Source organism: Aedes aegypti, chromosome 3 (genome assembly GCF_002204515.2).
Source record: "Aedes aegypti strain LVP_AGWG chromosome 3, AaegL5.0 Primary Assembly, whole genome shotgun sequence".
NCBI lineage: Eukaryota > Metazoa > Arthropoda > Insecta > Diptera > Culicidae > Aedes > Aedes aegypti.
The window spans coordinates 369,356,493-369,428,581 of record NC_035109.1 but is presented as its reverse complement, the minus strand read 5'-3'; the positions used below and the strand labels follow the sequence as shown (position 1 = coordinate 369,428,581).

Here is a 72,089-nt window from a genome sequence, read left to right as displayed (position 1 = left end):
TGTCGTATTATAAAGGGCCATACTGTAAATAAAAACTGTCGAGTATTGTTCTTAAGAAGATTCTTGAGGAATACATTTTGGTTTGGTGTCGATAGATATCTTTGTTGCAAAATGATAGCATTTAAATCACAACTGTTGTACAAAGTACAACAGCGCGACAGCCCGAAGGTTAATTCGAAAAAAAATACTACATTCCTGTCGTAAAATTCATAATCGTCTTTTATAATAAACAATTAAAGGTGTTAGAACGCACTTAAGTTTTACTGAAAGATCTTAGATCTTAGATAATATTTTGTATGAACTCCGAAGTGTCATGATACTATGTTGTGAACATATTGATGTAGGAAAAACCATTTTTTTCCTACCTTTAGAAATATTAAACAAACTAATTTGAATAGTCTATTATCGATTATTTTGCAGTACAGTAGAAGTGAAACGCGGAAATATTGTCGGTCCTTTTTAAGAACATTACCAAAGGTGTATTGTGCATTACTTTGAAAATTTGTTGAGGAATTCCTGATGAACTTTCAGAAATCAGGAACCATACGTTTAAGAATTCTGAAATTTTTAAAAAATCTTACAATTTACCTTTATTAAGATTCCATCAGAATTATCTTTAGAAAATATCCTTGAAATCTATCCTTCCTTGACTTCTGGTTTTCTAGAATTCTGCCAGAAAGCCTCTAGAAATTCCGGCCTCATATCGCACGAAAATATAAGAATTTGGAATCAGACAATAATTAGTAAAATTATTTCTAAGGAAGTGTTTTAGGAAAGATCAATAAAAATTTCTTTATGAATATCTTAAATTATCTTTTCCCCCTTCCCCCTTTCCGATGTGCTTACTTTGGAAGCAAAAGTTTTCCTGGGGTATTTCAACAAATTTCTTTCGAAGATTCGAAGGCAAGAGATATTTCAAAAACATTTTTTTCCAATTTTTGAAGCAAAATTTCTTGAAAAAAAGCAAAGAAGAATTTGACGCAACTTGTGATGTATTTTGGAAATATTTCATAGGACCATTGATGAGCGACGCAGAAGAATTTGTAATAACATTTTTGAGAAAAATATTGAAAGAAATTCACAGAAGAATTTCTAGTAGAACTTTCAGTAAAATATCCCAGCATTAGATTTGACAGAAGTAACATTTTTTTTTGGCAAATCCGAGAACGTATTCCGGAATCAATTTGCTAATAAAAAGTAGACATAGAAGGAATGGATGTTCTCCTGGAGGAGTTCGCTTTGAAGGTATGAACAAGTCCCACAATATTATTTTACTAAAGGCCCAAACGTAATGATAGTGGAACGGCAACGGAATGCGGAACTGGTTCGCCAGCAAGAATCACACCATCTCGACAGAGCTGTCAACGACAAGCATGTTATAGTTCATGCGGGCGAACCGGCTCCGCTTTCCGTTGCCGTTCCGCTATGATTGCGTTTGGGCCTTAACAATCACATTAAAGATTGAAACCCTATAATTCTTCAATACACCCAACTCAAAACCTATCAAAATGATTATAACACCTTTTTGCGTTTGCATTCATCAAAAGGAAATTCTCTCAACTGTGAATTTCTAAGCCGCATAGCTAAGAACAAATATTCATATAACATCGAAAAATAGAGCTAGTGACATAACTTTTACATCATCTGAAAGCTTTTTATCTTGGCTTTGTGGAAAAAATATGAAAAATATTTTTTTAACAATAAATGTGGATTGGGCTAAATTTTCTGATTTAGTTTCTTTTGCTTTGCTTAGTTTTGACAATTCACTTTCTACCATTGAAAATTATAAATATTTTTCAAAATTATTAATTGATTGTTTAAAAAAATCTCAAACTAAAAAAATTATGCATTCATCATCTAAGAAAAAAAATCCAGCATTTTGGTGGGATAATGATTGTACAATTGCTTTGAAAAATAAATCAAATGCTTTCAAATTATTTAGACGATTTGGTTCTAGAGATCAATATATTTTATATTGTAAAGTTGAAGCTCAATTTACTAGAGTTATAAAATTTAAAAAAAGGAATTATTGGAGAAATTTTATTGAAAATCTTGATCCTGATACATCACTATCAACATTATGGACTGTTGCTCGAAATATGAGAAATTATATTTTTTCTACTTCACCAGTTTTGGAATATTCGGAAGATTGGATTGACCAGTTTGCTTCTAAAATTTGTCCTGATTTTACACCTATAGATATAAAACTTAAAAAAAAATCAACATATAATTTTTTTCCTAATCTTTGCACTGAATTTTCTATTGAAGAAATGAATTTGGCATTATCAGTTACGAAAAATACTACTCCTGGTATTGATAATATTAAATTTATTGTTTTAAAAAAATTACCTATTGATGGGAAGTTACATTTACTTTCATTATATAATACATTTTTGTTTCAAAATATTTTTCCTGAGGAATGGCGTTTCATAAAAGTTGTAAGTATCTTAAAACCTGGGAAAAATCCTTCACTTGTTGAAAGTAGAAGACCAATTAGTTTATTATCATGCCTTCGTAAATTAATGGAAAGGATGATTTTAAACCGTCTTGAATTATGGGCAGAAAAAAATAATATATTTTCTTCATCTCAATTTGGGTTCAGAAAAGGTCGAGGCACACGTGATTGTGTAGCTCTTTTATCATCATATATTGAATTATCATTGAACAAGAAACAAGATGTAGTTTCTACATTTCTTGATGTTTCTGGTGCATACGATTCTGTACTGATAAATTTACTTTATAATAAAATGATTGATTGTAAACTTCCTTTAATAATTGCAAATTTTTTGTGTAATTTATTTTCATTTAAAATAATGCATTTTTTTCATAACGGAGAATCGAAAATGATCCGTTATAGTTATTTTGGTCTTCCTCAGGGTTCTTGTTTAAGCCCATTTTTATATAATTTATTTACTAGAGATATTATTTCTATTATTCTTAATGGGTGTATCTTCATTCAATTTGCTGATGATAAGGTTATTTCTATCAGTGGTAAGAGTAGAGAAGTTATTCGTCATTTTATGCAATGTTGTTTGGACAACCTTGGTACATGGGCGCATAATAATGGTTTTAGTTTTTCAGTACAAAAAACAAAATTTATTATATTTTCTCGTAAACATTCTCCAATTGATATTGTTTATATTTAAATTATCATCAGATAGAGCAGGTTTTTGAATATAAATATCTTGGAATATGGTTTGATTTTAAACTAAAATGGAACAAACATATTCAATACATTCAAACAATTTGTTCTAAGAGAATAAATTTTCTTCGAACAATCACTGGAACTTGGTGGGGAGCTCATCCCAGTGATTTGATTACCCTTTATAAAACAACTATTCGTTCTGTAATGGAATATGGCTGTTTTACTTTTGGTAGTGCCATTCAAACTCATTTTTCTAAACTAGAAAAAATCCAATTTCGTTGTTTAAGAATTTGTTTGAAATTAATGAATTCTACTCATACTAAATCTATTGAAGTTTTAGCTGGTATCATTCCTCTTGAATACCGTTTTCATGAACTAAATTGTAAATTTTTACTACAATGTTTCTCCAATAATCATCCAATAATTAATATATTAAAATCTTTGTTTGAAATTAATCCCACCAGTAGATTATTGAGTTCATTCATTTATTGCTCTGCTGAAAACGTCATGTTAGATTCATCTCCTGGTTTCTATGAATATAACATGAATGTTCATTCTTTTCGCCCTTATGTTGATTTTACCTTGCATGAAGAATTGAAACATATTCATTTTAGTGCTCGCTCATATTTTGCAAAATTATTATTTCAACGTAAATTTATTGGGGTGGAACCAGAACAAATTTATTTCACAGATGGATCTTCGATCAATAATATAGCAGGTTTTGGAGTTTTCAATTTTCATATTGCACATTTTTATAAATTAGAATCTCCTTGTTCAATTTACATTGCTGAATTAACAGCTCTCCATTTTGCTTGTTGTTTAATCAGAAATTGTGTTCCAAATATATATATGGTGTGTTCTGATAGTTTTAGTAGTCTTCATGCTTTGAACACAATAAATTTCAATTTCAAAACAAGTAAAATTATTTTATCTATTAAAGAAATATTGAATGATTTGTTTTCTAGAGGATTTGTCATTAAATTTGTTTGGGTTCCTGCTCATTCTAATATTTATGGTAATGAACAAGCTGACTCTTTAGCAAAATTAGGTGTTTCTCGTGGAATAATTTATAATCGGGCTATTTTTCCATCAGAATATTTTTCTAAATTGAAACAAAATTCTATAAATAATTGGCAAATCGCTTGGAATACAAGTGATAAAGGACGTTATTGTTATTCCATTTTTCCTAAGGTGAAGCGTTTCCCTTGGTTTCATCAATTATCGGTCAGCCGTAATTTTATTTGTTTTTATACCAGACTTATGTCTAATCACTATATATGTAATAGTCATTTATACCGCATAAATATCAAGGACTCTAATCTTTGTGAATGTGGTGAATCATATGAAGATATAGATCATATTGTCTTTAATTGTACTCGTTTTGATTTGCCAAGAAAAAATATTTTTTGAAAAAATTTCAAGATTGGGTCTTAATGTTCCTACATCTATTCGAGATATTTTGGCGCTTAAAAATTTAAATATTTTAAAAATTTTATATGGGTATTTTAATGAGATTTCTTATTATAGTTGATACTGCTCGCTTTTTTTTATATTTTTTCAGATAACCAATCCTTTGTACCACTCGAAGTTTAAGTTGTTTTAACTCAAGTTACTTGGATATACGAGGACCCTCATGATGACTCCAACGGCTCCGATATGGATCATTTCCGGATGAGCCTTTAATATTTAATAATTATTATTGTAATGTTGTTTGAAAAGATAAAGAGGTTTTGTGCCTTTTTGAGAAAGATTTCCAAAAAGAAATCACTCAAAGGGGTTTTTCCCTCTTTCAAAATTCAAGTTAAAATAAAAGATAATAATAATAATAATAATAATACTAAACTTTTATATATTTTCTTTAAAGTGTGAATCCAAAACTTTCATTTGATGAAAAAAAGTTCTTAATTCGTTAATTATTTTGTAAAATAAAAAATAGTTTCTCTTAGTAGTGCTGCTATAGGAACAATAGGTTTACTATAGGCGCAAGGGGGCTTAAATTTTTAAGCAAAACTATTCATTTCGATCATTTTTTGAACAAAATCGCGCTGTGTATCAATCGTACTTAGATAAATAGCTGCTGACCTTCATGTCAAAAAATATTTTGTGTCGACTTATAGCCTAAAGGCCCAAATGCAATAATAGCGGAACAGCAACTGAATGCGGAACCGGTTCGCCAGCATGAATCATACCGTCTCGACTGAACTGATAATGAATGAAATTGAATCAACACTGAGTCGACAAGCTTGTCGTACTTCATGCTGGCGAACCGGTTCCACTTTACGTTGCCGCTCCGCTATCATTGCGTTTGGGCCTTAAAGGCCCAAACGCAATGATCGCGGAACGGCAACGGAATGCGGAACCGGTTCGCCAGTATGAACTACAACAAGCTTGTCAACTCAGTGTTGGTTCAATTTCATTCGTTGTCAGCTCAGTCGAGATGGTGTGATTCATGCTGGCGAACCGGTTCCGCATTCCGTTGCCGTTCCGCTATCATTGCGTTTGGGGCTTAACGGCCGTGATAAGCCACTAGTGCGACTATAGGGGACTGTCTTCTAATGAAACACTGACCCTACCCATTGAAATTGTGAAAATTATTAAGACTTTATATAAATTATTTTCTTGATTAGCAACCCTAACAAACTTGACTTATAGACTCATCGTTCCTTTAATGCCGACTCATTGAAGTTTGACTGTAATAATCTGTTTAAGCCTGAACAACTTGTGACTTTTATTTAATTCGACAAAAAATAGTACTATCCCCTCACCGGTTAAGGTACCGAACAGTCTCGAGCTGTTTAACCGCTGGGTTTCACAGGTCATTAGGAACGACTCTGACGTACAAAGCGAACGTATTATTTCCCCCCAAATGCAGCCCGACAAAGGTGACACAAGCACTGAGCCGTTCTGTGTCCAATCTGTTTCCCGAGAAAAACAAAATCTTTCACCCGAAAATAAGCAAACAACCGGGCTGATTCATCTTCACACTGAAATTGAACGGCTTTTCTCTGGTTCTGGTCGTTGTGCGGTGGTAATTATTGTGTATTTTGTTTGCGACGAACAGCTGGCTGATGAATAAGAGTGGGTTTATAATATCATCATCGCAATTATTTATATGTCCACGTACAGAGAGAAAGCACATGCGTGAAATATGTGGCGTGTAGTCGACCTGAAATGCGGGGGCGGGACATCGGTGACGTTATGAGTTGGTAATCAAACAGGGTGGTCTATGCGCATGATCTACGCAAAATGGATTCATGGATACATCTAGGACTAATGGCATCGCTTCGCAGTAGGCTAGCCCGAAAAAAAATTCTCTTAAGGCTAAGTAGCCCGTCATTCGTTTTGGCAACAATGATGACTTTTCAGCTTGCATTTCAAAGTGAAAGAACTCAGTCTCGATAGTTTATATTGAAAAGTTATACTTGAAAAAGTATCACTGTACGCGCTAACATGCACATAGCATGCTGATATTTTTTCAGCTGTGTCAGTGCAAAACCAACTGATTTTCTTTGATTCAAAATCGTGAGATGAATCAGCAACAATCATCAACTTGAACTTATTCAAATACCGTGAGAAATTGAATAAACTTGATTCTGAACAAATCGGAATAATATTTTTTTGCAATTCCGTTGCAAATCAATCAACTTTGAGAAGTTGATCAACATAACGGACTACTTTTACTACCGAAAGAAACAGTGCTGAAAAGTGCTACTTTTCAGCACTCTTTTCGGTGCTGAAAAGTAGCACTTTTCAGTACTGTTTTGGTAGCCGTCAACCGAATAACCCAGTATCCCAGTCTCTTCATGCCATGCTTATTCCGTGCGGCGTGTGAGTCGAGACGAGTCGTTCTCACCTCGGCACAATGGTCGGGCTCCATATAAAGGAGCGGCCAAAACTACCAAAAACTTATTTTGAGATTTTTATGTTTTTTTATCATTTTAAAATATACCTCATGTATTATATTATTATGATTCTCAATTGAAATTGACCTAAAATTTTATTTTCTATGACTTTTATGACGGCAAACCGGCTGAAGTCAAAAAATTGAAAAATGTTACAATAAGTACACAATTTACAATTTAGGAATGCAATATTTTCCCAAAGTTACGCACTATCTGAAAGCTTATGGTTTAACACTTTTATCGAGCATGAGGATGAAAAAAATATTTGGTTGAATTTTTAATTCTGTTCAATATTGCACTTGAGTAATTTTGATGATTTTCAACATGAAAAACAACTCTTGTCGCGTCATGTCGCCGCCATTTCGAATATTGCACATCAAAATGCATCCTTTGATCTTACGAAAAACGTTTAAATTTTTTGCAGAAATTTGCTGATTTGCAAGTTAGAGCTATTTGAATAATTGAATATTTTCATGTATTTTGAAGATATTTTTCATACAAAGTTTATTTAAAATATATTTCATCACTGTTCATACACATTTTGATCAAACTCGGTCAAATACAAACAAAAAATGTGCTTTCAGCCCAGTTTGATAACTATTTTAATGAAAAAAACTTTTTTCAAATATGTTACGTAATATGTGAATAACCCCTTCTGAAACAATAAAAACGCCAAACAACATATTAGGTTTACATATTTCATCGATTAAGGCAATAACACTAGTTTTGGCCAAACTTCGTTTTTTCCGACCATTGTGCTCGGGTGACGTGAAGCGACTAATGTTAATCAAATGGACACCTCACCGCCTCGTCTTGCCTTACATGCCGCACAGTATAAGCACAATTGCATCTGATTCTTGGGTTTATTCTAAGACTAGCGTGAGGTGAGAATTGTCGGTGTCAAGGTGACAATTCTAGATTCGAGCGAAGTGACTTTCCATTTGGTTTACACGGTATTTATCCAACTCGGCGAGCCTCGTTGGACAAATGTACAACTCGTGCTGAAAAAATCATCATTTTGCAACTTGTTGCATAAATAACTATATAAGTACCACAGCAAAAACGATAAAATGTGATGTGTTCCGATTTGGAACTGGGCTGGTACATACATGTGAAGTCATGTCCCAGTAGGAGATTGATGTAAAATTCACAGGGCAATGTCATTCAAGTTATTTGTATTCATTATATTTATTCAAGCTGTGTTCTGTTCATACTGTAGATGCTTTGCAACTCGAGTATTCATGCCGACGTGTATTAGATACCCAAATGGCTCGCGAAACATCTATTAAAGAAATGCTTTTCAAAAATGTATCAATTGAAACATGTGTAACATACATAGTTCTACCCAGACAACCAAAATGTAAGTGTAATCGAATCACCATTTGCGTTATGCGAGGCTTACAAGCGCAAAATTTCACAAATAAGATGTCGCGAAAAGGCTTTCTACGTACAAAAATTGTGGCGATATACGTGCATATATAATGTCATGAAAAATGGCATACAATGCGAGTGTTATACATTTTCTACCGAACTAGTCTGTGATCTCATGCGACTTAACTGATGATAACAAAAATTTAACAGCTGCTACGGATTTATTCGACTTACTTACGGGACGAGTCAAAATGTACAAATGAACTCACAAATTAACGTTTTATGCGAGGAAACTCATCAATCTGACGATTTTATGCACCGGGCTTTGCGGGTCTGATGAATAAACGAGTTATTACGTAAACTTGTATGTATTCATAGGGACGTTCCGATACTTCCGATATATCGGAATATCGATATTTAGCTTGCGATATTCGATATTTTGGTATCGATATTTTCTATTCAATATATCGGTGATATCGATATTTCCTTCCGATATATTGTAAACTAATATATAGAAAATAATTATAAGCATTAAGCATTCGTAGGTGGTACAGCCTTCTCGAGTAGCACACATGTTATGATTGAATAACTCTTATATGACCAGATCTGGTTATATAGGAGTTCCTTCCTTCTTTCTGGCGTTACGTCCAAAGTGGGACAAAGCCTGCTTCTCAGATTAGTGTTCTTATGAGCACTTCAACAGTTATTAACTGAGAGCTTTCTTTGCCGATTGACCATTTTTGCATGTGTATATCGTGTGGCAGGTACGAAGATACTCTGGGATGCCCTGGGAATCGAGAAATTTTCCTTTACGAAAAGATCCTCGACCAGCGGGATTCGAACCCACGACCCTCAGCATGGTCATGCTGAATAGCTGCGCGTTTACCGCTACGGCTGTCTGAGCCCCCCTTTATATAGGAGTTATTCTGCCTCAATTATAACATGTGTGCTAGGGTTAGACCGCCCTATGAAGGTTGTTTCCTTCAAGCCAGTTACCATACACTGAAAACATTCTACAAGCTCGATCAATGTGTTTCACACGTGAATTTTCACTAATTGTCAAACACATCAATCGATGATGTAAAACCAGTCGCTATCGGCAATCCGAATTTAAATGTAAAACACGTCAATTTACAAATTTTCAAAAAGTTTGCTGTAGGTTTTGTTAGCGATTTCTTGATTTTCTGATTCGTGCACGCAAAAAAATTGTGCGGTAAAAACTACCATATTAGGGGGTTAAATTAAGCGCTCGCACCGGAAATTTTCAGCAGACCAGAAATGCGCTTGATTTTATCATGTCTGTTGTCGAAATCAGATTGTTGTAAATTATTTCTGTCAAATTTACCAGTAATGTGTTGGAATGTACCGTAAACATAGTAAGTTGGACTGAAATTCCATGGTAGTTTCAAGAATGGGCGTAGTCAGCTAAAATAGTAATTTTTACCACATATTTTTTTCCCATGTGGATTGCAAATGTAAGTACTTGTCATGTTAGGCAAACTAGTTCTACTAGTGATTGATACCGCAATCGTAAAACACGTTGAAATTGTATGTAAAAGCCTTTGCTATCGATCCAAAGTCAAACCTTAACAGAATTACATGTTTTACACGTTATTTCACCTTGCCATTTGACACGACAGATCCACGTTGAAAAGAATATGGACCGAACGTGTAGATTATTTTCAGTGTAGACAAATATTTGAGATAAATCTGCCTCTTAGACGAAATTGACGCATCCCTCGGCAGTCGAGAACTGTCTTGGCGATGTCCTTGCGAAAGCTGAAGTATAGGAAAGAATAATCAACTGGATACCTATTTACACCCAGCAGTAAACTAGCCGGATTGTTATGCAAAATCTGCGTACATAAAAATTTCTCATAAAAATATATTCTATTTTTTGATTGAATACAAGAAAAAAATAAGATTTGGAGAAAACCCAAAATACCCGTTCAAAATGTAGTTTTGTAAATGTCGGTCAAAACAGCAATAATCTTGAGTATTCAAAGATTTTATTGTCAAATTTAAGGAAAGTAAGTGCAGTAAGTGATAGAAGAATTTTGCTCCATTGAAATATATCATATGATATTCCGATATATCGATATTTTGATTCAATACATCGGTGGTATCGATACTTTGTTTTGATTATTGTATCGAATCAAATATCGATACTTCGCAATATCGGAACGTCATTACGTTGACGGCACGGCAGAAGTAGTGCCGTAGGGGTTTGCCTAAGGCGTCATCCCTCATTGACGGCAATCGTCACGGCCCATGACGGGACCGGAGTGACCGTGCCGAGAGGGGAAAGCTGATGACGATGACGATTCTTAAATTTGGCCTAACCCTCTTGTCTAGTTTTTCCTCTCCTCCCCAATTTCCTAAATAATGGGTTGGGGGCTGTTACCACCTGTTGCGTGTAATACGCCTGTTGGCCCACTGTGTACTTGTATCCACAGCTTGCATGCAGCTTTTTCATGTTTATAATTCAAATTTAACAATTCTTCTAATTTACTAACAATCATATTTTATACATTTTGACAATCTACTAACATTGATAACATTTACTAACCCTTTATCTACTAACCCTATACTGAACACCACTGAACACTAGAAACGTGACAGTATACAAATTAAAAATAGCAGGAATTAAAAAAGACTAAAAATTTGTAATATACGGTTACACTCCTAATAGCACCCTCGAGTGCAATGTTGAACAGTAAATTCGAAAGTGCGTCTCCCTGCTTCGTCTAACGTCACGAACGAAGTTGACACCTCGTCTGCGATTCGAACACTTATTTCGAACCATCCAGCGTAGCACGTATCAGTCTAATTAGTTTCGCCGGAAAACCATGTTCAGACATTATCTGCCAAAGCTCATTTCTTTTCACTGAATCGCACGCCGCCTTGAAATCAATAAACATGTGGTGATTCTGCAAGTTATACTCCCGGAATTTATCTAGGATCATTCGCAAGCTATACATCTGGTCCGTTGTCGGACGGCCCTCACGAAAACCAGCTTGGTATTCGCCGACGAAGGACCCCTCGAGCGGTCTCAGTCTGTTAAACAGGGTGCGCGACAGAACTTTTTACGCCGAATTCCAGTCTGTGCCCTTTCTTGAAGATTGGGCGTATGAGGCCATCCAACCGAATTTTAGCTACAACGAGATAATGATCCGAGTCGATATTTGGGCCTCGGAAGGTCCTGACATCCATGACATCTGAGAAATGTCGCCCATCAACCAGCCCGTGGTCTATTTGGGAGCAGGCATCGTCATTCGGGTGTCGCCAGGTGTGTTTGCGGATATTCTTTCGTGCGAAGTAGGTACTGCTGATTGCCGTCCCTCTAGCAGCAACGAAGGTTACTAGCCGCAGGCCATTATCATTGGTAACGAAATGAAGGCTTTCCGTTCCAATGACGTCATGTTTTGTGCACTCTCCGTAGGCCTTATCTTGGCTCTCATAGAACCCATCGTTCGTTGGCGCATATATGCTGATCAGGCTATAGTTGAAGAACTTGCTCTTCGTTAGCAACACACAGATTCGGTCGCTTACCGGTTTCCACATAATAATGTGCTTCATCTGCTTCTCAATCACTATGAAGCCAACTCCACGATCTGCTCTGTTGCCACCGCTGTAGTAGATGTGGTACTTGAATGAAGTGTTGGCGATGAGATCCACCGCTCGGAATTCACGTTCTCCGGTACTCGGCCAGCGTCACTAGACGATATAGAAATTTAATCCATTCAAATGTATCATATGATATTCCGATAGATCGATATTTTGAATCAATATATCGATGGTATCGATACTTTGATTCGATAATCTTATCGAATCAAATATCGATACTACGCAATATCGGAACGTCCCTACAGTGCAGGCAAATTGATGTCAATGAAACTACATGTCAAAGCTTTGAATTATGTTTTATGAGCAAACAGTTAAAAAAAAAGTATTTATTATTATTTTTTGTAACATATTTTTGAGTGTAATCAAAATATTCTATTTCTGCTAAAACATTTTCACTGCACTTTCACAATGACTTTCATGTTGAAAAAACTATATATCATCGCTTTGAATTTTGTTTCAATGTTGAATGTATTTTCCAAAATGCTAGGAAGTGTCTATTGCTAAATAACTTTTGGTAGACTCGTTTATTTCGAGACAATTGAAATGGACGATGATTTTGCATGATGCTCGGTTCCATTGCTGAAAGAAATTTTGAAATCGCTTCAAAAACAACAGAGATATGCTTCTTCAAAGTTGGACTTCCTATTTTTTTAGTGGGTTGGATGTGCAGGTACAAAGTTCATTTGATCATGCTGGTGAATGAATTCCGAAATTTAATGTTCACTGAGTGGAAGGTATCATGTCTAAGAACAAGTTCTCTGAACATAACATCATTGTATTTTGTATCATTTACAAGCTATTTGCGCAAATCACTGTTTAAGTTTTTTTCCCTCTGTATTCAACTAGGTGTTCATTTTATTATCCCTGTTTATTTTGCCGCTACTTTGTTCAAGGTTAAATAAGATCAGAAGCTTAAAAAATGAATTTTTGTACGGTACATTTATCAATTGTTGTGGCGCTTCGGTTCTAATCTATGAATTAGGTGCCATTACATCAGTAAATTTGATTTGCCATGACATTTTCGTTATACCGGCTTATATGGCTTTTTTTACCACGCAAACATTGATAATTTAATTTTACAATTATAGGCTGGCAGACATTATTGTGGTTTTATTATTATATAATTATTTAGAATTGATATTCAACTAATTTGTTCATGCTGGTTTGATTGTAAGCACTTAACATTAATTTCATTCCGTATTTGGGGCTGTTTGTACAAACTTTAAAACTGCCTACTGTTCTTGATAAGAACATACAATAGTTTTTATCTGTGTTGTATAGTATACTACAAGATTGGATTGTATAGTATATTACAAGATTGGATAATTGGATTGAAACTAATAAGTTCCAAAACGGTTTTATGGAATAGTTTAAACAACCTGTTGTGGCTGGGTCTGTTCGTGCTTAATGGCACTTGATCAATGTCTTTATTTATGTTCTTTAGATTTCAAAGTAGTTAAACCAGACTTAATGAGAACAATATCCTGTAGTCTGTGATATAACTAAAATGTCACTTGAAACAAAACGTCTAAAGAACTGAAGGTCGAAAGATACAATGTCGAAAGAACAAAAATGATTCCCTTCTTCCATTCTTTAAACAAAATTTTCGGTCTTATGTGTAGTATCGCATTAACGTAGGAAGCCATGGGCTTGAGAGTTAGTTAGATTGTGGAAGAGAAATACCTAAGACAAGAGGTCAAAGTACAAAAACGAAACCAATTGCCTGTCAAAAAATACCACTTCCCATTGGTCGTTTTGGCAAAGGCCTACTTTCACAACGTTGAGTTGGATTGCAACAGGGCACTTTGTTGCTAGCTCGGCCGTATTGCTAGTTCATAGATTAGAATTTTTATCAAAAGTTTGGAAAGTTTTCATGAAATCTTTTTGTTTCAAATCTTTTTATATTCAAACTCAACTTCAAAGCATGGGCTCCTAAAATGCAAAAATGCATAAAAAATACTTTATTGTAATTAATATAATGCTAATTATGTTAATTCTCTCTGAAAATGTCGCCAGTTTTGGATTTAACCCTGATTTTTAAAAAATATAGCATCCTCTGTGTATTGGAACAAGGTTGAACAACATCAATTGCATGTTTTTGAAAATATGTGAATGAACATGTTGATTTAAATACAACTCTGAAGGTAGATATAGGATGGTTCGTCATATAACAAAATGATTTGTTGCATCAGAAACGTCAGACACAGATTTCGATAAAAGTAACTTGGCGGGATCGTCAAAAGTATTGATAGTGATTTTGAATTATTAAAAGCGGGTTCGCTATTGTCTCAAGTGACGGAATCGCCAAAATCGAGTTTGCTAAACTCATAAGTGGCGGAATCGCCAAAAGCGGGTTCGCTAAATGTTTAAGTGACGGAATCACCGAAAGCGGGTTCGCTAAACTCATAAGTGGCGGAATCGCCGAAAAGCGGGTTCGCTTCACACTTAAGGCCCAAGTAAAAATGATGCAAAAGTCAAAACTGAAAATGCAGTTTTCTCTTTTTGAATAGACAAATCAAAAAAAATAAATACATCAGGCTCTTTTATAGGCCAAATAAAAAAGCTGTGTGTTTTTATTTTTATCAATTTGTTGTTTTAAAAGGAGAAAACTACTTTTTCAGTTCTGACTTTTATGCCATTTTCTCTTGCACCTTAAATAACGGAATCGTCTAAAGTGGGTTCGCTAAACTCATAAGTTGCGGATTCGTCAAAAACGGGTTCGCTAAACTCATAAATTGCGAAATCGCCAAATGCGGGTTCGCTAAACACATAAATAACGAAATCATCAAAGCGGGTTCGCTGAATTCTTAGATGGCGGAATCGCCAAAAGCATGTTTGCTTAACACTTAAATGGTGGAATTGACAAAAGTGGGTTCGCTGAAATACATAAAAGCATAATATAAGATTAATAATCATGGGAAATGTATATTAAAGGAATGATGTGTGAGCAAAAGCGTTTTATGAACAATTTAATAATAAAATAAAATGAAATAACCTATAGTTGTATTATTCTTTTTAATGGCTGGTCGTTTTAAAATAGGACCAGTGGCGAACTTCGAATTAAAGTTTTTCAAACGAATTTGGATTCTTCTCAGCTGCCTTTGGCGTGGTCCAAATGGAAACGAGACTTGGAGTGCTGTTTTGAATCAGAGAAAATCTGTTCTCATTACGATAAACGGTCCAAACTTTTGTACCTTGGCGGCTCTGATCTAAGGGACATTTACGACAATCTTCCAGAAGTCGAAAATGTAGCACATGTTTTGCAAGATCCACCTTATTACGACGTTGCGATCGCCAAGTTGGATGCTCATTTTGAGCCGTATCGTCGACGTACGTACGAACGACATATCTTTCGGCAAATATCCCAAGGAGCTTCGGAACGTTTTGCAGATTTCGTATTGCGTTTGAGGACACAAATCAAACGTTGCGAATACGACAAGCCGGAAGAAATGATTCTGGATCAGATTGTCGAAAAATGCTCATCTTCTAAGCTCAAAGAGAAAATGTTGAAGAAAGATATGCTCTTGAGTGAAGTAGAAGGACTTGGCACTAGCTGGGAAGAAACAGTACTTTAATAGTGTGGCGAAAAAGCTGCCGTATGGAAAATACGATGTGATGAAGAAAGTTCGTCAGAGCGGAGCAACCCGTTTCCAACCGGGGCGGAGAGATTCAAATTTTTATCAAAAAAGTGGTTCGGTTCCTGTTTGTTTTTCTTGTGGAAAAAGAGGGCACGTTAAGGGTGCTGATATTTGTGCGGCAAGAGACAAATCCTGTCTGAAATGTGGAGGTACCGGTCATTTCGCGAAGCAATGTTTGAAGAGAGTGAATAACGAGGAGAGAGCAGTTGTACCACCAAAGCGGATTCGAGCGGTTTGTGAAGAGTTAGAAGCGGACAATGATGACGAATACATCTTTTATGCCATGGGGAAAAATACTTTCCTATTCAAAGTTGGTGGTGTGGAAATTCCCATGGTTATCGATTCCGGTGCAGCAGCGAACATCATAAGCCAGAAAGTTTGGGAGCAAATGAAACAGCTTAAGGTGCAAGTGTGGCAGATGTCAACGGCTATAGATCGGAATTTCATTTGTTATGCGTTCAAGAAACCGATGGAGATTACGGGCAGTTTTGTGGCAGAAGTTGAGGGTGGAGGAATGAAAATCGATGCAAAGTTCTACGTTGCGAAAAAAGGCCAACAATGTTTGCTTGGTGATCAGTCTGCGAAATTACTTCAAGTACTGAGGGTTGGATTTGATATTGCGCATGTTTCTCAAAGTTCTGGATCAGAATTTTCAAAATTCAAAGGTGTGACAGTTGAAATTCCTGTTGACAACCAGGTACAACCCGTACAACAGCCCTACCGACGTGTTCCGTATGCCTTCGAGGAGAAAATAGACGTAAGGAATTATTCGTAAGGAATCATCGAAAAAGTGAAAGGTCCGTCTCCTTGGGTATCACCGATTGTACCAGTTCTGAAGGATTCGGGTGATGTGCGGCTGTGCGTGGATATGCGTCAAGCAAATCAAGCTGTGGTTCGGGAAACTCATCCGTTACCGTTAGTGGACGAAATTCTGGGCTCAATGAATGGTGCAAAATGTTTTTCCAAGATGGATATCAAGATGCGTATCATCAGGTGGAAATATCGGAGAGATCTCGTCCAATAACAACTTTCATAACGAAAACGGGTCTCTACAGGTAATCTTGTACTTTAATGCCATGTAAATTTAAATAAAACTGACTTTCTTTTGTTTTGTCTTCATGAACGTATGTTTGTCAATATTATTACAAACGACTTATGTTTGGAGTTAGCTGTGCTCCCGAAATTTTTCAAAAAACTATGGAAGCGATATTATTAGGCCTTGAGGGAGTTATCGTGTATTTAGACGATGTAGTAGTTTACGGCTCGACTAAAGAAGAGCATGATAGAAGAGTAGAGGCTCTACTGGAGCGCATGAAGGAGTATGAAATTCTATTGAATCAGAACAAATGTATTTTCGGTGTAAAAGAACTTGAGTTCTTAGGTCACGTGATGAATGAATATGGTATTCGACCTACCGAGAGTCGCATCGCAGCAGTGAGAAGCTTTAGGGAACCGAAAACGATTAGAGAATTGCGGAGTTTTCTTGGGTTAATTACGTACATTGGTCGATTTATTCCTAACTTAGCAGAAAAGACAGAGCCGTTGAGAAGATTACTTCAAGTTGGATCATGTTTCCAATGGAAGAAAGAACAACAAGATGCATTCGATGTTATAAAGCAGGCTGTTGGGAATACCAAATATTTGGGATTTTTTGATCGAAACGATAAGACTAAATTGATCGTTGATGCGAGTCCTGAAGGGTTAGGAGCAGTTCTACTTCAGGAAAGCAAGGAAGGTCAGAACAGAATTATTTCTTTTGCGAGTAAGTCACTGACAGACTTAGAGAGAAAGTATTTTCAATCGGAGCGTGAAGCCTTGGCTATAGTTTGGGGAGTAGAGAAGTTTAGTTTGTATCTTCTGGGGAGCCAAATTTGAGCTTATCACCGATTGCAAAGCTTTGAAATTTTTTTTTGGGTCCTAAGAATCCAGTCATACAACTATGTGATTAAGTTTGAACCGGGTTCCACCAATTTAGCAGACGCTTTATCTCGTCTATCAATTAACAATGCCCAGTATTTCGATAGATCAGCGGATCAGTATATTAATCATCTTTTGGAACACGCCGTACCAAATGCAGTCACACTTATCAGAGTGATTGAGGCTACAAAACAAGATCAAGTTTTGTAGGAACTCATTAATGCGCTGCTGATTGGCTATTGGACGAACAACTTGAAAGATTTCAAACACTTCAAGTCAGAAATTCATTGTGCTAACGGTGTCTTGATAAGAGGAGATCAATTGATCCTCCCAGAATCACTTCAACAACAAGTTCTACAATGTTCTCATGATGGTCATCCAGGATTGAGTCTAATGAAGCGACGATTGCGGCAAAAGGTTTGGTGGCCAAAGATGGACGGCATGGTTGAAAAATTCGTCAAAAGCTGTAGGGCATGCACATTAGTTTCAGCTGTGAGACCCCCAGAACCAATGCTTCGCACCAAAATGCCTGAAAAACCGTGGACGGATGTAGCTTTCGATTTTTTAGGACCGTTACCTTCGGGACATTATTTATTGGTGTTGGATGATTATTTTAGCCGATTTACAGAAGTGATTGTAATGAAGCAAATAACAGCAGAACTTACCGTCAAAGTTTTTTTTTTGAAACGTTCAGTAGATTTGGAATTCCAGAAACATTGAGGTCGGATAATGGGCCGCAGTTTATCAGCGAACCTTTCAAGAATCTTTGTGAAGAATACGGAATCACGCATCAGAAGACAACTCCTTACTGGCCACAGGCAAATGGCGAGGTAGAGCGAATGAATAGCACTATTTTGAAACGTCTACGAATCAGTCAAGAAGAGAAGTGTAAGCACTGGAAGTGGGATCTAAGAAGTTTCTTGTTGATGTACAACTCGACACCGCATTCCATAACCGGAATTGCTCCATCAGCTTCGATGTTTGGAAGAGTATTGAGAGATAAGCTGCCGAGCATCAATGTTTCTTATTATTATATTCCAGAAGGACCGTTACTGGGAGAAGAAACTGAAAGCATCAGGCGTATCCGATGCTCAGAGACATGCTACAAGAAATGACTTGAAAGAAGGAGATGTTGTGGTAGCTAAGCGGATCATCAAAGACAATAAATTGTCTACGAATTATGGATCAGAGCTGTTCGACATACTAGCCAGAAAAGGTGCAGAAGCGGAAATCCGATCGAAGGAGTCGGGAAAGATATATCGCCGTAATGTGGGTCATCTGAAACGTTTTGTTCAAGGAAAGCAAGTTGACGGGGACGAGGCTGTAGAAGCAGAAGCAAATAAAGTCAGAGAAACCGTTGAAGTGTTCGACAAGCAAGTTGGGTCAAGCGCTGCAATAGATGAAGAAACAATAGCTCGACGCAGTCGGCGTGAAGTGAAGATTCCACAGTATCTTAAACATTATGTAACTCATGTAGATGAAAATGATTGTTCTGATTACTAAGTAAAGGGGGAATGTAGTATCGCATTAACGTAGGAAGCCATGGGCTTGAGAGTTAGTTAGATTGTGGAAGAGAAATACGAACGAAGTGTTGAATATACCGTTTTGATTCATATTACGGACAGCTTCAAATTCCGGACACTCTTCTTTGTATGGGAAACATTTCACACCAAATGTTTCAATTTTTGCCGTTCAAAAGTTCTCAATTTCAAGGCTCTTTTTAGTAAGCTTTTTCCATAAATATCTTCGAAAATTTATAATGCCCAACTACTTTGGATGTCTATTTAGTGGTTTGTCGATTTCAATTGATGATTTGACTGTTCCATTAATGATTATCATGAGCTGTCCGGAATTTGATTCAAAGTGTCCGGAATATGAGGCAAAAGTGAGGAAGCGTCCGGAGTAAGAATCATGCAAAGGCCACACATTTTGATTTATTTAAAATGATTCAAGTTGCCGAAGCGTATTCTTTACCCACCATTCGAAAGATAAGGGCTTCCTACGCTCGATAACGCTAAGGTATCATACATAATGATTTATTTTGTATGCTCTATGCTGGGTTATACTTCACTGAGTCCTTAAGTGTCCGTAATATGAATCAAAACGGTACGGTGTGTTGTTGAGTAATCAAGATTGATGTTTAATATCGTAAACTTTATCGAAATATCAATATAATACAGAATATTATATTATGTACTACTATTTTCCTCTTTGACTTTTTTATGTTTCAACGTTCGACGTGCTCTTAGAACAGCTTAGAATCATCCCAGTGGAGGCGTAATGTCAGGAAGAAGACGAAAATTTAGAAACATTATCGCACAGTAATTTCAGACATTAATAATCGTTTTCATGTTATTTTCCGCGATAATATTTTGTACAACGTATAACTAGGGAAAATACATAATTGTATGAACACAATAGATAATAATAAATTTTATCGTCTTGTTCTAAAAATGCCTCGAAAACCATCCAATAGTGTACCATAAATTTTATGAGTTTGGTCTGATTTTAGTAAGGAAAATTATCCAATATTTTATTGTAGAGATGCATAAAAACCTTTTTTTTATTGTTAAGATGATGGTAAGAAAACCCGAAAAAAAAGTCTTTCTATGCTCAACCCGTTGGAATATATGGTATTGCAACAATTGTTTCTACTGTATTTTAGGAATATTTTTATCAGGGAGGATATCAATTCATGTCATTATTCGAATCCAATGCATCAACGCGTGCCAAGAATGCCATCAATTGCCTAACACCCGAAACTAATTATTTTTGCTTGCGGGAAGATTGCCTTAAAATATCCCACCAATGGCGCGTGGTCACCTCCATGGCATTTCGCACCCTCCCCAAAATAGCCATTATCAGACAACAAAAATCTCTCTCGGGTCATCATCATCATCATCGCTGTTGCTGTCCACGAAAGGCGAGCCATGACTCACCTTGGTCAACCACCGCATTTGGGATATTTTAGCACATTTCAAGGCAAGATCGACACCCGCTCGGGCCGGAGCTTGATGCTTATAAACTAACAACATCCTATTATTAGAAACATATTTTTCCAACCGGAGCACTCACCAAAGGCGCGAAGCGGACTGATCCAAGATTCCTTCCTCCCCCCGCGCGTTTCATGTTCTCCTGTTCCATTCCGGTCCGCGGTATCAATCATTCCTTTGAATTCCCAACATTGCACGGTGGGAAGTGGTGGCCAATTTTCTTTTCCAGCATTCTGTTCGAATAGTGGCCAATTTTACCATGGTGCATTTTCCGAATTTTACAAGAATTTTAAACGAAACTGCAAAATTGGCCGTGGTTTCCTTCTTCGAAACTGACGACGCACATAGGGGTAACATGATCAATTTAATGGTCACAATTAAATAACCTGTTGTATATTTAAGGGATCCAGGCACAACCTAGCGAAAGAAAAATCGTAAACGATAGCGTAAAAGAGCACAAAACTGGAAGCGATACACGTACAGTATTGGATAATACATTTCCACTTCAATAGAACTGTAGTTATCAATTTGAGAAAATATTAAGATTTATGAAATAATTATTTTTTAAAGTCTACGTGGACAGATGTTACACTCTGTGCTTTACGAAATGCCAACGTTTGTCCATGGGTAGGGAACAAGGACGGCCACTCAATAAATTCCAGCCTATGAAAAGTTTATCTCTGTTAGAATATCAAAGAAAAATCCACAATTTTGATAATGATCTCTAACTTTCAGTTTACTGAGAATATTTCTGTTGTAGAAATATTTATGAAAAGTTCTTGTAAATCATTGTAAGACAAATTATGCAAAACTTATCTTCTATCCAGTTTGAAAATGTGAACAATATTCAAGCTTTTCTTTTCTGCCAAAATAATCTTAGTTCTTAAATGATATGTTTTGAGCGATGAGATTCTCCTGGATGTTTTGTTTTTCTCGAGAAATAGATGATTCTAGTTCTCTATATATTGTATTTTCATATCAACTCGATTGTAGAATACTGCAAACATATTTAGACTTTTTGCCAGGAATTTGGTCCACTTCCTCCTATATGCGACGCTGAATATACACTGAGAAAAATCTACACGTCAAAGTCATGTGTTTTACTTATAGATTTGCGCAAAGAGGAAAACCACATGACTTGAGTGTGGTAGCCATATGGATTTCGTAATTGACTTCACGGTATAACATGTGTATCAACATTAGGTTGTCATGTGAAACAAACATGAATGTCTAAATATTAAATCATGAAAACCAACTGATTTGCTTATTGAATTCGAAATGTAGTAGCTTTAGATAGTTATGTGTGATAGAACATGAATGTCATGAGACTGAAAGAAGAAATTTGGTAGAAGAACTCTTGCTCCCCAAAATATGGATTCGAGGCTCCTCTGCTTGTCGCAAGCTCACTTGAATGTTTTTTTTTCAAGCAAGTGAGTCAGCAACAAGCGTGGCGCCGCAAATCCATATTTTGGGAAGTCCGGGATTAGCATATTTCATTTTATTCAAAGCTGAAAGCAAGGAAAATCTGTTAGTGGAATTCGATTCTCTAACACCATACATTATATCCAATGCTGGAAGTAATGCATTTCATTTATAGAAAATTAGAATGAACTCATCATCTTCACTCGGATATCTTCACTAATTGAAAGAAAAACGAATCCGCAAATTTTCCTCTAACACTTTCAGCTTCAGAATTTGCTTCTTCTCTTTGGAACATGATGATGACTGTCGTTCGACACGAGGTCCGACCGCAATTTAGTTCACTATGGGTTGATCACTAACAATTTAGAAATTTGGAACACGGAAATCGACAGTAAGCTCATCGATTTCAAATCGACCAACTTGAACATGATGAACATGACACAAGATAACCATAAGTTAAACACACTGAATCCGTGTTGGATGATGATATATGCACCTATAGGTTGACACACACGAATTTGAAATGGAAAGCTTCAGGAACTTATGTGGAAAATTATGGAATTCATGTTGTCGGTTGATGAATCGGTCCATGAAGCAAAACTAAAGAATTGAATGTGTAACACACACGAGGTTTGTAAGAAAATCACAACAAATCGATATAGACGTTCATGAATCGATCCATAATTTTCGGCACACGGATCAAACGTGTGGATTTTTCTCAGTGTAGGCAGGTATATGCTATGGCTATATGGAAGCTACACGGATAAAATTTAATGTGAGTGGGCGCGTGGAAACGGTTCAAAACATGCGAACAAAATACCACTCTCGCCTACTTTGCTCGCTTCAGTCGAAGTCCGACGCCCACGTCTCTTCGTTTCCCTTTCTATTCCAAGTCGCAGGCAGGAGCTTCTTAAGATGCCGGACCACCGCACCGCTCTGTCGTCGTCGCTGGCTGCACTTTTTTTTTCTGTCCGTTTGAGAAAATATCAAACGAACAGCGAGAGGAGATCTTCATATCGTACCGAAGTGAAAATTATAACATTCTGTTTGTCTGAGATCGTTGTGAATCATCACTTTGAAATAGATCAGTGGAATGCTGAAGTCATTGACTGCCACCACCAGCTAAATGCTTGAAATTTTCGAAATCATAATTAAACTGTTAGACTATTTGTTTGGAGAATTCCACTCAGAAAAATTAAAGTATGATGAAAAAATATCCAAACTTTTTTACAATGGCCTGTGAGTCATCCGTAAACAAAGATTTTAGACATCCCTGAGGTAACTCAGGTAAGTCAGATGTGAAAATATTGTATAATATTGGTCCCAAAATACTGCCTTGAGGAACACCAGCTCTCACAGGAAGTCTTTCAGACTTCTGATAACTAACCTGAAGTGTTCCGATAATTGACCTGAAGTGTACGATTTGACAGATAACTTTGGATTATTTTAACAATGTACACCCGATTCCGTTTTTGCACGGGGGAAGCGTACCGTGCAAAAAAAGTTTTCAGTTCAGATTTTTAAAAACCGTGCAAAAAAAGTAACACAATCTCTCGACGTTTCATGCAAAAATTAGGTTATGGCGAAAAAAAATGTATGGAAATTTTTTTTGCACGGCAGTGTAAAAAAAAATCCGTGCAAAAACAGTATCGGGTGTATGTTGGAAAATTCCCCCGCGAAACACTGTCAAATGCCTTTTCTATGTTTAGAAGAGCAAGACCAGTAGAATAGCATTCAGATTTGTTGGTACAAGTCAAATTTGTTACACTTAAAAGTTAATGAGCAGTTGGATGTCCATGTTAGAATCCACACTTTTCATTGGTAAACATTTAATTTTCGATAATGTGGACCATTATTCTGTTCAAAATGACTATTCCAAAAAGTTTACTGATGGAGGTAAGCAAACTGTTTGAACGATATCTAGAAGCTTTTGTAGCATTTTTGTCCAGTTTCAAAATTGATACAACTTCGGAATTTTTCCATTTGTCAGGAAAATTTGACAACTGAACACATTTGTTAAATACATATATCAACCAAGAATGGTCGGCTACACTCTGAAAGTTTCTTGATAAGGATGTTAAAAATTTTATCATTGCCAGGGGCTTCCATAGTTTTGATTTTTTTAATAGATTATTCTAGTTTCTTCCAAATCTTTCTACAATGAATTTTCCAAAACGTTCTCTTGATTGAGAATACTATCGAAATTCTGAGTTACTTAATTTTCAATTCGACTAGAAAGTCCTAAATTGAAAATGTGCGCTCTTTCAAACTGCATAGCATGTTTTTGAGCTTTTGTTAAATTTATTAGTACCGTAATCCGGGGTAACATTGATCAGCGGGGTAACATTGATCGGGATGACTCATCTTGTTAAACGTTCGAATAAAGATTTATTGATGAAACATTTTCGAACCATGAATGGTGCCTCTCTTTCGTATATTCATAAGCTAATGATAATTAAGGTTTTTGCCTAAATTGCGTTTAGTTCATGCGCAAATTTGTCAACTTTTTGAAACAATGATTTCTATCATTTTCACTGACACTACCGAAAATTCATGTCTCACATGAGTTCTGCAGACGATGTGATCAAGGAAAATGTGGGTGTTACTAAAAACGGCATCGCCGAAAACGATTCCGTTGTCAAATCTTTCATAAGTTTATTCAATTAGGCAACATTAACTAATTACTATTACGAATGTAGAATTTCATGAGGAAATTGCCTACTTTTAGGCGTATTCCGCGGTTCAAGGTGTTTTTAATTTTGAAATAACTCAAAAAGTAAATGACTTGTAAGAGTTTGGTCTTCATATTCGGCTTCAGGGGCCCTGATTTTAGTAAGTAACGACATTTCCAATATTAGCGAACGTTGTTTACTTGGGTGATCAATGTTACCCCATATCAGCTGAATCAAAAAATTACTTAAAACATTTATTTAAACATGTTTAAATCTTTCGAAAAACAAAATAAAGTACATAGTTAGGAGCGGTGGGTGCCAGTACTTGTTTTAAAAATATGAAACTTGTAACATTTGTATTGTGAAATAAAAAATTTAAGAAAAACTAAAAAAAATGATCAATGTTACCCCGGATTACGGTACCGTTAAGTCACCAGTCACCGTGCGGCCTCCATTCACCGTGCACATATACAAATTCTTACAGAATATTCATACAATTTTCACAAATTATTCTTTTGTCAGTAAAATAAGATAAAACTGATGAAATGAAGTAGTTTTTGTCACAAAGCATTTTGAAAAACCTAGTTTATGCAGTCAAAATCATGTGAATTCTGTTTGATAATGGGATTTTTCAATACTCTTAGTAAAAATACCAAGAATTCACATTTTTCGTTTTAACGTTAGATTATTAAATTTTTCAAAATGTCAACAAGTTTTCACTGTGGATACTTTAAGTAAGATGTATTTCATCGTATGAGCAATGAGATTTTATGCAAATTAGAATTTTTTATTGTGTCTCAGTGGAAACCCAAATGCACGGTGAATGGACCCATTTCAGTATATATGGTTCCTATTACCGTGCATTAGTGTAAAAGGCATGAACTTATTCGATACTATTAGATTTATTGTTATGTCGTGATTAAACTACTTCATATTAAGCTTTTGAGTGAATATGGAATGGTTAGGACAATACAGTCAAACCTCCTATAAAGATTTTAGTGAAAAAATAAATATTTTGCCGAGTTTTAAACTCTTTGCGTTTTTATGGTAAATGAAGATTTGAATACACTTAAAAATGACTGCGCACACTACTAGCAACATAGTTGCTTCATCAACAACGTTTCTTCAAGATACGAAATAAAATCATGACGAAAACTATACGCACGGTGAATGGTGCACTAGTGTGCACGGTAAATGGTGACATAGAACGGTACGAGGCGACCTTAACATGACAGTTGCAAACATAATTTTTGAGTATTTTTTTTGTATCACTAGTTTTAGATTTTTCCCTGAATTATGATATAATTGCACGCTACGTAGTGGTATTCTAGTACGCTACAAATTATTTGGAAAAGTTATAAATTTTTTTGAAGTGCATTTTTTTTTTCAAATGCACGGTGAATGGTAGCTTGACGGTAATAATTTGTTTTCGTCTTGCAATGACGGAATCGACTCTTGAGATTTTTTCAGGGCTCACTTGGGAAATTTAATTTCCCAAATTTTTGTTTCTTGATTGAGTGAGTTGAAATTGCCTTCTTCTCACGTTTTTTAAACGGATTAAAAGTTTGAGATCATGGTCTATAATCACTGATTCGAATTTTACTTCACATTTTGGTATTACAATGTTTCTTGCTTCAACAATGGAATTTGTTAAAGTTTCGAGAGCATTGTCAGTACACTAAAACCTCAATTTACGAAGTCTTTTTTTACGCTACCTCAATTAAAGTCACTTTTTTAACAAAGTAAACTCAATTTACGTCACTTTTTTTTACGCAGTGCGTAAATTGAGTTTTGACAATCCTGTGAGAAATTATTGATCTCCGGTTGGGGAAAACCGTTGGAAACCTATACAATACGGGTATTTTCGGAACGGGCACGACGAGGGGATAACGAAAAACGATGTCCGACGCCATTTTGGAATCCAAGATGGCGACCTCTGGTTTGGGAAAACCGTTGGAAAATCGTTAGAAACTCATACAATATGGGTATTTTCGGAACGGGCACGACGAGGGGATAACGAAAACCGATGTTCGACGCCATTTTGGAATCCAAGATGGCGACCTCTGGTTTGGGAAAACCGTTGGAAAATCGTTAGAAACTCATACAATATGGGTATTTTCGGAACGGGCACGACGAGGGGATAACGAAAACCGATGTCCGACGCCATTTTGGAATCCAAGATGGCGACCTCTGGTTTGGGAAAACCGTTGGAAAATCGTTAGAAACTCATACAATATGGGTATTTTCGGAACGGGCACGACGAGGGGATAACGAAAACCGATGTCCGACACCATTTTGGAATCCAAGATGGTGACCTCTGGTTTGGAAAAACCGTTGGAAAATCATTGGAAACCCATATAATACAGTAATACCTCGATATAACGTAACTCGATTTTTATTTTCGTTACGTTATATCGAGGTTACGTTATATCGAAGCAAATTTTTTTTTCTAAATTTCGTTCATCATGTATTGTTTGGTGAGAAAATGGGTCTTACATTGATATTATTGAACTAGCAGGCATTTTCAGTTTATCTCACATATTTTTTTAAAATATTTTTCCGTATGAATATTTTTCTTTTTGTTTTATTTTTTACTTTTACCTTTTTATTTCATTTTTTCCTAATGAAAAATATTCATGAAAAAACTTTGGAGGAATCTTTGAACACTCGGAGAAACTATACAATAAATTCATAAATGAGATCTTCCAGAAATCTTTAAAAATGTTAATGTTGAGCAACCCATGAACATTTCTAGCAAGCAGTTATGGAATTTCAAGAATTTTGTTATGGGGAACTCGTGGTAAAACTCTTAAAGCAAATCTTTTTGTAATTTCTGGACAGAATTTTAGAATGAATGTCCCAATAATTCTTTGAAAAATGTTTTTTTAAGGATTCATGAAGAAATCACTAGAAAACTGTCAAAAACAAGAACTATTTTCGAGTAATTTTTCATGCAAAAGTTTCTGAACGAATACGTTGTGAATTTGCGGTAGTATTCTAAAAGAGATTTCTGGAGGATCTCCGGAGGAGAATGCTCAGTTTTTGGAATCCCTGAATATATGCAATAAAAAAAAAATCCATAGAAAAATTTCTAGACTTATCGTCTACAAGAATTACTTGAAGAATCCAATGAAATCATTGGAATCTTTCTTTAGAAATTCGTGTTGGAATCAATGAAAGATTTCATTTCACATAGAATCCTTGAAGAACCTAAAGTAGTATATAGAATGGTTTCTGCATAAATATTTGTAAAAAGTTCTGCAGAAAATCATAATTAAATTGGTGGATAAATGCCAAGAAAATTGTTCTTCAGGTTTTTGGACGAATGTGTGCACGGTTTTTTAAATAATTTGTAGAGCATTCCAAGAATCATAACTCGATTGTTCGCTGGAAGAATTCATGAAAAAATGCTGAAATAATTTATAAATTTCTAGACTCCGGAAAAGTATAAGGTATCATATGTGGAATTGTTTGTAGAATGCATAGTTGAATCCACTTTGTATCCTGCAGAAATAACACATGAATATCTGGAGGGTCAACTTGTAGAATTTCTGGAATATTTCTGTCGGAATTATTTTAAGAATAGGTTTTAAGTTTATACATGAATACCAGGACAGTTTAAGATAAGTCCATGGAGCAATTATTTTCGGAATATCTGGAGGCATCCTCAGAATCCGTCGAGAAATTGTGATATCGATTTATGACTGTATTCAGTGATAGTAAACGCACAGACGTCACACTCTTACCGTTGTCCATCGACCACCTTTTTAACGGTCGATTCAAATATATTGTAGGTGGTCAGTCCACCACCGGCAGCACTCGCATAGTTTTTGTTCGTGTTTGACGTTTACACACTACCGCCATCTGTTGGTCTACCGGCCAAATACATCAATTTTAGCATTGGGCGTACATGCTCTCTCGACTATGATTTTGATCGCTATTTGTTATAAGTGTTACGTCTGTTTGTCTGTGGTAAACGCTTGAATTGCTTTGATTTAGTATTGGTTGATGTTTGAATCTTGAAAAATGTTTATAGCAGTTCATAAACCATGTTTTTGATAAAAATTGTAAAAATAAATGGGGTAAAAAAAAAGTTACGTTATATCGAGGTAAAAATTACGTTATATCGAGTTACGTTATAAAGAGGTTACGTTATATCGAGGTTACGTTATATCGAGGTATTACTGTATGGGTATTTTCGGAACGGGAACGACGAGGGGATGACGAAAATCGATGTCCGACGCCATTTTGGAATCCAAAATGGCGACCTCTGATTTGGGGAAACCCATACAATATGGGTATTTTCGGAATGGGCACGACGAATGGATGACAAAAATCGATGTCCAACGCCATTTTGGAATTCAAGATGGCGACCTACGTTTGGAGAATATTGTTGACGAAAATCGGTGTCTGACGCCATTCAAATTCATTCAGCAGAACCTCAATCAACGAAGTCTGTTTTTACGCAAATTCAATTGACGTCACTTGTTTAACAAAGTAAATTAATAAACATCAGTACCGATCAGTACATTGATCCATTTACTTACATTGAGGCGAAGTAGGCCTGCATTGAAAATTGTAGTGGGCATCGATGATTGTGGCCAATCCGTCTAACGATTGCGAATTAAAGAAAATCACTAAGTTTGGCACTGATATTGCTGAAAATCTATCAGCATACTTTCTGTATTTAAGCGCAAGTAGTGATACTTTTATGAATCAATTTTACTTAAGATTACTGAGTTTTATCACTTTTAAATTGCAATCTGCAAAATCAACATGGATAGCAAAAAGAATGACGGGCTACTTAGCCTTAAGAGTTTAGATTTTATGCTATAAATAAGTATCATCGATGTACAACTACTTATATATCGTGGAGTCCTTGGAAGTACAAAAACATCGACACAACTCAATACAACACTTCGTTTGCTAATACGGATAGTAAAAGGCCTTTGCAATATTGAAGAACTATCTATTGATGATTGGTTACGCTTGTATATCCTAATGCCCATATTCAATAGAGATCTTAGAGGACCAAGGACATCCGCACAAATTCATACAATTCACCGTTTACCCACAGGAATGGTAAGGGGCCTTTGGAGTATTTGAAAACTATCTTCTAATCACTTATTATCGCCGTAGATCTAAAGGCTTTTATTCAATGGAGTCCTTGGAGCACCAAAAACATCCGTATAAATCAATAAAATATTCCGTTCACTTCAATGAATGGTTAAAAGACTGTGCCATATTAAAAAACTATCTAAAGACCATTGATAACGTTTGTAGATTCAAAGGCCTATATTCAATGAAGTCTTTGGAGGACCTAGGATATCGGTACAAATTATAACAATACTCATTTTACTGCTACATATAGATAAGGGCCTGTGCCATATCAAAAAAGCATCTATTGTTAATTGGTTACGCTTGTAGATCCTAAGACCGATATAGATCTTGGAGGACCTAGGACATCCACACAACTTAATACAATACACTGTTTACTCACAGGAATGGTTGGGGTCTGTGGAGTATTTGAAAACTAGGCTGTTTGGGCACGTCAGGAGTTAATCATCAATGTTAACTTCCTTTTCCCGATCAGCCTAGATAGCCGCGTAGTGTCGGTAGCGGTTGTTTCAACTGGCTAAGAATTAACACTACGGACTGCCTGTTCCGGTGGTAAAAGTCCACCTCACAGGTGACCCCTAATTCATACGGCTTTAAGCTTACCGTGCCTAAGAATGAATGGTTAGGGGGGTCTAAATAAAAGCTAGCCGCAAACGGAGCCTGTGGAGTTCCAGGGCGCCCTCTACAGTATTATGCCCTTCCTGTGCTACCCGGAGCAATGGTGCAGGTGACCTTGTGTTTCTCCGAGATAATCGGTTGCCCTTCTTCAGTCTCAAGCCTGAGGCTAAATAAGGGTGGGATTATTAATACATTGTAATTTAGTTTAAATTTTCACCTATATAGTTTCGCATTATGCGTTTTAGGCAGTGTAATCTGTGCTTTTCGCCTTTGGCGACTTTTTAGAAATACCGATCTGGTTTTTGTTCGTTGCTGATCTTTTTCGTTCTGAGATTGCGAAAAGCTTAATCCTGCCTAGTTTGGGTAGTGGCTACGGCTAGGATAGCTTAGTTAGATCAATCTCCAGCATAAAATGTCAGCAACGATCAATCTTTGTAGACTCATGCAAATGGTACAGCTCAAGTGGCGCTAGTTCAAAAACCTTACTTTTGTGAACTTTTATCTAGGTAACCTAGTGGATCCAGTTTTTGCTGCTTTCAGAAACATGAAATGGCATACTCGCGTGCCATTCCTCGTGCATGCGTGCTCGTAAATAGCGCTGACGTCGCTACACTCATTTCTGAGTTAACAACCAGAGATGTATGTGCTGTCACAATTGTTATTTCTGTATGTGACCTCAATAGGAAATACGTCTTTCGTTTTGTGGTGTATTTACCACATGATGAACCATCCCTAATGGATGATTTCAAACGAGTTATCGTTCACTGTCTATGGAAAGGCCTTCTGCTGATTGTGGGCAGTAATGCTGATACTCATCACATAATCTGGAGCAGCTCAGATATTAATTTGAGAAGCTCCAGTCTGATGAAATGCTTAAGTAGTTCAAATCTTGGATTACTTATATTAGGAAATCGCCTACATCTCTATATGAACATAAGAATGTAAATTCGCAGACTTTGCATTTGTTATACTCCACAAACTCTGAATTGGTTGTGGATTTTCTCCGTCCATTGGAAACCCTAGTGATTTGGATGTTCCCACTTCCGGTGAATTGGGACACAATTGTCCTTGCTTCGAGTGATCTCAAAATTGCTTGTCACTTTGCTTATAGGAAATGTTCCTCACAACTCCCTTCGAGGGACGAGTGGACGTCTATACATTACTGAGCCACCCCAAAGGTGGGGAAGTATTTAACAAATCTGTCAAAGCAGAATTGCAGTCGCTTGGTTAAAACCTTAACTGGCCACTGCTGACTCAACTATCACATGGCAAATATTCAGTGTGTTGATACATTTGTGTGTGTGATAGTTGTGATTCCGATTATGGAACTTCTTATCACCTGATATGTAACTGTCAAGTTCTCGCGTAATTGCGATTCCAATTACTTGGTAAACACTTATTAAGTGAAACTGATTTCAGTAACCTGAATCTTCAGGACCTTCTGCTATTCTTAACCCGCTGTGGTAATGAGCTATAGGCTCTCTTTATGCTCATGCGTTTTGCAGTGCCCTTTTTAGGGCGCTGTTCGAACCCATTGTGGTATGGAGCTACATGCTCTTAATTCGCTTATGCGATTTTCCCTCTTCAAGGGACCCCACTCCTATTTCCTCCCATCTTCCCCTTCCCTTTCCTTTCCCATCGGGTAGATGATGAAATAGGCTCAAATATGGCGATGGCACAAATCTCCCAAATGGCGGGGAACGTGCCTCTGGAGCCGGCCTTCTGATACCTGATAGGACATCCACACAACTTAATACAATACACTGTTTACTCACAGGAATGGTTAGGGGTCTGTGGAGTATTTGAAAACTAACCTCTAATCTCGTACTACGGTCGTAGATCCCAAGGCCTATATTCAAGGGAGTTCTTAAAGGACCTAGGACATCCGCACAAATTATTACAATACACCGTTTACTCACATGAATGGTTAGGGGCCTGTAGAGTATTTGAAAGCTAACCTCTGATCTCTTATTACGGTCGTAAATCCCAAGGCCTATATTCAATGGAGTCCTTGGAGGACCTAAGACATCCTCTCAAATTATTACAATACACCGTTTACTCACATGAATGATTAGGGGCCTGTAGAGTATTTGAAAACTAACCTCTAGTCTCTTATTACGGTCGTAGATCCCAAGGCCTGTATTCAATGAAGTCCTTGGAGGACCTAACACATCGGCACAAATTATAAAAATACTCATTTTACTACTATGAATAGATACGGGCCTGTGCCATATCCAAAAAACATCAAAGGATCGCTAAATATGCCAGTACATTGCAGGTATATATTCCTGGAAGTTTTTGGATGAACTAGAACACCTGTTGTACTCACTTAATTACCAAAACTTGGATCTGACAATACAAACGCTTCTTAAAAATATAACAATCTTCTAGGATCCAGTATTGTGAGACATTCTTCTACATAGAAATGATAAATTGATCTCCGTTAACTCATGTAGAATCACATGCCCAAACTCAAGGAGATCTTGGAAGACCTTAACTTGCAGACATTCTAGCCTGATTTAGAACCCAATGTATTAATAATATGTCAATGGTGCTAAAAGAATATATATTTTCTAAATAATATAAATTAATTTCATACAAGTAGACTCCAAACGGCAAAACCTCGTTTTACGAACTGAGCTCCCTCGTTTTACGCACTGATTCAATTTACGCACCAACTCAATTTACGCACCCCCGATCTAGTTCGTAAATTGAGGTTATAGTGTATCAAGTTTTGTTTGCAAAGCAATGTTAACATTAAGCCTACTATCGATGTATGCTTTCTGTATTCCAGTTGGCTCGTAAATTTTTGATAGTCTAGCTGATACGATTGAGAATCGCTTCATGGGATATGTTGGGTGATAGGGGTTTCGAAAAGCTTTTTTAACAAACACCTTCGTTCGTGAGTGCAGCGTGTGTGAGCAAAAAGCTGCATTAGGTTTATTTATACATGTATAAATTTATAGTACAATGTAATTACTTACATCGGTCTCTCTTAATCCCTTTCAATAAACCCAACAAGCTACCATGAGCAGTAAAATGTGATGGACTGAGCTAAAGGAAAATTATTATTGGTTATTCATTGTCTTTCATTGAATTCAGTCGACTCACTCTCCAATAACCTTTACTGGTAATTGACCCTTAAACGACGAGATAATTGCGCTATCTTCTGGCTCACTGCCACCTAATCGAGGAAAACTAGCATCATTACAGAAAACATCATATTTTTCTTATTATACTTACTATTTATAATCTCAAACTAGCAGATAACAATTCAATAATTTCAAGGACTTTAAATTCAGTAAACTTGGCTATCATAGTTCAACATATCTTTGTCCCTGTTCAAGTCTTTTGACATTTATCGCTATGCTCTCGATGACAACTTCAGTTGTCATACAGAGTCATTCCTCCGAGGGGCATTTCAACGCCGTAGTAGTTTGAAGGGGTTGGCGTGAAATACCGCAACAGGGTATTTGAAATGTAACAGGGACATGATCAGAATCAAAATCAGCATGAGTAACTAGTTCACTACAAAGGTGACTAGGGGCATTTAAGACAATAGAAATCTTAGTAGTAGAACGCTAGTGACGCTTTTGTCACAAAACTCATTTAATTTATAAATACCTTCAACTGTGTTTTTTTATTGTTTATTCAATGCAATGTTTTGAAGGATGATTCGTTTAGCTCTTTAAAATTTATTTGAAACTTTGAGACCCGGTACTCAGGTTGTCAGCGCGTGGAAAACTAGATGTTGGTAACACGGACAGTAGCGACATTAGCATTCTTAGGTTAATGCTTCTACTGTTAAGCCCACGGTATAATCATCAAGGTAGGCTATTCCCACGTGTAAACAACAGTTTTCAATCAAAACATTTGTCGTCATTCTTATCGTCAAGCATGAGGCTTGCAGGATAGTAAAAGAGAGCAAGCCTTGCTTTCATTTGGTCACTCGTTCTAGTTTGCGATAGGAATGACGTCACTGCCAAATGTCATTTTTCAGAGTATAATACCTTGCTTCTTTTTACCGTGGTTAAGACCAAATTAATCGTAGAAGCGAATTTCTAGAAGCATTGTTGGTGATTTTGCTTATAGAATTCCGGGAACGAAAAACGTTACCATTCATCCAAAGACAAATTAAAGACCCCCATGTCCCTTGCAGTTGCCCAAAATTTTATGGCTCATAAGGTAATCTAGAATGCCGTTCAAAGTGTACTGCGATCTGTCAAACTTGGGTACCTTTTGCACTACCGAGGGACCAAATGCAGTACTAGAAGTGGTACCCAATGTGAGCCCGAGTGAGACGGACCTGATTCATCTGCCTGGTACGAGCCTGGACAATTCGTTTACGTGAAGGGCAATCCCAAAAGTTAGCTTATGGTTGCCCCCGAAATTTGCGCATGCAAACATTATGGCATCGTCCATCACAGGACAGACGTTTTTAGCGTAAGAAGAACCTCCACAAATCATGCATTTAGCATCCATGCAGCAATGGTTTGTACCATGACCCCACTTTTGGAACCGTCGGCACTGAGGGGGGTTCTGTAAATTTCCTCCAGGTTTCTGGAAATGTTCCTATGTCGCACGGACATCGAACGTAACTCTTGATTTTTCTGAAGCTTTTATATTATGTAGATCACATTTGTAAAAGTGAACTAAATAATATTCTTGAGGAAGCGCTTTTCGATGGATGCCAGATTGGGTTCTCTTTTTCATAATTAGAGATTGACCAGCCTACTACTGAAAACCCCTCTTATAAAAAAAAAATCTTATCAACCAATGCACGAGTCTACTAATTTGACGTATTAGCGATACCGAATTTACTCGTTGCAATGGCCACCTAAATAACACGGCTCCGCTCAAACGTCAAATAATGAACTCATGCATTGGTTCATAGTGATTACTGGGACTGGGAAAAATCCAAGTAGATCATTCATTTAATTATTGATCTCTTCAGGTGACTTATATTTACTTGAGAGACCTTTCAGGACGACCTTGGACAAATGTTCAGTTTTGTCGTTATAAAATTTTGTTGAATCTACAATATTTTTGAACTAAACTCTATTCCTCAATTTTGACGATAATATTTAATCAATTTTTCAAACGTTTTGAAAAAAAATCAGGCCTTTATCAAGTGAACAATCAGTCGATTAAGAAACGCCTTTGAAATACTTCAATCTTCTTAAATACGTCAGATCTTTATAACCGAACCGTGACTCAAAGTTCATGATAGGTATCCTTCGCGCGTCTCTCTGGCCATCATCACCCACCATGTGCTGATTATAAAATTTTGTTTCGTCAAACCGCTGCACTGCCATACACTGTATTTCAGGGAAGCCCCCACCAAAACACAGCAAATACAGGTGAGCGATGAGATGCTCTTAACACAAGCCACACACACGTTCGGGACAAATTCAGAATTCTTGATCTATTTTTGGAACCCGCCATCGGAGAGAGACACTCACCAGTCATCGTCTATTTTTGTGGCCAACCATCACCCAAAACCACACTTCTCCGGTTCAATCCATACCGCCGATATATGTGGTTGGTAAAAATATAAAATGCACTTTGCCCCTTACTTCTTTGCAACCTGTCGCACGACCCTGGCTGGAGGATTTATTTATCATTCCGCACGTTCTTAGAATAGGGTCCTAATGGCATACATCAGTTTTTGTACCAAAACTTGAACTAACGTCAGAAATTCACGTTTACTTAATTTTCCAATATTTTATATTGGTTTAGGTCCAAAACATAACTACCTTTTTTGAGTTTATGCCTCACCCCTAGAATTTACGACTTATATTTTCAGTGTATCTTCCGTAATGTCAGATAGGAACAACCTCAGTGTCAGAAACCGTTGACGAAGTGAATGCAAATGATAATAAATCTTCGAGCTGTTTAGTGGAATACCTATAAGTAAATGAAATACGAAAAACGCGTATCTGTCAAAAGATACAAACTCTAGTGGAATTAAATGATATAGTACTACAATCGGTTTTTCATTTACTTGAATGTCAAAGTTGATCAAAAGTGTGAAGGATGAATTTTTCTACGCATTTTTCAATAATAAATTTTAATTATGACGTTGGTTGAGCAGGAAAAAAATTCAAAGTGGTTACAAGAGCATGCTCTATCGTGTTATTGAATAATAACAAGATTTCCTTAACAAATTAGTATCCTATTGAATGTTCTAATTTTAAATTTGAATATCCGGGCAGTTGTCCGGCTATGGAATTTATTGGATATTTCCAAACCACAAACCGGCTTTGATCGGCTGAGATGGTTGATGTTTGCCTTCTCAAACCGCCAAATCGGAAGTTGGAACGAGAACCGTGTCACAATGGCCAGTTGTGACCATAAATCAACCCAAAAGTAAGGATCAATAAAATGTGGTCGTAACCTTGCTTTAATGATGGCTGTTAGTGGTTTTGATTTATTGGAGTAAGCGGAAACCAATGTTGACGCGCCTAGCATTAAACGTATTTTGTATTATGATCTGTTGACAAATTACTGTTGATCCGAAAATAAAGTTGTAGCATGAAATTGGATCCAATAATTTCGTAAACTGCCATGCGTCTCCATCTATTTGTTCATCGGTACAACGTTGCTATAAAAAGTTTGCCCAAAGCCCTCGCGGGAGCCACACTCTCTCAGAGCGAGCTTTCTGAAATTTTATAGCCATCAGTCAGACGCATGCGCCCTAAGATTTCATCTTCTGTCCCAACTTGGACAGAGCCTGCTTCTCAACTTTTTTACGAGTTCTAACAAGCACTTTCAATTAAGAAAAACGTTCACTTCTTCTTTCGTTCATACACTGAACATAGTTGCTACTATGAACAAAAGGAAGGGTGAATTTTTGAATTCACAACTTATTTCTAAAAAAGTGTTACTAAACATGGCAAAAATAGAAATAAGGACGTTCCTCCGGTATGCGCGCTTTTATCCAAGGATGAAATGATTAGTGTCTATGATTGCACCGAATTGAGCAATCAGTTCGATGCTTTAGACAAATTTTCCGAACATCAAATCAAAGCAGCCTCTAGCCCAGGCTCTTTGATTCAAGTGAGGAAACAAACAGTGCCGCTTATCGTGGTCAGTTGTTCCGAATTCGGAGGACTTAGGCAGGAGATCTTAAAACTCCATTAGGGAAATCATGGTTTCCTTGCAAAACGCAAAGGAAGGAGGCTGTCGTGTTTTACCGGAAACTTTTAAAGAGCTTCTTCTCAAACATCTTGAACAGAATAAGGACATTTTGTTTTACTTATGACGACAAACTTAACGTTTATTCAAGGTCATCTTGAAATGTCTCCTAAATGACTATGATTCACCTACAGAGATCAAAAATAGAGTAAATGATTTAAAAAGAGAACCCAATTTGGTATTCTTCGGAAAGGGCTTTCTCAAGGATTTTATTTAGTTCACTTTACCATAACTGGCAACAATTTTATATTTTTCCTTCCCGTTCCCTTCAATTATTACAAATGTGAACATTTACCATTATTTATTTAAGTTCAGCTTCAAATGTTAAACACAACTATGTTGAAAAAAACAACAATCCTCGAACTTTACCGTTTGATGACACTACACTGCTGATGTTCATAAAAAAAAACAGAAATGATATAAATAGTTTCCGCTACCCACCGCCCACATCATGAAAGAAGGGGCAACAGTCGAAACAACTAACAACCAACCAAAGGGCCGTATCCACTCGGATACCGTCCAACACTCGGAATTGCTGAGCGAGCGTGGCAAATTTCAGGAATTTTTCGTTATGCTTCCAAGGTAAACCCGCAAGAGATGATGAGAAAGTATCAGATAGCTAAGAGTCGACGGGGTAATATGCGCCCCTTAAGGAAAAACTCAACTTCGACTGTGAATATCGATGAAAATTGTATTTTAATGAGTATACAAGGAAGTTGCATAAACAATCTCGTTATTACTAGAAACAGTTATTCGGGCAATCATATTTAGGAAATAAAATAAAAAAGAAATGAATTATTTATTTTTTGTTATGTGGAAATCGGGATATATTTTTCCGGGCGGTAAAATTTATAAACCTATCGAATGAACTGATTGAATATGAACAAAATTGACATTTTATCATGGAGATATTGCGGTGGTGCGTTCTACCCTGATGGCGCATTTTACACCTGGTTCCCCTAATCAGCTCAGCCGAGCGGGTCGGGCCATGGATTGCGATCAAATGTGAAACAGAGCGAGGAAACAACCGTTTACGGGGAAAATTTAATTCTATTGCAAAAATGGTTTGTTTACACGATCGAGGAATGATGATTTGGAGTTGCGCCAAATGAATGTTGAAATTCAATCGTGATGATTCGCGCCTGGAATTAGTTTAGTATTGTTTTGCTCTCAATTTTTGTTTGTGCCACGATTACCGCGAACAGTTTTTTAATGCTCATAAGATTCGGTCAAGTTGATTTTTGTGGGCTGTACATTTTTTCGACCTGCACCTTAGACAAGGATTTTTCCCAGCTTTTATGGATTAGCACATTGGATGTAAAATTTTACAAACCCCACAAAACTTTTTTTTTCCTTTTTATTTTAGGAGAGGCTGATCGAATGATTGACTTTTCAAATAAAATTGTCCATCAAATCTGAGTACAGGACTCGATTTCTGAGGTCACCTCTGGGAAAGTTTGAAAAAAATCCTTAGGAGGAATCTAAACAAATCTTGATTTGAAGTTTTTTACTTGAAAATTCAATATCATCCATATTAAAATAACGTAAAAGCACTGAAAAAACCTACAAAAACGCTCAAAAAGTTGGCCACACTGTTCTCAACTAGTATATAATTATTACCGTAGTTATAATTAGAAATATTTACAACTGACTTAACTTACCAGAGTGGCTTAAGTATGTTTAACATGGCTTAAACCAGTAAGCTTAGTTTAAAACAATGTAATCTAAGAAATAAATTTTAATACAGTGAAACCTCCATGAGTCGATATTGAAGGGACCATCGACTCATGGAAATATCGAGTCATGGAACAACAATCCTTTGGAAAGCAGTTTCTAGGGACCATCATACTGCCCATAACTGTATATTTGTAAAAATTCGACAAAAGTAGGCATTGAGTAAATAGAATATCAAATGTGCATTTTATGGCACCGGGAACTCAAAAGTGCTTTTTTGAGGCTGATTTTTTGTACAACTCATGTCGCATACTAGGTGAATTGTCGGAAAATAATTCTGAAAGAAATTCCATTGCTATCACATTACGAGGCTCATTTATAATCTCAATGTGACTGTTATGCGGTTATAATTACCAATGTGACAAAACAACTTGGATTTTTTTTTCGAATTATCTAGAACAATCTCACAGATTTCTAAAATTTGATCGAGAGTATTTATCATTTGATGACTCTCCATTAGACCTATTCATATGTCTGGAAATTTCCAGCCAACCAATTCTTTGATTTTTTAATGTCAAAATGAACTTCTGGTCAAAATTTCAATCATTTTGGAGATTATTTAGGTGTGCTTCAAATCAGTTATGTATTTCTTAGCAAATTTCAAGCTTTAAAAATTCATAACTATCGAACGGAACACCAAAAATGATCAAAAATACCTCTACATAGTAGTTTATTCACTTTTGTCGAACACACTTTTATGATTGGAGCAAGTTTTAACATAGTTTGGTTGAGATTTGTGCTTCGAGGTTCTTGAAAATCACTATTTTTAGGGAGTGTTCTCTCTGAAAAACACACCTGTATGAAAATTTTGGATTTTTTATTTCCTAAACATGATGACTACACATATCTTAAACTCAATCCTGATTTAAGTTACAATTTATCTTACGACAATAAATTATAAAAAATAGAAAATTAGGAAGCACTTTTATAAATCCGCTGTGGGTGAGCCAAGAGCACCACCGTGAGCTTTGGCGGGTGTAAAAAATGAACACGTTAGGGGGACACGGGAGACCGTGTTATTTTCCCTATCTTTCGTCTCACTCTAACGATAATCATCAAAACTTTGTGGAAGCAAATCTCGAGTTTTAGTGAACCGATGAAGCTGAAAATTTATCGGGTTGTGCACTACATATATAGAATCATAGTGATACATTTTCGCATCGATATATAGAGTGGTTCTTGAGATTTGCTTCTTGAAATGGATAGTGTGATTATGATGACATCCCGTGCGGCCTTAGCACTGCTTTTTCTCAGTCGATGATGATGATTGTTTTCAAATCGTTCTGAATCGTCAATGAAATGTGATCCAAACAATCATCACTCGGAAAGAAAAAGCAATGCTAACTTGTTCAATTCATTCATTGGTTGGTACATGTGTCATGCGTGAATTAACTATCATCAGGTAGCGATGCGGTGTTCGATCTTTGGGCATTTTTTGTAATTTATTGCCTAAAGCCTAATTTGCTGCTGAACAGGAATCGCTAAAGAAAATTCTCGCAGATTCCTTGCAGAAATTTTCTACAGCGACTCCCGTTTGAACTGACATTTCTTTTCAACTGCGTACTACGATCAGAAAAAAGCGCATTCTTGATCGATTCCTTGCAGAAATTTCCCATGCATCAAGATAGGCCGAGAAATTACTTGTCAGCAGCGAATCAGGCTTAAAGCAACATGTAAGCTGTTAATGGTTAATGAATTCATAGATTTATTTCGTTCGATTCCTGTTGACTAGAGTCTGAAAAACTGTCAATGTGTGTTTTTTTTACCATATATATTCAGAAAACTGTGATTTTTGGGTACTGTGGAGTACAAATCGTGATCAAACAATGTATAAATTCAATTTAATCTTATTTGCGTGTTCGACAAACTTGAACAGAATAGAATTAGCTTTCAAATAGTGGTAATAGCAAGGGGTTTGGATTTTCCACATGCTATTTATGATTTTTCAAAGCTTGAAATTAGTTCTAAAACACATTTTTAACTTGAAGCATACTGAAATCTTTATAAAATTAGCTGAAAATTTGACCAGACATTGTTTTTAGTATGAGAATTCAGGATACTGCTTGACCGGTAGATTTCCAGACATTTTTTCAAATATGAACAGGTCTACTCTCCATGGTATTAACTGCATTTTGTCATAAATGTCGAATGTGACTGTTTTGCAGTTTTGGGCAGCATAGTAACCATGCAATTTTGTTACTAGTATGCTTCCATGGTTCGATATCGAGTCATGGAACATCGACTCATGGAGGTTTCACTGTATGATATTGATGTTATGTTCGATAAACGTGAATCAATGTTTACCAATGTCGATGTGCCCTTTTGAAATGATTGTCCAGAATTCGATTTTATCTCTGGAACATACATTCCCGGGTAGAGGTGAATAACAAAATAATGGTACAATAACAACAAATTTTGCAATCATATCTAGTTTAACCATTATTATGTTATTAATATATGACATAAATATCTCATCAATAGCAAAACATACAATCATAGCCAAATTTGTCATTGGTATGTTATACTTGAAAGTCATGTAATAACTAATCAATAACAAAATATACTATCATGGTAAAATTTGTTATTTGTGCAAAAATACTAAAAACACATTAAATATCTAAAGAATAACAAACATCGCCATCACAGTAAAATATGTCATTATTTTAATAATTGAAAACTTTATTGAAATAATTCATGAGAACAAACCAACATCAAATTTTGCCATAATAGCTCATTTTACAATTCGTATGATATTCATTGAAGATTTAAAAAGCAAATGTTTTTTGCAGGAAAGCTAAAAGTTTATTTTTCAATCATGCTAAATTTAGATATTAAAGTCAAAGAACTAAAATTATCATTAATTTGATTTACTCGTGAATAGCTTATTTAGTTATTATTTTGTTATCAATATTAAAATAATAACATATTTTGTTATTTACTGTTGCCCATATTTTTACTATTATTTTGTTATTACAATGGCAAAATATGATATTATTTAGTTTTTATGCCATATAAACTTAGTTATTATTTTTGTTATTTTATCTCTTATTTCAAACAAACAAAGAACAAATTTTGCTATTCAAACATTCTATTTTAATGGTAAGTTTTGTTATTCTTTTGCAATTTTCCTCTACCCGGGTTGCGCACTCTATGGACCGATGCACGAGTTCACTATCTGACGTTTGAGCGGTGCCGTGTTATTTACGTGACCATGGCAACAACCCGGGTAGAGGAGAATAGCAAAAGAATAACAAAATTTACCATTAAAATAGAATGTTTGAATAGCAAAATTTGTTCTTTGTTTGTTTGAAATAAGAGATAAAATAACAAAAATAATAACTAAGTTTGTATGGCATAGTAACTAAATAATAGCATATTTTGCCATTGTAATAACAAAATAATAGCAAAAGTATAAGCAACCGTAAATAACAAAATATGTTATTATTTTGATATTGATAACAAAATAATAACTAAATAAGCTATTCACGAGTAGATCAAAATAACGATACTTTTAGTTATTTGACTTTAATATTTAAATTTAGCATGATTAAAAAATAAACTTTTAGCTCTCTTGCTAAAAAACTTTTGCTTTTTGAATCTTTAATGAATATCATATAAACAGTAAAACGAGCTATTATGGCAAAATTTGATATTGGTTTGTTCTCATAAATTATTTAAATAAAGTTTTCAAATATCAAAATAATGACATATTTTACTATGATGGCGATTTTTGTTATTCTTTAGATATTTAATGTTTTTTAGTATTTTTGTACAAATAACAAATTTTACCATGATAGTATATTTTGATATTGATTAGTTATTGCATGAATTTCAAGCATAACATACCAATGACAAATTTTACTATGATAGTATGTTTTGCTATTGATGAGATATTTAATGTCATATATTAATAACATAATAATGGTTAAACTAGATATGATAGCAAACTTTGTTCTTACTTAACAATTATTTTGTTATTCACCTCTACCCGGGAAGTGAATTCGGCACCGCTCAAATGTCAAATTCGTGAACTCATGCATAGGTCCATTGGCACTTCACGCCGCTAACCAGCATCCCCGGGTAGAGGAGAATAGCAAAAGAATAACAAAATTTACTATTAAAATAGAATGTTTGAATAGCAAAATTTGTTCTTTGTTTGTTTGAAATAAGAGATAAAATAACAAAAATAATAACTAAGTTTTTATGGCATAAAAACTAAATAATAACATATTTTGCCATTGTAATAACAAAATAATAGCAAAAATATAACAAAATATGTTATTATTTAGATATTGATAACAACATAATAACAAAATAAGCTATTCACAAGTAGATCAAAATAATGGTGATTTTAGTTCTTTGACTTTAACATCTTAATTTAGCATGATTGAAAAATAAAATGTTTGCTTTCCTGCTAAAAAACTTTTGCATTTTGAATCTTCAATGAATATCAAACGAATAGTAAAATGAGCTATTATGGCAAAATATGATGTTGGTTTTTTCTCATGAATTATTTAAATAAAGTTTTCAAATATCAAAATAATAACATAATTTACTGTGATGGCGATGTTTGTTGTTCTTTAGATTTTTATGTTTTTTAGTATTTTTGCACAAATAACCAATTTTACTATGATAGTATATTTTGTTATTGATTAGTTATTACATGACTTTCAAGTATAACATACCAATGACAAATTTTGCTACGATTGTATATTTTGCTATTGATGAGATATTTATGTCATATATTAATAACATAATAATGGTTAAATTAGATATGATTGCAAAATTTGTTCTTATTCTACAATTATTTTGTTATTCACCTCTACCCGGGTCATCTATCACGGTAATCCATCCTGAACCACGGTCTTTCGAGCAAAATTTCGTTCCGTTTGCGACCCAAACGTCCTCAATAGCTGCATCGTACAGATCCTCGTAGAAGTTCCGGTAATTTGCTATGTGGCAAGTCGCACTAGATTCCAAAATCCACTTTTTTTCCGTCCCGTTTGTGCATCCAGTGAGAAACACGTAGTGATCGTCGTCGTTTTGCTATGACACGTGGTTAGCTTTATGTTGCTTGGTTACCACCTTCGGTTGCTTTGCAGTAGTTTGTTGCAGTGCAGTAGTTTGTTTTCGCTGCCTTCCATGCTAGGAATTTTTCACAGCTTGCCTTCTGGTGACCTAACTCTTTTGCAGAGAAAACATCGATCCTTCTCAGTTCTCAAATCCGTATACAGAACGGTTCTGGACCCGTCCTCATCACCGTTGCGCTTTTTCTTTTTGCTTTGATATGAATATTTACAATTCAATTTAACTTGTGTAACTAATGAGGCGATCCCTGCCCAGCACTGGGACTCCCCTCTCTACAATAGCCTCAGGGTCGGCGTACGCGCTTAACTATCGCGACCATGAACACACTAAACTACCTTTGCTGAACACAAACCCACTTTATTCCGATTTTCGCACAAAAGGTACACTCTTAAAAAAAGCTAAATTTACATGAGCCTTAATTCTAATTACACACAAATTATCGAGGACGTAAACATAAATACAGTAATACCTCGATATAACGTAACTCGATTTTTATTTTCGTTACGTTATATCGAGGTTATGTTATATCGAAGCAGATTTTTTTTCTGAATTTCGTTCATCATGTATTGTTTGGTGAGAAAATGGGTCTTACATTGATATTATTGAACTTGCAGGCATTTTCAGTTTATCTCACATATTTTTTTTAAATATTTTTCCGTATGAAATTTGCTTATATTTTTCTTTTTGTTTTATTTTTTACATTTACCTTTTTATTTCAGTATTCCCTAATGAAATGTATTCAGGAAAAAACTTTGGAGGAATCCTTGAACACTCGGAGAAACTATACAATAAATTCATAAATGAGATCTTTCAGAAATCTTTAAAAATGTTAATGTTGAGCAATCAATGAACATTTCTAGCAAGCAGTTATGGAATTTCAAGAATTTTGTTATGAGGAACTCGTGGTAAAACTCTTAAAGCAAATCTTTTTGTAATTTCTGGACAGAATTTTAGAATGAATGTCCCAAGAATTCTTTGAAAAATGTTTTTTAGAATTCATGAAGAAATCACTAGGAAACTGACAAAAACAAGAACTATTTTCGAGTAATTTTTCATGCGAAAGTTTCTGAAAGAATACGTTGTGAATTTTCGGTAGTATTTAAGGAGGATCTCCGGAGGAGAATGCTCAGTTTTTGGAATCCCTGAATATATTTTTGTAATAAAAATGCATAGAAAAATTTCTAGACTTATCGTCTTCAAGAATTACTTGAAGAACCCAATGAAATCATTGGAATCTTTCTTTAGAAATTCGTGTTGGAATCAATGAAAGATTTCATTTCACATAGAATCCTTGAAGAACCTAAAGTAGTATATAGAATAATTTCTGCATAAATATTTGTAAAAAGTTCTGCAGAAAATCATAATTAAATCGGTGGAGAAATGCCAAGAAAATTGTTCTTCGGGGTTTTTGGACGAATACCTGTACGATTTTTAAATAATTTGTAGAGCATTCCAAGAATTACAACTGGATTGTTCTTTAAAAAGGCCGCTGGAAGAATTCATGAAAAAATTCTGAAATAATTTATGAATTGCTAGACTCCGGAAAAGTATAAGGTATCATATCCCGACCAACCAGTCTTCATAATTCTTTATAGATCTTTGACCAACGATGGCGATCGCTAACGGTTCAAAACGAATCTATATCGATCGCTATCGAAAATCACTGACTGGTTGACCGGGATGTGGAATTGTTTGTAGAATGCATAGTTGAATCCACATTGTATCCTGGAGAAATAACACATGAATATCTGGAGGGTCAACTTGCAGAATTTCTGGAATATCCCTGTCGGAATTATTTTAAGAATAGGTTTTAAGTTTATACATGAATGGAGCAATCATTGTCGGAATGTCTGGAGGCATCCTCAGAATCCGTCGAGAAATTTCGATATCGATTTATGACTGTATTCAGTGATAGTAAACGCACAGACAAACAGACATCACACTCTTACCGTTGTCCATCGACCACCTTTTTAACGGTCGATTCAAATATATTGTAGGTGGTCAGTCCACCACCGGCAGCGCTCGCATAGTTTTTGTTCGTGTTTGACGTTTACACACTACCGCCATCTGTTGGTCTACCGGCCAAATACATCAATTTTAGCATTGGGCGTACATGCTCTCTCGACTATGATTTTGATCGTTATTTGTTATAAGTGTTACGTCTGTTTGTCTGTGGTAAACGCTTGAATTGATTTAGTATTGGTTGGTGTTTGAATCTTCACAGCCAATTCAGATTACCGACCCCAGTAAAATTTTACTGTGTTTTGGAACTACGGTTTTTTCGGTAATTTTTACGATTACCGAAAAAACCCAGTAAACCAAAATATGTTTTGATTGATGGAAATTACTGACTTAGTCAGTAAAATTGTAGAGCGTTTTTACTGGCTTTCTAGTTTCCCAAGTTTCATGCTTTGCTTTTCCGGATACTGTTTTTTCAGAAATCAATACAAATTAAAACCCAATCGACATGAACATGAACATCGACATGCATTTTTCGTACGAATAAACATCTACGGTATGCTCATATCTCAGTGGAAATAATCGAAAAATTTGTGACAAAATCATTATTTGGTTGGTTTGCATACAAGAGGCAAACTCAATGATGAATTTACCTCTTGTATGGAAACCAACCGAATTTACCAACGGAAGTAGTTAAATCGTCCTGAGCCGTATTGGTTGCTTAAAATGGTTGAGTTTCTCACTAAATTTCGACTACTTACGACGAGAAATCGAAAAATAGGTGCAGGAAAAGTTTGGTTGCCATAGCCGTGTCTCCCGGCGCCGGACGATTTTACAGCAGGAGATTCTCATTTGACACTTTCCCGCATGCACATCAGTTTGTTTTGATTTGATTTTAACGACAAGTCAGTAAAAAAACATCAACTACTGAATAGTCGGTAATTGTTTTTACTGACTTTTCGGCCTGTTCGGTAATGTTGCAAAATTGGGTCTGACAGCTACCGTAGTTCAGTAAAAAGTAAAAATTATTACTGAAGAAGTTTTCAATCAAAAAGCTGAAAGTTCGGTATTTTTTATGATTTACAATTCGTACCCAGTATAAAAAATTACCGAATAAGCAAATCGTGATTGAGTGTGTTGAAAAATGTTTATAGCAGTTCATAAACCATGTTTTTAATAAAAATTGTAAAAATAAATGGGGTCAACAAAAAAGTTACGTTATATCGAGGTAAAAATTACGTTATATCGAGTTACGTTATATCGAGGTATCACTTATATTTACGTTTTCTTTGATGCACACAGAAACCGACATTCATTTTCATACCCTGTTCTAAAAAATAAGTCAAGTTTTCTGTTTTACATGAGTAAACCACGAAAACTAGACACAGGTTTTTTTTTAGTATCATTCCAAACATTACATTCATTTCTTATATCTAGGTGTTCTGTGTTATTAGACAACACTATCATCCTAATTTAGTAAAACAAATTTAAGATTTAATTAACATTTTGTTAACAACATATTACATTTCATTTGCCGTAGCAGTTCAGATTTTTTACAGGTGAGTTGATTTCACCTGCATATAAGAAAAAAAAAAAGTTTTTAATATACTTAACCTAACTTAACCTAAACATATAACGCATTAATCGTGGCAATAGAAGATTGTAACGATTTTTGCCTGAAATTATTAATTAGTTTATTCGACATTTGTTCCAATGTTTCAACATTGAATATTCTATGTAACTCATTGGTACTATACCAGGGAGGAAGCTTCAGAATCATTTTCAAAATTTTATTTTGAATTCTCTGCAGAGCTAACTTCCTGATATTACAACAGCTAGTCCATATTGGTACAGCACATAAAAGTGGTGACCAAACCATGGTGTACATAATTTATCGTTGTAAATAGTTTTTATTCTTGTTATTCTTATTATTAGGGCTTATCGTAATTTGAAATATTTTTTTATAGAATTAAAGGTGCATGAAATTAAACGAATGAATTGGAATTGAAATTGAACTGAATTAAATAAACTTAACGAAACAAAAAAATAATATCGAATTTAAACCCCCGTTTTCCTATCCTGAACATCCCTACTCCGCTACCACTTGCTACCAACCGTCAATGTCATCGAGCGAACAGCTGACTGTCACCCACCGAGAGGGAGATAAAACTGCCGGTCATCCCAGAATCGGCCTCTATTAGGTGAACGCAAACAGTCACCGCCAGTTGTGCGCGAGTTTAATTAATTTCTTTTTTACTCCGATAGTGAACGGATAAGTTAAGTCGAGTGAAAGTGGAAAAAGGTCCCGATTGTGACTGTTAGTGAGTGAACGGAATCATCGCCGTTGTGCCATTCCGTCGCCCCATTATCGGTCGGTCAGAGGATAGCGGCCCGCCACCCCCTATTTCATCCCGAGACAACAGTTCCGGATTTACCATTGTCGTGTGGACGGCCAGGAGAGAAGAGCCAGAGAATCCCGAGACGGTTCCCCGCCGACGTGTGAGTCATCATCCATTCACCACCAAACGTTACCAGGAAGGACGGAAGAGCATGCCGATGGGGTCCCGACGATTCCGATCCCGGACAGTCGAGGGAAGCCGACTTCCTGCCAGCTGCTAGAGTGCCCACAGCAAACGGTATGTGAGTAAACTCCTTTCCTTTGCTTTCCTTTCCTTGAGTTACTCCCCCCCCCTTCCTTGCTATGATGAATCAAGAAATTAATAATAGAATGATGTAAAGTTAAACTTTTTACTTGTCGCATATCATTTCAAAGCGCAAGCCCTGCTTTCTTTCTCTTTTGTTGGTCGGTCCACCTTGTTTTGTTCTTCAAGGGAAGTCCTTCCGCCTCCAATTCCTTCGATATCGCGTAAACGACCCTAAGTCCCAGGACAAAGCCGAGGTGGGAGCAATAGTGGTTCCCAACCTTCAGAATTCCTAACAGAACGAGGGGGAGGAGTTCAAATTTCCTGCTACGATATCGGCAAAGGATTTTCCGTGGGTAGATACATTCGAAATTGAAAGATTCGAACGGCTACCCGACGGATTAAAATTAGTTTGTGAATGAGCATGATTATGATCTTCCTGATGGGTATGATTCATGATCAAGTGATCGTTAACTGAAAAATGAGTATTGTACGTATTGTATTGTTATTCCAGGGAAATTCCGGAAACGACCGTTATCGTAACGGATATTATCTTTCATCTGCCTGGCACGAGCCTCAATGACTCTATTGCGCGAAGGGCAAGACCAATAATTGAACTTATGATTTCTCTTACAATTGACGCAAAAGAATTTATCGGTATCTTCCTTCACTGGACAGACGTCCTTGGCGTGAGAAGAATCTCCGCAAATCATGCATTTAGAATCCATGCGACAATTTTTTGTACCATGACCCCACTTTTGGCACCGACGGCACTGAGTGGGGTTCTGGTAATTTCCTCCAGGTTTCTGGAAATGTTCCCATGTCACACGGACATCAAACAAAAGTTTTGCTTTTTCTAAAGCTTTAATATTATTTAGTTCTTTTTTGTTAAAGTGAACTAAATAAAATTCTTGAGAAAGCCCTTTCCGAACAATGCCAGATTGGGTTCTCTTTTTCATAATGATTACTTGGACTGGGAAAAATCCAATTAAATCATTTATTCCATTTTTGATCTCTTCAGGTGATTTATAGTCACTTGAGAGACCTGTCAAGACAACTTTGAACAAACGTTCAGTTGTGTCGTCATAAGTAAAAAAATTGTGCTTCTTCTCTTCAAGATGTCTGAGAAGAAGTTCGCGATCTTTAATAGTTTCCGGCAAAACGCGACAGTCTCCTTTCTTTGCGATTTGGAAGGAAACCTTGATTCCCCTAATGGAGTTCAAGATCTCCTGCCTAAATCCCCCAAATTCGAAACAACTGACCACGATAGGCGGCACTCTTTGCTTCCTCACTTGAATTAAAGAGCCTGGGCTAGAGGCTGCTTCGATTTGGTGTTCGGAAAATTTGTCTAGAGCATCGAACTGATTGCTCATTTCGATACAATTATTCATTTCACCCTTGGAAGAAAGTTCGCATTCCGGAGAAACGTCCTTTCTTCCATTCTTGCCACGTGTAGTGACAGTTTTAAAACCCACTTTTTTGGAAGGAAGTTGTGAATTCAGAGATTCACCCTTCGTTTTGTTTGTTGTTGATACCATGTTGAATTAATAAACGAAAGAAGACGTGACCTTCAAGAGGTTTTTTCCGAGGCGGTGTCCAAGAAGGATTACCACCGCTAGCTTTCGCCAACGGGTCCAACGAAAAATCGAAGGCACGGGTCCATACAAGGATCGTAAAGGGATCAATAGCAGAAAAAATAGTACTGGAAAGTACTGTTTTAGTAGCACTGAAAAGTACCGTTTTTAATTTTAGCACTGAAAAGTACTGTTTTATTGCTTTAGGTAGTTTTTAAGAAAACTTCCAAGAGCAGATAGAATTCGTGTACGCACAGCACGAAGGTACAATGCGCACTATAGACACAGGTCTTAATTTCGAATGTCACAAGGCGTAAATTTACATGTTCTTTGACATTGTTGATAGCGTCAGGCAGTTGACCAAGTCAAACGTCAAAGATGGACGGTCGTCGCTCGCCGCGTTTTTTAACTTGCTAATCGTTCGCTGGTTTTGTTCTTTTCAAAGTAAAATGAATCGTGTAACGTAATAAAATGATTTTCAGCAAATGTGTCATTTGGGAAGCAAAATCAGTGTTGTGTTAATAATAGTTAAAATCTGTGCAAAGTATTTCTCCCGATATAATCCACCACCCCCAGAAGTCGTCTCGATGTTAACTTGAATGGGGGAGATTGTGTGGTTTTTCGTGATTTTGTCAATTGGTTACTGAACAAACGATCCCTCGAAGCAATTAGACATAATGGAATTGTGATCTCAAGATATTAAGCCTTCATTTACTCAGCAGTGTAGTGTGGTTAGTGCAAACACCGTTGTTGTTGATATTGTGAAAAAGTGCTGCATTCATGTAGCCAAATGATCCGTTTTCCAGAAATTCAACAAGTTTGCAGGATGAAGCGCCAAATTCATTGGCTTGAATATGTACTTGGAATTTGACCGAAGCCCACGTCGATAATTGTAAAGAGGTAAATATTTTCAATGATTTATTCAGTGAAACGAATGAAAAATGAATTACACGTCAAGATGTAAAAGTGAGTTGTAATGATTTACTTTTAAATCTTGACGTGTATTTTTTTTTGGTTTTCTGTTATCATGTAAATTTAAGAAATGACGTAAACTTAAGTCTAACGGGTCGCTTCTTTTATGTGCATCTGCTATTACTTAGATTTACATGATTTTTTCGAAGTGTGTACCTTTATTACTCCCATTTTCTTAACGCTATCTCCTACCTCACTTATTCTCTTCTTCTTTCTTATCGGCGGGGCCCCTTCTTCGTGTCCCGCTACTTCACCTCTTCTTCTTCCTGAGCGGTTCTCCTCTATTTCTCGCTTCGGCTGGACGGTCGGCGGGTACTTCACCTTCTTCTTCACGGTCTCGTTTGGGGTGGACGGCCGGCTGGCTTTACTCTCCTTCACACTGCCCTTCGACTCCTTAACTTCAGGCCGTTTACAAAATGGCCGCCTCTATTCAACGACTAGGTGACGCCTATCAGGGGCCCAGATAGCCGTAGCGGTAAACGCGCAGCTATTCAGCAAGACCAAGCTGAGGGTCGTGGGTTCGAATCCCACCGGTCGAGGATCTTTTCGGGTTGGAAATTTTCTCGACATCTCAGGGCATAAAATATCACACCTGCCACACGATATACGCATGCAAAAATGGTCATTGGCATAGTAAGCTCTCAGTTAATAACTGTGGAAGTGCTCATTAGAACACTAAGCTGAGAAGCAGGCTCTGTCCCAGTGGGGACGTAACGCCAGTAAGAAGAAGTGACGCCTATGGCTCGCTGTGGCATGCTACGGAGTGGCACCCTTGTCGACTCTAGGCCAACTCCGAACTATGCCGAGGCCACGGTTCACGTCCAGTGATGCTTCGGACGGATCCAATCTCCGGTTCAGGGCCAAACCCAGGAGAAAGCTCAGGGTTGAACTATTGGTAAACTACGGGGTCCTGGTGGATGAAGGGGGTGGTGTATAGAGGGTTTTGGCGTTTAGTGATGGGGTTTTAGCTTCGACTGGTTAACAGTACCTGGATGTCTATCCGCTCACTTCCACTCTTTAGACCGAAGTCATTTTCTATTTTATGGATTTAAAGTTTTTAGCACTCAATTAAGCTAGCTCACGAATGTTGCAAGGTAATTGCCGGTTCAGCGATGGCGGTTAATATTTGTCCGTTAAGAACTTTCCTCCCAGCAAATTTCGCCTCATCATGCCCCCCTTTACACCACACACAATGGCCGCCCATCCTTATCCTTCTCGGTGTCTGATGGTGAGTAGCGGAACTAATACAATGCGGCTGCGTTTTTCACAGTGGGTGTGGGGTGGTGTCCAGTTTTGAATAATTTAATATTTTCTTGGTATTGGTTATTTAACAGCAAAACGATACACAAAATCACAATAGTCTCACAAATCTTGGACACTTCAACACACCACTGGTTACACTTGATAGATATGAGAGAAAAAAAAACCTGAAAATTATATCCACAATTAACATCTAAAATAGCATAGGCATATCATATTACGCTTTTGTAAGATCTTAGCAATAGCAGCGAGCTATTCATTAGATCTGCAAACATCAAATTTTGCTGTGGCTCAGAAGTTCCAAGAATAAAGTTTTGATAATTTGATTTGTTGTGTCTCTTATGTCAATCAAATCAATATCACGTTTTGAGGGGCAGCACCTCATTTCTGCACGGGTAGCTCGAAAAAATAATACATAACAGTCCATATAATAATATGTTACCCTAATAGTAGACAAAATCTAAGCTTATTTTGTTAAAGATAATAATTGCCCATAAACTGAGCAGGAAACGTTGCATACAGAATAGTCGCCGAAGCAAAAAACTTGCGCTCCATTTCACGGAAAATTTTACCAACCAACTCGATCGTATTGAAACGCGAAAACATGTGCCAGCTGGCGGTGTCCTCTAAACGTGACTTCACCGTGTCTAAAGTGAACATACACCCACCTAGCTATACCTACATCGATTCCCTACAAACTATAAACTCACGTTACTCATGCGTTCGAAAATAAACCCCAAATGTGCGCAGCATGTGCCAAATGGGCTGGAAAGCGTGTGTTTGGACGAACATTTGAAAATGTCAGCCAGAATCCCCCTCGAATCCCCCTTTCATAAGATCTTGCCATTGGGTCATCATTGCCGTCGCTGCGTGGGAGATTTTTCTTTCGATGGACACACTTAATTGACGACGTGTTTTTTTTTTCTCTGTCACCGATCTCTCTCTCGCTTTCTATCTATTTAGTATAAGAAGTTATTTTTGTAAAAATAAATCATTTCAAAATTGCTCATACCTTGTTCAATACAAAAATTCCATTCTCCGCTTAATAATACGTATAGGTACAAAATACATTTATAAGTTCAAATACAAATCTTCCGTTCATGCTTAGTTTTCTTGCAGATCCGTATACACAAAGTCGATAATGTTAGACGCAAATGGCAAATGGTTTATCGTTCGGGGGCGGTTTTCCTTCATCGTTTTTGGATCATCCATTTGCGCCATTGAGTAAAGCAATAAATCAACCAGATCTCCGCCCATAAATACGAACAGTTTGCGACTGTAAACGATAATCAAAACATCCATCTCGAAGTGGGTTTCCGGTTCGGGGTGGCCATGTGTCCGTCCGTCCCTGGATGGGAAGTTACTTTCCGATGATGATCTTGCGTCCGGCGCCAATGTTCTGACCGGCTTGGGTCGCTCCCTTGTTGGTGCCGGCTTGCAGTCCGATGATGGTTTGTCCAGCGGCCAGTTGTTCTTCGGTGAAGTTACGTTTGCACTCGTCGGCCGGTTTCGGTCCCAGGTACGGTCCGGGGAACTCCGGGTGTTTGTAGCACTATCGGATGGGATAAACACATATTATTGATTCGTTTTTAAATATTGTCAATCAGAAGACTGAATTCTAGCATTTTTGCTATCTAATATTGTGTATCTTATTTGCCTCAGATTAAAAAAAACATCGAATATCTTGAGTTTCTGAACCGGTCAGATGGTATCTCTACATAAAGTAGCATGGTAAATTTGAGGTTTCACTAAACCTATTTAGAAAACTACTATGCTTCATGATCCCTCGCCAAGGCTTCAGCAGTCGTAGCGGTAAACGTTCTAGGGCGCAGACACACAAGGTAACACAGTTATCATTTTAGTAGCTAGACAAAGTGCAATTTCGAGCTTTGTGGGCCCTGAACCTTTATGTGGTTTTCCTAAGTGCATTCTCAGGATGAAATTGAAAAAAAAAAAGAAAATGTCCATAGTAGAAACCTGACAGAGACTCGCGAAGAGGAAAAATATCAACGTCATATGCAGCCCAGAGTCCCCTCTCAGGAAACGTCAAATGCAGTCCACCGTTTTAATGGCTGAAAAAGTGAAAAGTATTGTGTTCAAAGTAAACTGTTATTAAAAACCTCAGTCGGCGGAGCAGTTTTTTCTAAAGTTGCTGATAAATCTAAGCTGAAGATTAATTATTTCTAATGTCTGCTACGTTTGCTGGTATGAAATTTCACTCAAACGGCTATTTATGATTCGATGTGATGCAAACTCAATATTTTTTTGCTGAGAGGTTCATGTGAGGGTTTGAACAGCATGCGCATAATTGGTATAAACACAAATTGGAATAAAGAAAAACTCAGCAATCACAGAAAAAAAAGACCGTCTTCGCGAGTCTCGTCTCAGGTAGAAACCAATTGAAATGTCACGGATCCATCCAAGCAAGCGAATTAATTTATAAAATCCAGTCTAGCAAAATCCCGTGATGTACTAAATCTTTATAAAGGAAATATAACTGTAATAATCATCTTAACCTTCCCAATGCATTAAGAAAAAGTTACACATTAAGGATCAAAAATTAACCATGACTAACTTCTTTTTTTTAACATTTGGCAGCAATCGCAATTTTGAGTCCTGTTCAATTGGAGCTTCAGGTGTTCCTTCAGGAAAGCCTTAAGAGAATCCTTCCAAAATTTCTATCGAAATATCACCAGAGACTCTTTCAGAGATTTCTGAAGGAATTCTTTCGAAGATTCCTTTAGGGATTTTACCACCACCGTAATCACTATAGCGATTTATCCACAAGGCATTTTTCAAGCGATTTATTCTGGTATTCCTTCAGAGATTCCTCTAGAAAATCTACAAGAGGCTTCTCGAAGGATTCCTACAGGAAAATCTCTGCAAGAATTCTTGAAGAGCTATCTTCAAGGCTTTCTCCAGAAATTCCTCCAGGAAGTACACTTGGAGAATCTGTTCAAGGATTTTTCAAGATATTTCTCTAGTGATTTATCCAGAATTTCCTCCGAGGATTCCTCCACGGATACATACTAGGATATCCCTAAGTAGTCCTCTCGAGATTCGTCTAGAAATTATTCCGGAGATTTCTTCCGGGATTCCATTACGTGTCGTTCTAGAGATTATACCTGGAATTTCTCCAGGGATTCTATCAGAAACAACTTACGAATTCTTCAAGAATTTCTTCCAAGAAAACTCTCAGAGTTACCACCTGGAAAATTGCTACATGACTTACTTCAAGGATTTATCCAGATTATACTCCAGGAATTCCCCAGGAATGTCTCCAGGGTTTCGTTCTGGGTCTCCAAATAAAACATTTGGGATTCCTCCAACAGTTCCTCATGAAATTTATTCATTGATTATCCTATGAATTCTTGCAGAATTTCATTAGTAAATATCGTAAGAATTTCCTTTTGGAAGGTCTTTTCATGGATTGCTCTAGACATTTTCCCTGGGATTTCTCTAAGGATTATTCAAGGAATTCTTCTGAAAATCCCTACAGGGTTTTCCAGGGGTTTCTCTACGGATTCCACCAGCAAAATATCTACAGGGATACCTCCAAGGATTCTCCAGGGATTCTTCCAGAGATGCCTCCAAGAGTCCTTTAGTATTTGGCTTAGATAATCCTTCAACGGTTACTATAGAAGTTTCTCCAAAGACTCCGCTAGGGATTTATCTTCGTAAATCTCTATAGTATTCATGCAAAGATATGTTTTTCAGCTTCTCCTTCAGGAATTTCCCTTAGAATTCCTCCATAAAAATCACTACTTGGCTTCATCTAGAAATTGTTTCAGGGATGACCTGGTAGAGAATCGACTGTATATTTTAATGAAATATGCTTTTCGTATATGCAGTCGTTATTATAAAAAGCCCATGAAAAAGTAAATGAGTTGTGTTTGATCTTTGGACCTTGACGTTTGCTCCTGCGAGGGCGGGCGACGAAGCAGGATCAAACATGTCGCGCGTCAATCACGACGTTATATAAAAAAGCGCCGCGGATCGTTAGTATTGATTGCGTCGCTTGCTATTGCGTGGGCGAGTGATGAACACTTGTTCGGCGTACAATGCCATTATCGAATTATATCGCGAATCCGATTAGGCGTGATTATATCAAGGATCGCATCACCAAATGTTGGTGACTCCCAGATCTCTACCTTATCCCACTAACCCAATATCCTTTCCATGTCAACTGTGGGGATGCAGAGGTATACTCGGTCTGTGGTAACAACGGTTGTCTAACTAACATTCCTTCCCTCCCCCGATGACCGTAAGGACGTGGCCGGCGCCGTTATTGACTTTTAAAATTTGAGCTCTCGATATGTGCACAGGAATGGTAAGCTAATCTCAAGTCCCATTCGTTAAATATCTGTGCAACTTCGATTGTTCTAGTAAATCACGGAGTAGCAACTACGAATTGTACGGTCATCTATGCTCATGCTCATGGTCATGTTCATACTCAAAAGCCCATGAAAAAATAAAGACTACACAGCAGAAATGTTCCAGGGATTTCTTCAGCAATTCCTCCAGGGATTTCCTCGGGAGTTTCTCCAGAGATTCTTCCAGAACTTTAACCGCGGATTCCTCTAAGGATTACTTTAGATTTTTTAGGGTTTCCTACGCGGATAGTTTCAGCAATACCTGCAGGAACGTATCCAAGGATTTCTCAAAAAACATCTTCAGGAATGGAGTTCCTGGCGGATCACGTAGGAAACCCCGGAGAAATTATTATTTTTCTGATATTTATGTATTGAGTATGAAAGACTTGAAAATTTGCACCAAACGATCCACTTACTCTACCATAATGGGGTAAGTGGATCACCACTAAAAAAAATATATTCTTAAAACATATATGGTGTGATTATGTATACTCAGAATGATATTGCTCTCGTTCTTGTTATTAGTGCTAGTTATGACATGATTTGATACTTTAAAAATTAAAAAGTGTCTTAATTATATGATTATGAATATTAATACAGTAGTTCACACTAATTCGAACAAAACAAAACATTGTAGCTAGAATTATTTGGATAAAATTCTTTTATATATTTACAAAAGTTATACTGAAGTATTGTAGGATTATTCCTAATTAAGTTTTCGAAAAACACTGGTAGTTCAAAAATATTAGTTACATATATGTTCGAGTAACAAACTGAAATCTTCTTATTCTATTTATGAATGTATTTCTATTATCTGTCTAGAACAATTTATGTGGTCAAATAAGGTACGATATTATGTTTTCAATTGGAAAATTTGTATATTTTGCTCTTTTACAACTCAGCTTTAATAAACCACGAAAAGTTTTGTTTGAATTTTGCAATATTCATTCTCTTATATTTTCTTGCACCAGAAATATTAACATAAATTTAGGTGTATTAATTCAAATTTTCTATAGTCAATTAGACAAATTCAAGCTAGTAATGAGAAAAAGTAAAAACAAAACAATATTTACGAGTATTCAAACTTATTCAAATTATCGTAAGTAGTCTGCCAATAAATTATAATAATACTTGATCCACTTACCCCACCCCATTAAAAAGATACACTATCATGTCCAATATATCTGTATTTATTTATAAAAATCACATATTTTTCATTGTGATTCATTCAATAAGAACTGAAATGTTCACCAAGCGTTGAAAAAACTAGTAGAATTTGATTTAAGGCAGAGATACAATGGATTTTTGATCGACGGAAAACAATTTTGAAATTAATTGATTTTTACAGCCAACAAGTTTGCATGTGTTAGTGTACGTGTAGTACCAATTTTGCATTAGTATCAGTGTGGACGTAAGAACATAATCTAAAACGATGCAATGGTGCAAAAACATTCAACATATTCAAGTATTTATGCTCAATATGGACAAATGATCCACTTACCCCACTGATACACTTCCCCCACGGTACCTTATTCTTTTTGAGAAATTCATGGACGAATCTCTGTAGAAATTTCTTAAAAAATTCTCAGAGGAATCCCGAGAGGCTTTTTCGTAGGTTTAGAACGAATCTCAGGTGTAATTTCAAGGGGAATCTCTGGAGGACTACCTGGAAAAATACCTAGAATAATTCATGTATCTATTTTCCTAGAGGCGAATTACTGAAGGAAACCCTTGAGCAACATCTATAGGAATTCATGAAATTATTTTTTGTAGATCCCTGGTGCTATTCCTGGAGGAATTCTCAGGAATAATTCCTAAAGGAATCGCGAGAGGACTACCTGAGGAAATTCTGGAGAAATCACTGGAGAAATGGCTGAAGTAATCCTTGAAGAAACTGTAGTGTAACCTGGAGAAAGCCTCTCTGCAATTCACTGTAGAGGTTTTCCTGGAGGAATCCTTAGAGGAGTCTCTGGATTTATTTTGATGAATATGAGGAGAAATCACTTGAAAAATCCTTGGAAGATTCTCTGGAGGAGTTCCCTAAGAAATCTTTGGAGAATTTCCGGGAGAAATCCCAGTATGAAGGAATCACTGGAGGCATTCCGGCAGAAACTCCTGGCAAAATCGCTTGAGAAATCCTTGTAGAAATATTTGCAAAAAATCCTAGAATCATCCTTGGAGAACTACTGGAACATAAGTTCCATTGTCGTGAAGAAAGAAAAGAGGGGACACGTGGGCCTTTTTTGATGTAGTGGTTTCAAATTTTAAAGAAAATATGTTAAAATACTTATATTCAATTAGATTTTCATGCATTTATAAGCATTGAAATGTACAAAAAAAAAAACATATTGAATGTTGACAAAGTGTTTTTAAAAGAAGTAATCACTAAAACAAAAAAGCCCCACACGGCCCCATTCATTCTTCACTACAATGGAACTTATATTCTTGACTAGTCGTAGACAAAAAACTAGCTGCCTCATCTGCCGCTTCATGAGTTATCCGGGATTTTGTAAAATACTGTTTTGGACTGTTTTTACTAAAAGTATCATTGAATCCGTTAACTTTACTAGTAAATGATGTAAATTTACTTTGTAGTTGTTAAGCTTCAAAATCTATATGATATATAATTTTTAACATTTTTTTTTGGGCCTGAAAAAAAGGGTCAAAATCGAGTTTTTGACTGTTTTTACTGAAGTGTCATACAGAGTCATCCTCGTCAGTTATAAAGTATTAGTGTCTTCAGAAGAAATATCAAAAATATCCCAATGAACAACTTTGCAGAAGAAAGTTTTTTGCTAGGACGCTCCTATCAAAAGATAAAACTAATCAAGGTCAGTTTTAACACATCTAGATCAAATAACAAGGTGTCAAAATGTAGTACAGGTCAATCCAAAATAATTTGTCGAGGACATCAAATCTCTAGGATGCATATACAGAGCACTAGAGATTTTTTATTCGATCTTTCTTTCTATTGACACATTGAGACTATAGTGGTTTCTGCGCTCGTGTACATACACGGTACATGTCACCAACACTACTCAAAAATTGCTGGTTGAAAATACAAACAAAGATCAGCTGTTCCCAGCAAAATCAAATGGCAGTATTTTCAACCAGCAAATTTGCGCATGTGTTCGTGACACCGCTCGGCGAGAGCTCAATAACTTCGAATGAAGAGTGCAAGCAAGTGATGAATTTGCATCATGGCTCCACGTGTGGTAATACCTTCGTAGAACACTGAATTCAGAATATAGGGTGATGTGCTAGTATCCATCGTATTAAGCATTGGTCAGTGAGAACTGCAATTTTCCCAGTATTGCGGTGAATGATGCTGATACAAACCGATGCCAAACAATTCTTTCTCAAAACGGCTTTAGCATTGTACAATAACATTTTGATAAATCTTGATCTCTTTTTGGAAATAATGCAAAGAAAATGCATCTTACCGTATTCTCAGTCCGTCGTATCGTTTTCAACTCCGTCGCAATCAGTTTCCAGATTCGTCTCACAACTTACGGCTCACTGTGTGTATTGAATGGTTAAAAAACAACATATCAACGCTATAATTAAATGTTTTACATAATTCAGCCCAAACACATGAACACAATACTTTTTGACCGTACAATTATGGCATTTGCTCACAGTACAGCGAAAACAACACAATCAAAGGTACCGTATTTTTACGTCGAGTGTCGCGCACACATTGATGCGCACAAGCTTTTTTTCTCAGTACGACGGATTGAACTTTGTTTACATTCTCAATTATACGCGGCGGTTGAGGAAATTTCGTAAAATTTGGTGATTTATTGAAGTTTTACGGCATGTGATTGGAATGAAATCCTTCAGTGAAGAAGTACGAAGGTTTTTCATAGTGAAAATAAGTGCCCGGCGAAGTAAGTCATCCACGGGGGCGGGAAGAAACTTGTGTTGGAAAGTGGTGTGGCTCAGTCGATCGCTAAGCATTTCTCTCAAATCGTATTCATCCATGCGATTTCAGTGAAAAAGTGCAAAGTGGATAATTGAAATTTACCGAAATACAGTAGTTTTATTGCATTTTTGGTGTACAAGTGTAAAAACCATAACAGCTTTCACAAAATTACACTTGGATAATGAATCTATGTTGCAGGTAAGTATGAATATCCGCCGTAGTGGAACATTTAAAGTTTGATACGACGAATAGTAGCGCTTACGACGAAGTAGAACAAAACCCTACTATCTTTACCTCCTCGCACTTATATTTCTCGCAAAATCCGCATGTACCGTTACTAGGGTTACCAGACGTACTTTTTTCAGAGTACAAGTACTCTTTTTTGCTTTAAAAATTTGTGTACTATTCTTTTTTACTAAACGGGCTCAAGTGTACTCTTTTTCAGTTATTACTGACGATAATCGACAAATAAAATAACGTTTAGAAGAATCCAGATCAACATTTTCCCAGGATAACACAGATAGTTGCCCTAAAGTACATCAGTACTCTCCCACCCGAGCATTTATTCATTTTTTTCCGACAGTCTAAGTTCTCTGGAGGCTGTTCGGTCAATGAAGCCGGTGAAGCACTCAGCGTACTTCCTGAATGGAATACGCCAAGCATTGAGTGCTTTGTCAAATCGCTCTTAAAGTATTACCCTAGCTTGGGTCCCTTCCCATTGCTCCATTCCGGGCAATGAGAAAGCGTACTATCTGGCTAAGGTAGGCGCTAAAGAAGGCAATGTTTACGAGCGTCAAATCGCCTTCGATGAATTTTTGCATGAAATGGAGAGATGGAGAAATGGGTAGATGGCTACATTCCATAATTCAGGTGTCGAAAAAACCATGGTTTAAGGGGTTGAGCATGAGCTGTGATTTCATTCGTGTCATGTATCGGCTTATGTCCAATCACTATTCATTGAACGCACATACCCACCGTATTAGGATCTCAGAAAGCAATCTTTGTGTTTGCGGCGTGGCTTATAAGGATATCGAACATGTTGTGTGGAGATGCGGTGAGCATCGTGGCATTAGATCTGAGCTGACTGAAACTCACTGGATCCGAGGAAAACAGCAGAAGCCTGTCAGGGAAGTGTTGGCGAGCCTTGATTTAGAAAATATGAATTTCATCTCTCTGTTTTTGAAGCGTATCAATATCCGAGTTTGATTGTCGTTCGTTCCCCGTTTTTCTTTTTCCCCTTAAAATTGTCCTCTTCTCGTCGTGTCTCCCACAAACCGTTTTTGTTTAGATTCGTTACAGATCTGGACATCCTGTCGCTTCAAGCTTCATCAGCTTAGTAGTCTAAGTAGCTTAAGAAATCCCAATCCTTTCCTTTCCTATTGTATAAATGTATTCCCTAACCGTAAAACTTCCCCAAACTAACATAGTTTTTAATATGTAAATAATGTAAAAAAGAAAAGATTTCGGCTCTGTTATGCCCTACGGCGCCCGAGCCTGTGAAATAAACGAGATAAGTAGACAAAAAAAAACACAGAGTGTTCACCGATTTTCGACAAAAACTGGCTGAATCGAATTGGTACGATCAGCTAAAAATGATTAGAAAAAAAAATATACGCTACGTAAACGTAATATGCTTATACGCTACGTTAATCTACTGGTTGTGTACTATTCATTTTCAATTAAAAAAAGTCGGTTACAATTCAAAATCACTTCGTTTTGAACAATTTAAGCTTATTGAAACAACTTTTTTATGAAGCACTTTTTCTAGAAATGACGTTTTGGCGATGCAATATTGTTTGATCAAAGCTGTCGGAATGAAAAGGTTTCACTTTGAAGCGTAGTATGGAAATCACAAAAATAAACTAAATTAATAAAATTTAAACCGAAGACAATGCTTGAGGTTCTTTTAAGATCCACATTTCACTCTTCTCAGTTCTTCTGGTTTCTTCACAAACTCATATTGTTCTACACTTTCTTGCTAAATACTAAGGAGAGAATTCTTTCAACGAACCTTATTTGAAAGACAATATTATTACAAAAAGTCGAACAACATTTTCTTACATTTACTAGTAATTAAAAAAAATGATTGAAACAATCGATTCACTCAGAGTCATTGTTCAATATTGTAATAAAGCATATTATAGAATTGGTGAGAAAAGTAAGAGTTAAATTTCGTAAAATCTTTGATGAAAAGTTGAGAATAGTGTCCCCCTTAAACATAATTTTAATTGAAATGCAGGAAAAGTGGCTGTAATTAAGAATCAGACATTTTTTCTTTGCTAGAAAATGTCAAAATTATTAATTAGCAGCGCATTTGAAATGATTCAAGATAGGCTTAGTGTACTCTTAAGTACCGTAGTCCGGGGGCAAAATGATCACTATTTTACAACTTTTTGCTGTGTTCTCCTTCGTCCTTGTCAAATAAATTTCGACAAAACCAGTACTCTATTGATCTTTATCAGTTTATGTAATCAACTTTACATGAAATAATATTTAAAATGTCATAAAAATAGTTTTTGTACCAAAAAATTCAAACGACACACTGGGGCGAAATTGATCACCATATGATAAAGCAGGTTTAAAAATAAAAAATTCCCTGTCTACTAAATTTGGGTTTCCTGAATCTGAAAATGATATCAAAATTCTTACAACTCGAGTATTTGATCATTTAATTGCAAAATTAAACTTTGAAAATGTGCCCAATACGCCTAAATGTAGGCAATTTCGCTTAAAATAAGCACAATATTTGAGAACAAACGGTTTTATGAGCAAAACACTATTCTTGCTATGCTGTATGATATCAAAAATGAATTCAGTAGTTCATACTTAAGCTTACACAACTTTTTCAACATTCAATTTTGACATGTAGGTATAGCACCAGTGGATTGTTTAGCACCGACATTTCTAACTGTATTGTTTACACCTTCAAAAAGTGTGAATATTTTTATGCAAAACTGACCCTAATAAAAATGAAATAGTTCAAAATCATCATTAGGCATCTATAAAATTGAAAACTTGGAATGTCTGTTGTGCCCACAAAACCTTCAGTATCCTTGGAATGAAATGTTGTTTGGTATTGACCTGATCAAATTCGCCCCAGTGATCAATTTGCTCCCGGATTACGGTACTGTTTTACAGAGTTGAAAAACGTACTCTTTTCAGTGAGAGCAAATATGGTAACCCTAACCGTTACCGGTTTTTGAAAAATTGAAGTGAGCCAACTGGTTTTCGATTTCAGTATGGAGCTCTGCACAAAAGTTTACCTCTCCTTTTCACTCTTTCACGAAATTTGTAAACAACAAGGCCAGTAAACGTCAAAATTCCATACATAATCAAAACAGTGTAGAGGCCTATTGACACTACAGACGAAAATACTCGATCTACTCTCGCCCACGGTAGACAGAACAAGGTAGGCTATTCCCACATGTAAACAACGATTTTCCATCAAAATATAATATGAGCCTCTGTACGTGCCATAAATTATTTTGTTCTCATGACTTTTACTGTGCGCCGTGTGTTGGTGCTGTCTCGCTTTCTCTCAAGGACATCTTGAAAACAGAGCGCACAGTAAAAGTCAAACGTTTTATAGCATGCATAGGCTCATAGTATAATACCTTGCTTCTTTTTACCGTGCCCTCCCCTATATTGACACTTGCTGGATAGAATCTTCGTTGATTTCTATTTGTTTTTATCCTCACCTTGACAACACAACGAACATTGGCAAAGCGCTCTGCCACAAGATTGTTAGTTTCCTTTTAAGGCTAAGTAGCTCGTCATTCGTTTGGGCGGTCATGTTGACATAGCAGCTCGCAATTTCAAAGTGATAAATCTCATTCCTCATAGATAATATAATAGATAACCTGCTGATACTCAACCGCTTTGTGATAATTGGAAACAAAAAATGAGGTTCAAACGAAACACCTTTTTACATTTCGCTTCGAGAAGTAACTGTTATAATTTTCGCACGAAGCATATGAAAGACGCGTTCCGTGCGTCGGATTGTTTATTTCCCGTATTACAGCACATTTTTTTCAATTAATATAAATCTCATTGATCCTCAATTTTCTAAAACTGACACTCTTCTGCTTCTGATGATCAAAAACACCAACGATAAATGGACCGATGCACGAGTTCACTAATTTGACGTTTGAGCGGTGCCGAATTCACTGGTTTCCATGGTCACATAAACAACACGGCACCGCTCAAACGTCAAGTTAGTGAACTCTTGCATTGGTTCATGGGCATCGTTGTTTGTTTTCTTCATCTACTTTTGTGCCATCTTCATGGTACCATCATATTGGTGATGGTGCGGTTACTTTGATGGTGGCATAAATGTCAGTGAATTGAGTGTAGTGAGCATGATTTTTTTCGTCTCTGATTGAGACTGTCAGATAAAACTAGGTTATACTGGTATACCGTGATCCCTGCATTGGATTGATACAAATGACAATTTTCAGGCCCCTGGGATGCCTCAAATCTACTATAAAGTGGCCAGTTTGTATCTGAACATCTACAGCTGGTTATAAAGGGCATTAAGTGTCAATGCATATAAATAAAGGTAACTTGGCATGTCCCATAAAATAGCCTTTTTTCATCCGACATGACCAACTCACCGGAATAACTCCGGCCACAGGAATATACCCAAGTTCCTCTGACCACTTTTAGAAACTCGATTCGTGTACGAGTACCGTGCACCCCCGCTAATTTGAACGGTACCTCATGCAAACCATCGCATCGGGATTCATTTTTAATTTGAACATCTAGTCACCCTAGAAACGTGTTTTTGGTTACCTCTTTCACTGTTTTGTTTTGATTCTGCGTTCCGTTCCACAGCGTTCCATCTCACTTCACTTCGTTCCATGAGCTAAATGACGTTTGAACCATTTTTAATCTGAACGATGTGCAAATTAACGGGGTACAGATTAAAAAGTGTTCAGATTAAATGTGGTCAAACCAACGGGGGTACCCGGTATACTGATAAAAATATTTTAATCCATTAAGTATAAGCTGAGCGGTCAATAACACGTGATTTATGCCTGGACTGGACTGGACTAGACTAGATAGGAATAACTGAAAGACAATTGTCTTTCCATCGTTGATTAGTTGACAACTATGTTGAATATCAATTGACATAATATGCAATATTTTGCAACACTGATATGGATATGGTCATAAATTAGGTAGGCTAGTGGGTTTTCTGTTGGGGCCTGTCATACCTGCGTGATTATTGTTTAACGGTGACAATCAGACAAGAATTCTATCAGAGGGAAGGAGTGTCGATCATGAGGGTGGAAGATTTTCAAATCACATTTAGCTAAGTTTAAGTATTATAACACATTAAACTATATCACAGTTGATTTCATCATGTGATGCATGTTACCAATGAAAGCAACATTGCACCATAGCAGAAAACATGTGTCAATTCTTCAAGAGTGTTCACCGAACTAATGAACACCAGTAGGAAAGGGCCGTGACCAGATCACCTTCTGACAACTCTGTTTTCTATTTTCACCTATAGGTATGAACATCCGATCAGGGATTGAATCCTGAGAAAATTGAGAGAATCTCTCACGTATCGCTCTCTGTAACTATCATAACATGCTGCACATTATGAGAGACTGTTTATCGTATACTGCTACAAGTTTGATCAGATTGGGGGGATAGTAGTGCATGATAAAACCCCTCTAAACATGCTCCAAGCCTGGGGGACACTGTTGTTATTGGAAGTTCGTGGATTGTTTATCGTGCCAGTAAAGAAAAACACCTATCCCCAACGGTAAACAAGCGAGAAAAATGGATTTTATCATCGCTCTCTCGTTGGGGCTCTTGCTCGCTGCTTCCATTTATCAGACTTGTTACACCTTGCGATACAATGACGATCGTGGACCGCAACAGATGGGATGTTTTTCTTTGCTTGCTTTGATCGTGCTTCATTCTCAAATGAGAGCGAATTCTGCAACGCCTGCATCCGATATAAAATCGAATCATGACACAGAGAGATATCAAATAATCGATAAGGTTAAATTTTTTTCGAAGTATTCAAAGATTGCACTTAGAAATTTGGTGGTTCCAAAAACAGACAATGAAGAAATAACTTACCGCTCGTCCTAGCGCGAAGATCGTGCTGGTCACCTGGGCGATATCTTTCTTCTCGTACAGATCTACCGTTTGAAACACGTCCAGATCGGGCACCCCGTACTTTTTGATGGCCTGCTGGAACATGTTGATGTTCTCCATCATTTTGAACTGCGAGCCGGATGTGTTGACTTTGGGCACCGATCCGGGCGCCAATTTGTTGATCAGCTGGCACAGAATGAGCCCATCCCGGAGGGCATCCTCGTACAGCACTCCGGCGGGGAACTTTTCTCCCAGCACATCCTCGATCCAGTGCTGAGCTTCCTTGTCCTTTTCCAGGTCACGCTTGCCGGCGATCTGCGAACAAATGCGGTTTCAACCATTAGCATTACTTTTCCCCGAACGCTAGTTCCCCTAATATCACATTTTCCTGAACAGCCCACTTTCCCGAAAAGTTTTTAGCATTCATGATCTATGATTATACATTTTAAAGTGGCGAACGAACTAATTATGCACTCTTCTGTATTCGATTGGCGATTCTTCCGAGTTTCACCGTGCTCAGCATTTTTGACAACATGTGTTTGCGAAAATGACCAAATACCGTTTCTTTTTGAGCACTTATAGTTCTTTCAAGTTCACCACCCTTGAACTGCAACACATTTCGTGGAAACTGGCTGTTCGAGGAATTGATTATAGATGAAAAGTGTCATTCGAGAAAAAGAAGCACAATCTGACTTTGGCAGCATAATTTCCCAATCAGCATCATAGCGGACACTTTTAAACCTACCTTAGCACGAACTTGACGTTCCAAAGCCATTTTTGTTCTGTGTGTGTTTTACAAGTATTTCACAATTTAAACCACTTAAAAAAATCACTCGCCGTTTTCAACTTAAGGCACTTAACACACGCGATCGCTCTCTTCCCTCGGGGCACTTGCTTCTGCTCGGAATCACTGCTCGGAACTGATGTCCATGGCGTTGAAACGAATTGCTTTTAAACTTTGACTGGCTTTGGTCGCCCCACGGAAAAAATGCGCGCGCAGGAAAATTTTGGAGAAAAACATGCGCAAACTGAGTTGCGTGCAGAATTTTGGCCGTTTGGACTGTTGCCGATCCAAGTAGGTGTTGGGAAGAGTCATGCGACGCCGTTTACGAAGCGGTTCCGAAGATGACGACGCTGACGACTACGGTGGTGTTTCTTTCGAGGTAAAAACAGTGGCCGTCTTTGTTTTTCCGAAAAAGTTGCCCGTTTTTCTAAAGCGTGGAGAAAGGAAGAAAAGCAAGCGTAAGAGAGAGGATGGAATGAAGGAAAATTATGTGGTTGCCATTCAATATCCGCTTGAGAAGATGTGATTGCAAATAAGGCCTATGTGAAGTAAAGTTAAAATTCTAATCAAAATTTGAAATTTTAAACCAAATCCAATCCAAACCAAAACCAAAACCAAATCTAAATATCAAACCAAATCATGATCCAAATAAAGAATGGTCCACTTAGAATTTAGATACCCAATTGATTTCTAATGTCCGATAAAAAAAAATAAAAAAAATCTTCATTAAGATTCGAGGAAAAAATACAATCAATATTTTTAAGCTTTTCAATTAAAATTTTCCAACTTTTTGCTGAATTCCATCCGTAATTTCTTGCAGCTCTGGATTGTTCGAAATTTCCCGGATTTATCCCGAATGTACTGTTTCCTCGAAAGCTTTCTTCAAAGTCATTCTTCAGGGTTTGTTTAATTATCGACATAGCAGGCTAAATACAGCAAGTATGAGTATCGCTTCAAATGAATGATTTTCTTAGATTAAAATCGAATAACGACAGTGAACAAATGTTTTGTTTTTCATTTCTTCATAACGTTCCATATAAAAAAGTTGTAGATCTAGCTAAAACCTACAACTTTGCCGAAGGCAGCATGCCGTTAACTTAAATCATGTGGGTTACAGGTTTTGCAGTAAAAATTGGCTTTTGTATGGCCTTTCGAATACAGCTTAAAATTGAGAGAGAGAGGAGAGAGAGAGAGAGAGAGAGAGAGAGAGAGAGAGAGAGAGAGAGAGAGAGAGAGAGAGAGAGAGAGAGAGAGAGAGAGAGAGAGAGAGAGAGAGAGAGAGAGAGAGAGAGAGAGAGAGAGAGAGAGAGAGAGAGAGAGAGAGAGAGAGAGAGAGAGAGAGAGAGAGAGAGAGAGAGAGAGAGAGAGAGAGAGAGAGAGAGAGAGAGAGAGAGAGAGAGAGAGAGAGAGAGAGAGAGAGAGAGAGAGAGAGAGAGAGAGAGAGAGAGAGAGAGAGAGAGAGAGAGAGAGAGAGAGAGAGAGAGAGAGAGAGAGAGAGAGAGAGAGCACATTTTGCCAGCAGAATTATGAATAGCTTTCAGTATGTCGAGTACATTACGATTTTTTCAGGAAAATGGTACATTCGGGAAAAAAGTGGTGGAATTCTCCTTGGAAACATTTCTACTACGCTGCGGAAGAGAAAGTTGTATGCAGAGCATGACCAAGTACATAAATAACACTTTGACACCAAAAACTATAGAAGTAATGCATTTGCCACTGCGATAGAGCAGTTTTCCATTAGGGGGGGGGGCATATTATACCTGTTTGCCCTAGAACAGCAAATTAGTAAGGGCGTCCACATGATTAAATTCGTCTAACGTCACAAAAGAGGTTAGCACCTTATCTGCAACTCTAACACTTGTTTTCGAACCATCCAGCGTTGCACGTATCAGCCCAATTAGTTTCGCCGGAAAACCATATTCTGACATTATCTGCCATAGCTCATTTCTATTCATTGAATCGCACGCTGCCTTGAAATCAATAAACAAATGGTGGGTCTGCAAGTTATACTCCTGAAATCACCGTCCTGAAATCAGCATCAAATCCAGATCGAATTCTAGATCCAAATACAAATAGAGACCTATTTGCATATGCTGTTCGAAATCCAGATCCAAATCCAGATTAACATTCAGATAAAAAACTAGATCAAAATTCAGATCCAAATCCAGATCCAGCAAGAGACCTACATTGAAATACATATGCTGATCGGAATTCAGATCAAAATCCAGAACCAAATCCACACACTTGAAAATTTCGACGAATTCGGTAACATTTTAACGGAATAAAAACCGCTGAGCGCAAGGTCATATTTTTTTTGCATTTACTCATCGTAACAGGCTGTTTATAATCACGCCTATCTGTCATGAAACGGCCTACTTTGCTACACTGATGTATGCAGTACGGCAATAGTCATAAGGGGCCGTCCATAAATGACGTAGCATTTTTTCACTGATTTTTTATACCCCCCTCCCCCCTCATAGCATTTCGTCACAAATGCTGATACTCCCCCTTGGCAAATACGTAGCATATCAAGCAGCCCCCCCCCTTCAATATATTTTTTTATTTGTTTTCCTTAGTGACTGGGTTGAAACAAAAAATTGGAATTCTGAAGTTCAATACAAAGTTTGATATTAATTACTGACTGAAATGTAAGGATACTTTAATCTAACATTTTGATATACGGTAGCGCTCAAAAGTAATTTGGAAAATAGATTTAAATAAACATTTTCGTGTTTAAGTTACATAATTTTGGTTTCCAGTTTCATATAGGCTAAATATTGCTGATGTTAGCATAAAAACCAGGTTACCATAGAAAATGTGAAGAAATGTGTGATTAGATTGATGAAACTAGTTGCTGTCGGTGCAATATTTTTTATAATATATTCAACAGATATTTCGTTATATTACAGTATTGTTTTCTTTAATTATTCGTTTAAGGAAATAAATTTCAATGAAAATGATCAAGATAATATATTAATTTGAAATGAATTATCGTCATTATTATCCAAATTCAAATCCATTTAGTAATCAGTGGCCAGTAGGCGAATTCCGGTGCGTATTTTCTTCTAAGAGAAGAAAAAATTCTTGCTGGTGAGAAATGGAACAAAATTTCTTCTCTTCGACGAAATTGTTCGCCGGAATTCACCTACAGATATATAAAATATTATACTTGAAGTATTTAGAATGTTTAGAAAATGTTAGCGATTATTATACAAATTATTCATATCTATTAATATTTCAGTTGAACTTCGTTATCTTTTCCATACTGAAATAATCTTACACAACCTAAAATGAAATAGTTAAACAATAAAAATTCTTCAAATTACCGAGTTATTAAGAAAATTGAATGATAGGGTAATTTCGATAACACTCGAATATGTTGTTCTCATTAATATTCAGGCTATTCCATCAAGAGATATCAATGCTCAAATCAAATCGATGAGTTGATCGGGAGGAGATCTCCTGCAACATCGAATGCATAATTCACAGAATAAATATCTTGTTTTAATGTAATATTTTCCAAAAAGAGCATATTTTATTCTCTTGAAGAAATAAAGCCCCAACAGAAAATACGAACAAAACTAAAACGGCTGCTTTATGTCTTGTTAACAAAAGGCAAAACAATGTAATCCAATAAGTTAAAGCATTGATTTTTAAATATTTTATTAACTTATTTTGTTTATTTATAAATTTATTAATTCAGACCCGAATATAATATAATATTTACATAATTATTTAAAGCTTCAAAACATCTTGTTTGATAGCAGAAAATCTAAATTTCATAGATATTTTTTTTATTCCTGTCATATGAATGAATACTCATTTTATAACCCAAGTTTTTCAGCGCCTCTCTTTTTACTGACTTGATTCAAAATGCTACGTCCACTTGTTAGAACCCCTCCCTCCCCCTCGTCATACTTCGTCACAAATTCGCGAAGCCCCCCCCTCCCCCCTAAAAAGCTACGTCATTTATGGACGACCCCTAACGTAACTGAAACCAGTGCTGTTGTGATGCATTACGCAACGCTTTCTCATTACGCA

The 72,089-nt window shown here is 36.6% G+C and overlaps 1 protein-coding gene and 1 long non-coding RNA gene across 2 annotated transcripts; one reads left to right on the top strand and one right to left on the bottom strand.

Moving 5' to 3' along the window:
- The first annotated feature begins 48,562 nt into the window (after positions 1-48,562).
- LOC110678406 lies at positions 48,563-49,145 on the top strand. The gene is made up of 2 exons (XR_002501573.1): positions 48,563-48,602; positions 48,667-49,145. It is a non-coding gene; the product is annotated as an uncharacterized LOC110678406 (long non-coding RNA).
- A 4,618-nt stretch (positions 49,146-53,763) lies between these two features.
- LOC5568441 (muscle-specific protein 20) lies at positions 53,764-68,204 on the bottom strand. The gene is made up of 3 exons (XM_001652223.2): positions 68,010-68,204; positions 67,247-67,579; positions 53,764-54,401 (listed from the first exon to the last, which is right to left on the bottom strand). The coding sequence occupies exons 1-3, from the start codon at positions 68,037-68,039 to the stop codon at positions 54,210-54,212; spliced, it is 555 nt and encodes a 184-aa protein (XP_001652273.1). The 5' UTR covers positions 68,040-68,204; the 3' UTR covers positions 53,764-54,209.
- Positions 68,205-72,089: the final 3,885 nt, after the last annotated feature.

Bases quoted from the DNA above. Each gene is read 5' to 3' on its own strand.
- LOC5568441 (XM_001652223.2), bottom strand. From the start codon at position 68,039: ATGGCTTTGGAACGTCAAGTTCGTGCTAAG. The intron at 67,580-68,009 runs GTAGGTTTAAAA...ATTTGTTCGCAG, and splicing joins AACGTCAAGTTCGTGCTAAG to ATCGCCGGCAAGCGTGACCT. The intron at 54,402-67,246 runs GTAAGTTATTTC...CCCATCCGATAG, and splicing joins TCTTCGCGCTAGGACGAGCG to TGCTACAAACACCCGGAGTT.